At 38.3% G+C, this 72,089-nt stretch overlaps 2 protein-coding genes across 5 annotated transcripts; one reads left to right on the forward strand and one right to left on the reverse strand.

Moving 5' to 3' along the window:
* Window positions 1-20,060: 20,060 nt before the first annotated feature.
* On the reverse strand, window positions 20,061-25,001 carry LOC124158004 (serine/threonine-protein phosphatase 6 regulatory ankyrin repeat subunit B-like). Its single transcript, XM_046533147.1, has 2 exons — window positions 24,514-25,001; window positions 20,061-24,423 (listed from the first exon to the last, which is right to left on the reverse strand). Exon 2 carries the CDS (start codon window positions 24,169-24,171, stop codon window positions 20,335-20,337), a length of 3,837 nt encoding a protein of 1,278 aa, XP_046389103.1. The 5' UTR covers window positions 24,172-24,423; window positions 24,514-25,001; the 3' UTR covers window positions 20,061-20,334.
* A 134-nt stretch (window positions 25,002-25,135) lies between these two features.
* On the forward strand, window positions 25,136-51,942 carry LOC124158003. Of its 4 annotated transcripts, none has more exons than XM_046533144.1 (7): window positions 25,136-25,588; window positions 25,705-25,879; window positions 27,326-27,415; window positions 27,507-27,596; window positions 30,156-30,315; window positions 41,444-41,883; window positions 46,822-46,961. In XM_046533144.1, exons 1-7 carry the CDS (start codon window positions 25,367-25,369, stop codon window positions 46,914-46,916), a joined length of 1,272 nt encoding a protein of 423 aa, XP_046389100.1. In that variant the 5' UTR covers window positions 25,136-25,366; the 3' UTR covers window positions 46,917-46,961. The 4 variants fall into 4 exon arrangements, with proteins under 4 accessions (XP_046389100.1, XP_046389102.1, XP_046389101.1 ...); XM_046533146.1 differs by having other exon boundaries at window positions 25,142-25,588; window positions 30,156-30,307; window positions 46,822-46,908; XM_046533145.1 differs by lacking the exon at window positions 46,822-46,961 and adding an exon at window positions 51,632-51,715 and having other exon boundaries at window positions 25,157-25,588; window positions 30,156-30,307.
* Window positions 51,943-72,089: the final 20,147 nt, after the last annotated feature.

Below are 72,089 nucleotides of genomic sequence, written 5' to 3' on the forward strand. Positions count from 1 at the left end.
ATTAATAGAAGTTATTGAAATACACAAATATAAATATTGTTATAGATTATGGATCATAGAAAAATTTCAAATAAATTAAGAAGTGTTTCTATCAATTTTATTTTTTCTTTCGGGGTAAACTGTAGGACTAGATAGTATTTAAACATTTTCGTTATTTTGCAACAAAATATGCTTTTTAAAAATACGCAAAAGCCATTTTATTAATGTACATCAATGGTTGCAACTTTTTGTAGAAGATGAATGTTGTTGACGTAGTAGTTTTCCCTAGGTTGAGTTACAAAGTTCATGAAGTTGACAGAACGGCTAATTATATGGTGTGCGGAGTCATTTATTGCACTGACGCGTCTACATTTTTGAATTTTTCATAACACTTAAAATAAATAAGAATTGAGACAAAATTTCCTGTAAAATGACGTAATATATATAATTATGGCATGCACTGAAGTCCAGATATAAATTTGCAAAGTACCTCGGCACATCATTTTGACGCCAACAGTAAGTACCGAAGACCTATAGGACCAACAGAGCTTCTAGCAGTTGCACTAAGGTATGCTATCGAAAAAATAGTAGAAGAATTAAAATATCAGTCTATTTATGTACTTTACTCGTTAGCTACGCTAAATAAAATAATGTTATTGAAATCGTGCACAAAATTATGGCTTTTGAAAGCATTATTTTCTTCTGATGGATTATTTGTACATACCAATACAGATATAACTTATATACCAATATTTTGAGCGTAATAACAAGCAAACTTTTACTAGGTTAAAGTATTAGGCTAACATTTACTTTTGTCAAAAATACCTTCCATCACTTTGTTAGATTGGTGGAACTGGGGAATTGGTTCCTAAATGAATTACTGTAAACAAATACCGGAATATTTAACTTTAAAGAATTTTATTCGTTTAAATGGTTAATCGTTTAATGAGCAATACATTTACGATTTGCAGTAACTTCCTAGACCTAATGCGCTTGTATTTGCGGACTTACGTTTTAATAAGAGAAAACCGAGATATGGATACATTTTATGGCTCATTATTTTTAAACATTAGCCTCAATATAAACCTCTTCTGGTTTATGAATTTTTTCGTAAATAAAGGTACCTACATAGTAAATAAATACGTAGGTACTCCATGGTTCCAATGGTCTATACAAAAGCGTTGTATTTTTACGGCTAATTGGCCTCTGATGTTTCAATCCTATATTTTTTCTATATATTGAGCATATTTGAGCATATTTGAGCATTTGCTTCGCACACATTGTTAATTTCAGGTAACTAAGATATTGAAATAGCTCAGGCTCGCGAGCGCTTTCCAAAAAAAAAAAAAAAGTTATGCATGCGTTCTTTGATATTTTATAAACCGAAAATTGAATTATTTCAATTATGAATCACCATCGGAGAAGGTACCTGGACAACCAATTTTTAGCGCTACAATGGGTCGAAATACACTAAAAATTTTCCTCAGGTAATTGTCTTCTGATGATTACTAAAAAACTCATAAGCAAAGGCTAAGTCATGCAAATGTTAACAGACACATATTTAGACCGTTTCGTTTTTGCGTAGCCCTATTTCGTTAAGGCAATCCATTGGAAAACTGAAACTTTGTAGGCGTGAGCAAAACGCGGCCTGCGGCCAAACTCGACAGGTCGCGTTCGGCCGCCACCGCGGCGGCCAACCGCTGCACAGGCCGCGGCCGCGCCCGCCAGGCCGCTCTGGGGCCTAAGTCTGTAACTTCGTTTTCTCCCGAGTTGGGAGAAAAGAGACTCGTGAAGCTCCAGTTTCATCCAACTGAAGTCTGTAACGGTAACGGAGAAAACTTTCTCCCAGTAACGGAGACTCTGACTCTCCTGGAGAGTATCTTTCTCCCGACTGAAGTCCGTAACGCGATTTGGAGACTCTGACGCGCCCTGGACGGGAGCTTGGGAGTCACCCGCCCGGGACCCGGCGATTCATTTTCTCCATAGGAGAAACGAGGAAAATACCAATGGCGGACCGTTGTGGGCGATCGTACTGCAGTTCTAATTGTATTCTAATATGGTTTTTTACGTATTTGTGACAAAATAGAACACGAAAATGCATTCTTCAAGTTAGGCAGGCAACTTATGTAGTGTAATTTGTGACAAGAATAGAAATTTTTGTATGGCTGCATTTGCAAGGAAACTACGTGCAGTGAACTTTCATTGTGCCTCTAGTATAAGTGAACAAAATTTGTGTCCTTAGTGTACCCCTTAGTGAATTGATTGCACATAGACGATGAAGTAAAGAGTGAAGTGTGTTGTGAATGTAACATCTTCGACGAAATTATTTCGCACGTATATAATTTAGGCTACGAATCAACTGTATACATTACGATGAAAGGTATCTAACTATGTATTGCGAAGGGGATATGTTTCATATTTGAACTAGTCTTACTTTAGGGATACATCGAACGCCTGTTAATGTTCATTCGTTTGTTCGCTTCTAAGTTCTGTTTGATTTTATTACGTATTGCATCTATTTCCAATCCCCGTTGTGAGATGTGAGGTTTTGGCAATGTTTACATTTCACGCATTTCGTTGTGTTGTTGTTTGTTTTTGTTTTGGTCATGTTACGGTGAGAGTGATAGTGAAATTCGAAGTTTGTTGGTGTTACAATAACTGGTTTAGCAATTTGTTTCAACCTATTCATTTAATTGTCTTCGCAATGTTAATGTGAAATAACGTAATCTGATTCTAAGTCGTTAGTGATGAGTAGGAAGTGAGGTGTAAAGAATCCTTTCGAACTTCAAGGAGTGCAAATTCTTTTAGTGTGTGCAAAGTGATTGGAAAACCGATTATCATGTTTTATTAGTGTTACATAATAGTGTTTTATATTTATTGTGAGCCAAGATATTTATTGAAACAGTTGATTCCGAATATAATGATTATAAGTATTAAAAAGATAGAAATGTGTGCGTTGTAGTGCTGTATGTGATATGATGAGCAATAAATATGTACAAGTAAGGGTAATTTTGCTTTGTTTTCTCTATATATACCTCTAGTAAACCATTTTCCCCATGTTTTCGCTATTCTACGCTGTCAGTCTTTGAAATTTTTAAAAGTAGCGAGGCAGGTTGTTGTGTTTCCTAAACTATAACATTTTGGGAGATTGTAACATATGTTACTAATTGCTGGCACGTAGGTATTTGCAAGAATAAATATGTACCATTCACACATTTATCTTAACGTTATTTTCTTTACGATTCTTTTCTGCGTAGTAAAGTTTTTCAATTTTCTTTTTCCACTCCCACATAGTGTATTTCAGCTTTTCGAGGATAAATGCATGTAATACTGACGTTGATAGTTATGTTTTTCCATACTCATCATGCATTCACCAATGAAAGTAAGCATCCGAAGTGCAAAAAAATATGCCGTATATATCATCAATGAATACAGCGGCCGTTTGTATACAAGATTACCTACATCTAAAACATAAAAATGCTTTGGTGTTACGCATTAGTCTCTCCTTTTTCAATGGTATAATATACTCTTTTGTGTGTACTAATGAACAAATATATCTGCGATGGATTTAAATCGATTTATCCACTATCAATTATAATTTCGATGCATCAATTTCTTTTATTTGAAAGTTTAACTTTAATGATGAACGAGTAGCCCTTATTACAGGTGAGAATCGTTTGATTTCCCTCTCGTTTTTTTATTTGAAACAAAGCTTTTCTATTGGTTCTTCACGGTATCGCCGGCTTCGGATTCAATATTTTTCATAGCTATCTGCCGTTCCTGTCCGATACCGAGAATTAGAGTTTTCTCCGGTAGCGGCCAGGAACTGATGTTCTCTCCGCCAAGTTACGGACTACAGTCGGGAGAAAACTACGGGAGAGTACAGAGTCTCCGGAGAAAGGAGAATTCAAGTTACGGACTTAGGCCCCTGGTGTGTGTGAACGCATTGAACGCTACATTGATAGTTGGCCGCGTACCGCGGCCGCCACCGCGGCCGCTCAGGTGTGTGGGAGCCTTTACACGTCTAAAAGCTCTAAAAGTTACCATCGTAACTCAGTGCTGCCCTCGTTGTGGAATTGTGTCAGATAACAACTGACGACGACACTGCGTGAGAAAATTGAAATCCTGGAAATTTAGAAGCAAAAGAATATTAATGTTTTCATGAGCTAAAACTGAAGCTAGACCGAACTGTCGGTAAAACGTTAAAGAATGTAGGTTTCTTTATGGGAATCTGTCCAAAGTTTAGCAATATTCATGCAGTAAAGACAGTAGATGTGTCTCCTTGCTACGTTCCAAATTGGAATATTTTGCTAACTGGTCACTTTATTATAATATCGACTCAATCCGGATTGAACGTCTCCAAAATAAATTTTTCAAATTAAATATTTACGATTTATAAATCTCTTTGTCTGATTGCAACACTTCATATATTCTTTCCCTAGTTAATTTGAAAACTCTTGCACGACCAAGGATCCTCCAACAAAGGCATATTCCTCTACAAAATTATCAATTAATATTTAGATTGTTCCTATCTCCTTTATTAGCAACTTTTAATGGATCCCGTCATAGCTATATAAATCCTCACCTGCTTGTTTTTAATTACCATAGAGCAAATTATGTCTTCAACTCCCAGCTATGATGAGATAAAACTAAAACTAGTCATAACAGTCCGTGAAGTCTTTAAGAAACTAGATTCTTCGAGAGAATATGTCAAAACATTCAAGAATATTCACGCATTAAAGACAGTACATATTGCTGTTATAATTTAACTAGAAAAGGCTTAGATATCGGCTTGATTCGGCACAAGTATTGATATCTCCATGTCCTCATCTAAATGTTATGGTTATTTCTGGCGAATTTTATTGTGAAATCCTGTATACAATGATTTAATTGGTTATCATTTTGTGCATGTTTGTTATTTTCCATCATCTGTGAAGTATAATGTAAGGATACATGGTTATGGGTTAACCTGTAAATAAAGAAATGCATAAAACTGGTATAGTACAGAATATCCTATATCATTTGGCAAATAGAACATCAGAAACAACTTTCCCATCACGTCCTTCCATTGCCTGCTCAATAATGTCTTCAATCGTTGCCATGTATCTGATATATTAGAGTTATTTATGAAATATTAATTATTGTATCAAGATTGCAACGGCGCGAAAGAATCGTATATGCATCGATCTTCATTTCCTAACTCTTTTTTCTTGGCACACTAGCGCTAACCATCGTAAGTTCGGCAGTGTTAGGTACTAAGGCCTACGATGGTAACTGTGCGCGTCTACACGACGTTTTGAGGTTACGATCGTACGGATCAACGTCCCGACGATCGTTGTGTAAACGGGGCATGAGATGGTCATAGTTAGAGGATGACGATAGAATGAATTTCGAATCAATAGCTATGAGCATTTTGCCGCACAGATGTCAGTGTAATCGAACGTTCGATTCGATTATAATAAGAAATAGGAATATTGACATAACTTGAGAAGTATTTGAGGTAGATGAATGAAATTTGGTAAATGGGTACATATTGTATTTGGCATAATGCAAGGGGGATATACGTTTTGTATGTCATCTCACATTCGATATATATCGAATCTGTGTTTTCTTCAAATATATCGAATATCTATACTACGTAAAAATTAAGCATCCACGGTCATTGTTGTGATGGTAATAGATAGTGGATGACCATAGAATGAAATTCGAATCAATAGCTATGAGATTGTTACCATACAGATGTCAGTATAATCGAAGTTCGATTCGATTATTATATGAAATACGAATATTGACATAACTTGAGAATTGTTTGAGGTAGATGAATGAAATTTGGTAAATGGGTACATATTGGTATTCACATAACGCACAGGGGAAATACATTTTGTATGTCGTCTCACATTCGATATATATCGAATCCCTTTTTCATTAAAATATATCGATTTGCTATATCGCATAGAATTTAGCATCCACGGGCATAGTTGTGATGGTAATAGATATTTGATGACCATAGAACGAAACTGTAATCAATAGCGATGATTATTTCACTGTACATATGTCAGTATAATCGTAAGTTCGATTCAATTGTTACGGCAAATACCTATATTGACATAACTTGATAAATATTTAAGGCAGTTGAATGAAATTTGGTAAATGGGTACATATTGGCATTTCTTATCATTCCCTATGCAAATATGTTTTACATGTAGTCCCATATTCGATATATATCGAATCTGCGTTTTCTTCAAATATATCGAATTGCTATAACACATAGGATTTATCACCCACGGACAAAGTTGAGGCGGAATTTTATTGTTTATGACAAATTAATTAGTTATGAATGAAAAAAATTGCGAATTTTATTATGCAGCCTTGCGTATAATCGAAATTTTGATTCGATTATTATTTAAAATACGAATATGGATATAACTTGGTAAGTATTTGAGGAAGATGAATGAAATTTGGTAAATGGGTACACATTGTTATTCCACAAAATACACAGTGGAAATACGTTTTCTATGTAGTCTCACATTCGATATATATCGAATCTGCGTTTAGTTGTAATATATCGAATTGCAATACCACATGGAATTTGGCATCCACGGGCATAGTTGAGAAGGTAGTAGATAGTGAATGACCATAGAATAAAACTATAATCAACAGCTATGAGGATTTTACCGTCCAGATGTCAGTATGGCCTAAAGGTCGATTCGTTTACTATAACAAATACGAATAGTGACATAACTTGATAGGTATTTGAGGCAGATGAATGAAATTTGATAAATGGCTATATAATGGTATTCCTCATAATGCAAAGTGGGAATACGTTTTGTATGTAGTCTCAAATTCGATATATATCGAAATGCTTTCCCTAAAAATTGCTATTTCGCGTAGAAATTAGCATCTGCGATTGTAGTTGAGAAGGTAAAAGATAGTGGATGGATAGAATAAATAAAAATGGATTACATAATGTAAATATGAAATGATTTGCGTATTTTAATATACAAATGTCACTTTACTCATAAGTTGCATTCCATTATTGTAGCTAATATTCAAATTGACATATCTTCATAACTACTTCAGTTAGACCAATGAAATTTGGAGTGTCTGTACATAATTCCACTTACTTCTCAATCAAAAATTATGAAGATAATAAGCTGACTTTCGATTTACATCGAATATAAGTCTTCATAAAATATTTCCAACTGCTTTAATTGACGAGGTGGTTTTAACAAACTTTTTACCAACTTATGGACCCAGGACCAGGCCACCATTCACACCACCATATCTCCTTACCCACCACGACACGCTTGAAGAATTCAAGCGCCAATATACCTACTCGTCAGATTATTATTGAAAGCTAGGCGTTTATTTTGAGAGTATACTCTCAAAATAAACGCCTAAAAATTTGTGAGAGGATGCTCTTGCTGTTCATTGTTCGTTTACGAGTGGTGTCGTATGTGGTGCAAATCTTCGTCTCCGTGAAAAGTGTTTGTGTTCATTAGTAGCGTAGCCAGGATTTTGAAATAGGGAAGGAGGGTTTACCGGAGATTTCGGGGTCGTACCGGGGTGTATGAAAAGCAACCCAGGGCAAAGTATGGTTCGGGGATTCTGGGAGTTTTTTTCAATGTATAAGACGTGATTTTTAGGACTCGAAATCAGTAAATTCGTACGAGTATTTATTAAAATAAGGTCTTTTTTTATTTATTGAGGCAGTCTTACTCGTTTGTGGCGCCTCTTTCTTTAAGGCTCAAATGGAGAGGAGGGGGGTCGTAACCCGGAAAACACCCCCCTCCCCCCCCAAAGTGGTTAAAGCACTGATGTTTACCATTGCTAGCGTTGATATATGTGTCCTCCATTAACATGTCCAAGAGTGAATGAGTTTCATAATAGGTTCGTTCTTTCGCCCAAAAAATGTGATCACATTTTATACAGGGCAATGGTTCATCTGTAGGTGAGTTTATTTAACCTTAGTGTAGGCCCCCGAATTTCGTATATCATTTAATATCATCTGCTAGGCTTTCATTAGGTCATTCAACAATGTATAAGATTTTTTCAGTAAGGACAAACAAGAAAGCGAGCAATAATAAGACTTAGTAAAATTAAGACAAACAGTACGGAATGGAACAACAGTTGATACTTATCTCGACATTTTATCTGTGGAATTAAGCTTCTGGGTGGTGAACAGGTGATTCCGTTTCATGGCACATGTGATGCTATGAAAGTGAACGCTAGACTGGAAATGATTCCACATCACAGTTGTTGTACTAATCGAGGCGGAAGGAACAGAATAAACTGATAAGGCCCTATCCAATACACTTGCTAAATACTAAGCAGCTATTTCAACCGGAATGGCTTGCTTCCAATAAAGATTCCCACTGCGGTAGTCAAAAAGTTTGAGGCTGAAAATCTTATGAGAACGTCTAGTGGTTCATCTGTTTTCTATGATGTAAATCTGTTTTATCTTCCAAGCCGATGGCACTTATTAACACAATCATCTCGGACACTTTGTAAACAATTTTCACTGCCTAATATATTTCTCTCCTATGAGTCTTTCGTACGTCTTCTCCTTCTCCTAATTATATGTTAATACTTTAAGTTTAATGAAACTTTTGTGAAAATAAATTCACTATTTTCTGTTCGTTTTAAAATTCACTGCAGCGCATATAAATGCTGTTCAAATTCTTTTAAAAATTAAAAAAAAAAACAAAAAAAGAAGAAAGATAGAGAATGCAACCCCGTTGCTTGAAATACAGAAGAGAAAAAGGAAAGGAAAAATATAAATTGCAAAAATAATAATTTGAACTGGAATATAGTTATCCAAATACCACAATGCATTGCGTATATTTAAAATTTATTAGATTTAAGTTTCTTATTTCACACAAACAACATATGATACTGCCAACGATTGGTACACATGCGCCATTCATTTTTCTTGCTTTTGTCAACTTCCTGGTTGGGGTGACTTTTTGACTCACCGGTTCATCCCAAGATTCGCGCATTCGGCGCGGTAATTATGTGAGATCGGTTTCATTTTGCAATATTTTATGCTTTTTTTCATTTTTCTCAATAAATTGTTTTACAATTTTTAAAGACGCACTGAAGTAGCTGGTGGCCATCTGCATGGACATAAACACATAACCATTGTAAACAGTCACAAATAAGTTTGCAATCAAAGACATAGGAAAGAATTCGGTATTACCCTCAGAGTAAGGATTTACTCTGAGGTATTACCGAATTAATATTTCTTTTGTTTATATGTAGCTTTTAAAGCGTTTATGATTGACTGAGTAATCCCCTAATTTTTCTGTACGAAAGTGCGTTTCGTGGAAGGGAGTGCGTTTTACACGGCTTGCGTCTTACAATTAATAAATTCGCAGAGCTGTAGTTGTAAAAAAATTTAGGCGGTGCTCACCAAAAATTCCAACAGCTCAACATGTATTATACATCCTGCCACGAAGTTATTTTAACCAGTACGCTTGCGTAAATCCAAACTCGTTGTAAGCTAAAAACGAGTTTGGATTTTAGGGGGTACGCCGTACCGGCCCAACTGTAGCACTGTAAATTGGTGTATTGTCGGCACTTGGAGAGAGCGTTTCATTCATTTGATTGGAATGAGTTTACGTTGGTTAGCGATTTAGCGCAGAGTTCGATTTTGAAATGTTTCTAGGAGTTTTAGTGAGGGAAGTGTTGCCGAACACTTCGCACCCGTAAATCAGCCGAGATTTGATGTAGTAGGACTTGTAGTCAGTTAACTTTCACTTGTACCAGTAGCGGATACAGATGGAGGGCACAACCCACCCCCTTGCGGGGCCACCCGTATTGCCAAACATTGCAGAACCACATAATTGTAACTTATTTATATCATAAGATGAATAACTGTCTCGAATATGTGCATAATCACTTTAATTAAAAATTTCTGAAGCTCTGCATTTGACTTGATTATTTTTTATAGCGATAAAAGTAAAGGTAACTCAAGATATTTTTTGCGCCCCCCCTCCTAGAGTTTTTTTCTGTATCCGCTACTGACTGATGAATCACATCTCACAGATAGACCATGTACAGCATCGCCTTGTCCGGTTGCGAAATATGACTTTTGCTATTCAGCATGCAGCCAAACAAAGATTTAGTTTGATGATAGGGTTATACATTTTTGTGGGTGGGTGAGGCTGGCTCTGATTGGCAAAGCCAGGTATAGCTTATCCCGCCGTACAAGGCGGGATCCAGAATTTTTTCCTGGGGGGGGGGGGGGGGCACAAGGACCCGACATGCACTAGGTCCCCTTATATTTGAGATTTTATTTAATTAATTTATATCAAACTTTCCGGCAAACAGCACAATAAGGCCTTTACAACGGAGGATTAACAAAGCACAATCATACATTCTCTGGATAGGGACCATCAACCCAGGCGGAATTCGAACCCACAACCTTCGATAAGGCAGGCGAGGACTTTACCCCACCGCCACCGAGGCCCGCAGAGATAAAAAACAACATGCAACAATTATTATAATATTCTCATTATGTTAGCATGAAAGTTATATGAAATTAAATAATTAAGTCTGCGGAACATATAAAACAAAATGAACGTCATGATAACTGGATTAAAAATTTTGCCTATTTTTTTAACGTTTTGAGGGTTTAGGGTTTAACATTATTAGATTTAAGTTTCTTATTTCACATAAACAACATGGATACTGCCAACGATAGGTACACATGCACCATTTTTTAAATTTGATTTTGTCAACTCGCTGGTTGGGGTGAGTTTTTGACTCACCGGTTGAGCCCAAGATTTGCGCATTCGGCACGGTAATTATGTGAGATCGGTTTAATTTTGCAATATTTTATCATTTTTTTCTTTCTTTTCTCAATAAATTGCTTTATTGTCTTAAGAATCTCAAGCTGAACATTTTGAACGTCCAATAGTTGATGAAACTTTCTTTGAAATGTGAATTTATTCATCATAATCTACCTATATTCTTCTGTATATAATGTATACCCACTGGGTATAGAAATTCTCACTTTTATGTAGGTTTAATATTTACTTATAGACTGACAGTGGCGCAGCGAGGGGGGAGGGGTTTTGGGGGATAAAACCCCCCACAGAGCTCAGAGAAATTTTGAAGTTTAATCCATTTTGCTTAATTGGAACCATTTATGTAAAAAATTTTCTAGGGGAGAGCCCCCACACCTTCCGCTTACCCTGGCAGATATTCCACACCCACACACACCACAGTGATTTGCACCTAAAACCCCCCCTAGCCTTAATTCCTAGCTGTGCCCTGTAGACTGATGCAGAAATCTACAGAAAATACAATAAATACATATATATCTATAGAAAAAACTACATTCATACCCAGAAATTTTCATCTGGGAACTGTAAGAAATAGGACACTTCCTTTAACAAATACCTTGTACTTCACTGCCTTCTGAGGGTGTTGGAAACACAAAACCCATTTCAAAGGCAGTGGCATAGCCAAGAGGGGGGAGGGGCCCAAAACAAATTAATTGTAGCATAAAATAGTGGAAGTAATAAAGAATAGTGAAAGGAACCAATAAAACAAGTTTTCTCTACTCCACTAAAATGTTTTAGCAAAACAGCTTACTAATGACCCATCAATTGCATAATTTTAAGCGACAAAATAGCATTAAATGTGATTTCTACCTGCCCTCCAACCCCTAATACACTGTCCTGGCTATGCCCCTAATCAATGGAGTAACTGAGAAATTAGATAGAATTCCCTCAGGCACCATGGATTAAATTAAAAAAGTTAAAATAATTTTATGAGGCATTCTCTTGTTCAAGCTAATTTAAGTTTAGTGAGAGAATTTTAGGCCATATACATTTCATAATCACCTAGGTCAAACTGAGGAGACAGCAAAACTTTTATGAGGCATTCTAGGTCAAACTGAAAAATTGACTAAACTGTATATGAAGTTAACTACTCAGAATGAGAAATAGGGAAGATTTCATGAAAGATTTCAAAACAACCAAAGAAATAGAAAAAAAACTATGAAAAATTTCAGGCCAATCTGAGGAAACTGCAAGAATTTGATGAAAAGTTAAATTAAATTGATTAGAAACTTATGATAAAATAAATATCAAATACATGCACCTTATATAGCACAAATTTTACTCCTCCCAACGTATGCATTCCACCTGTGAAATAGAGGGTGTGGTGTAGATATGGGATGAGTTGTTCATTTTACTGATTCAATCATTTTGATTCAAGTCACTTGAATCATTCAATCATTGAAGAATCCTGATTCTTTCTTAATATGTGATTCACCATTCCCCAATTCACGGTTCTCATTCTTCATCCTCCTTCGTGATTCGCACATTTACTAGACTTTGACTGAGTACTTGTGCTCAGAAAATATTTTAGAGCAATATTAAACTGCCCAATAATTATAGGCTTCTCCAATAGTTATCTTTATTTTTTTAATTAATTAATTTTTTATTCCATCATTGTCTGTGTCATAATTTTATCTGGTAGGTGCATGAAATGTTCCAGTTTATATTTGCACAGAAATTTGGAAGCATCAATGTAAAAACAGTATTTTTGCATCTTCCCAGAGAAAACTTGAAATGGAAACCTGATGAACAGTCTTCTTTTAAATTAATATTAGAATTTTAATTTGCACTGCGGTAATTTCACCAATGGGAGACTATGGGTTCCTATTTTAATTTTAAATTACAAAGGAATTCCTCTCTTCTCATGATTATTGGATGACTCCAAACCATATAGGTAAATAGGTATAACATTAAAATACACATGCACTCCCTTGTAGAAGGACCTTATAATTCCCTTTCAAATGCCATTGAGTCAACCTCTAAAATTTCCAAGGGTAAGGTTGGTGAAATTTTTGAAGAGTATGGGATGGTGAAACCGAAAGCACGAGTTAAAGAAGTGACGAAATGCTGTGAAGTTATTGGGAAAAAGTTATCAAACAGTGACCATTTGGTAATTACGGCTGGCACGAACGATGTGTTTTTGAACAAAGGTAACAAGGCAGTTCAAAACTTGCTACCAAAACTAATGCATACGAATGTAATGATATTAACTTGCCGCATCGCCTTGACTTGCCAAACACCTCATGTGTTATTACATAGAGATTAAAAGAGTGAATGGAGAAATGTCAAAAATGTGTAATTCTTATAAAAATTCAAAATCAATTGACATCAATAGCATTGACCGAGCTTTCCATACTAGGCATGGCCTCCACCTAAACGGCATAGGTAAAGATCATTTGCGTTCACTTTTGACTAACTTGATAATCACCAGGGATCTAAATGATTCAGTGCTTACTGTTGAGAAAGAATTGTGACAAAATATGGACTCCATTGGGAATAACTCAGGTCTCAATTTAAGGTTTACAAATGCTCAATCCCCAAGATAGAAGCTTTGGCAATGCAAGAAATCCCTGACTTCATTTGTTTATGTATAACATTGGTTGAGAGATGTTTGTGTGACATTACCTGGGTATGAAATTGGCGATGCTTTTTTGTAGGAAGACTTGAATACTTGGAGGTGTTGCAATTTTTAAAAAATCACCATTAGCCTTTAATAATGTCCCGTTTAAAATGGAAAGCTTTAGCAAGGAACTAACTTTTGAGTGCTCTGTTGTGAAACGCATGTTGTGCTTACACATTGAAAATCGCATAACCAATACTTCTTAATCAAGAATTGATGCACGATGCCTTTATCGTGGCATTCCATTTCTCGATCAATTCCTGAACGTACACCAAATTTCAAACTAGTCAAAACCTTCAAATTACCCCACATGTCATGGCACTTATTTCCGGAAGTGGGACTGATTGATGATTGCCTTGCTTCCGAGAAAAGAATCAAGGGTCTTTTGATTCCTATGGTGATTCAATCGTTTTGAACAAATCGATCGTGGATGACTCATCACTAGTGGGGCGAATATCATTGAGTATCCACTTTCAATAAAATGCAATCTTATTTACTTCATCTCATGAAAAATACAATAGAAAAACGATTCATACAACAAATAATTACACCATTGGCCCATTTTATAGAAAATAATACAATTGACAAACAAGTCATACTACAAGAAAAACATTATTTGCCCATAAGGAAAATATCCTTAGTGAAGTGAATTGTACGTTTAAGTATATGTATGTAGTAGTTTAAGTATGTAGATAAATTTGAAGGATATATAGGGACAAGCCTTTATTGTTTTACTTCACTTTATTTCTCGCAAGTTCTGCGTGCTATGTGAAGTTGCCAATGGAAGGGCTAAAGGTACCAGCTTGGGAATAAGATTCCCTTGTATTCCTCCTTTTCTTCGGATGAACCTAAAGAGGGTCTTAAACAGCAAAATGCACAGAAACAAAATCAAACGGTCAACATTTTTCAAAATACTCATGCACAAATTGAACAATTCCAACATTTATGTGTAAGGGTAAACAAAAGTGTACATAATTGGAAAACAAGAAATATCAAGCACAAGGGAATAAAGATATCAATAATTCATTTCATAGTCAGCCAAAAGGGATGGAAGACAGTGAATCCTCAAGGCACTTTCACAAGGCTGAGGGCTGGGTCATGAACAAGAACCACAGGCACAGAGGATTATCCTGAGTTGATGACGTTTGATCCCTTTCTCCATTACTTGACATGTGAGGGTAAACTCGGAAAAAGTCATGAGTCAGGTGACAGCTGATGGACCCTTGGGTGTAGAAGCATCTAACAGAGAGTGCGAATCGCGATCAGGGGCATGTATGGGATTTACATTATTCACAGCAAGGAAACACACCTTTTAAGAATGCTTCCTATGGAAGCAAACCTTTAGCAGTTGGAACATTATGCACAACCATCAGCGGCTGAACTGAATAGTATTGCCTGAAAAACTTGTCGTTCCACCTATCTTCATCGACAAAAAGGTCTCCAGGAGTGATTTTAAGGAGGCTAGTTGGAAGGAAAGTTGTTACCCTTCAAGCAGTTTCAATCCATATACTTTCCCATTAAGCAACCATATTCATTCATGAGCTTCTGCCACTGATGGATGTCAAAATGATTGGAAAATAGTTGGGTTTCTTAAAAATTCAACTATGAACAGACACTATCACCTCTGTTTTCAGGACGAGGAAGAATGACTTTCACTCTCCTCATGCTGGAATTTTATCGTGATACAGGTTGTATATTGTTGAAGTTAATAGAAATTATTTTAACAAAATGTTAATTTAAATCAACAACATTAAGTGTTGAAGTTTATAAATAAGCAAAGGGTTTTCAAGGGTAAGAAAAAGTTGTTGACTAGTTACCAGTGCAGTTGAATAAATAAGTTAAAAGAGACAAAAACATTGTGCATAATTAAGAGGAATAATTGAGTCACATTAATTGTTACAATATTTGAGGCTATTATCCTGTAGTTGAGGGTGGAAGGATACCATTGTTTGCTATTTTTATTTCCAGCTTTGATATTTGTTATGAGTTTTAGATGAATGAAATTACCCCCTGCAATTCACCACAGTGTGTTATGGAGCTGGCTCAGTGTCTTAATTGACGAAGGCTGGTAGAGGGATGGCTTAAGAAATATGGCCTACCTACTCAATGTTGCTAAATAAATCCAATTGTCCAATATGTACAGTTTTGGACTGTATTTCTTTGCATTTCCGCAGCACTGGCCATTCACAAAGTTCACTTTTTCTCCCTCTCTCATTTCACTCTCCCCTTACCCACTTTTCACACCCCCAATCCTGCGTTTCATGGGGGACGTAAACTTTGCTTATCTGTGACTTTGGCAATAATCTTTCCCCATTGGCAATCCAAAGCCGGGCTCGACTGAGGGAATCGCAGCATGAAGTTTTGTCAGAAGAAGTCCTTTTCTGGAATGTGCACCTCCCATCTGTTGCTCTTAAGGTGGCCTCCTAATAAATTCATTTCTGGAATAAATAGAAACAAATGTTCATATTGTCAATTCTGACCAGTCAGTGTGGTGACAGGAGGTCTTTGGGGTCAAGAGGATAGAAATTCCTTGGGGCTAGGACTTAGATTGGCATTCTAGGAAACTCTTATGATGATGATGATGACTCTTATGAAACAAATCACCACATTGAACAGCAGTTTATTTTTTCCATTCACTTCACCTTCTCTTCAATAATGTGAATAAAATCATCATGCCACGCTTTGCTGGTAATATGCTTATGTAAAAGGAAGTGAGACATATCTACAGAACTCACTGAACGTAATTAACCCTTTTCCTGCCAGCCCATTTCGGGTGGGATGTGCAAAGACTGCCAAGGCTATTTTCCGGAATTTGCAGCATTTCAGATTTTTAAATTTTTCAGCTACTTAATTTTATTTAACACGACTAGATTTTTTCCAAATGCTTAAGATACACTTATATCTTATAGCGAGGACCCCACACGTGGGACACAGTCACGTGGGGCACAGTGAAACAAATGCACTATTGATTTCAAATTCTAATTACAGATATAATAAAATATTTCTCAGCTATGAAATTTAGGTTGTACAATGGGCAAATAAGCATCTAATTATTCTAAGTATCAAAATGTCATTGGAATAAATAGAAGTGGATTTAGAACTAAATTTCGATTATGTGTTTCACAATGCCCCGTGCTATTTGGGGAATAAAATACCAATATTTGCAAGCATTAGGCACACTCCTACTTTATGTGCATCAGCCTATCTGGCTTAATTTTGTGGAATTTGTTCATATCCATGTCAAAACAAAACCAAATGTAGCTTTCCACAAATGTATTTACTTGACTTTTCAGTATTTCACGCAAGGATCATGGCAGAACGTGACAAAAATTTGTTCAGTCAAGTGATTGAATTTGAGTTGAAAGTCACTATAGTGTATGTCACATTTATGTATTAGCTTATAATTTTCACATTGATACTTTGATTCACATTCCTCATGCATGACAAATAGAACATCCATATATTTTTTCTAAAGATCCACCACCTGAATTGCTCCTCATTTTCCTACCATCGCTGTCTCAGATATCTTCACAACATCTAGTGAGTTGGGTGTGCTTATTATGGCTTTTGGTAATCCCCAGACACAAAAGCAAAAAAATTGTGCTCTTCAATACTATATGTAACATATGCTACATATGGCTACTGTTAATAATAACATTTTATTAACATCACGGTTATTACAACTTGGATATCTATGTAATGTTATTTTTTAAACTTGACGTGAATGTTACTAATAGGATATCTATGTAAAATTGTCAAAATATCCATTGTGTAATAACAGCATGTCTTGGATATACCTACATGTCAACCTTATTAAGATATCTGATGGATATCATCTACTACTCAGGTAAGCACTTGATTTAATTAAATTTCTTAATTCATCAATTTATTTTGGTACACATTAGTAAAACATTATGTCATAATTTAGGGCATGATATGGGAACATTGTAATTTATAATGGTACAAGCAATCAGATTCAGTGAAACAAAATGGAATGAAGTTATGCTTAACAGGTTGATTTGTACATGGCAGCAGATGTTTTATGTAACTTCTGAATTTTCATGATCAAGTTTCTTAAATTAAAAGTTAACGCCGTAGATCCATGGGATTATATTTGTGCATTCAAAAGAGGAGTTTTACCTGAATGTTGATGAAATCCTAGTTCAAGGTCAGTCTCGTGCCCTCAGAACAAACAAGAGTTATTGCTAAGCAGAGGAGTGCATGCAATATCCTGTAAGACAGAATAAATTTTTCAAAGACATTGTGTTGAACACCTTGACTTAGGTGCATAAAATAGCACAGTTTACTTACGTGGTGTATTGGTCCGCAGAAATTGAATTTTAGGTCTTCTTGGCCAAGTTATGTGGAAATGGTTGCACGAGAGGTGAATTTGGCTATCACCTATCTCATGCCTTGGATACTATACACTAAATATTTACATTGATCACTTTCTCACTGCCTGTATTCACTCAATACACTACGATAAAAGGGATGACAGTCCATAGGCAATATTCAATACGTAAATAGGTGCTTGCAGTAGAGTCTCTGGGTGACACAGTTAACATTATTTATTTGATCCTGGGGTTGCTTGCATCTACCATGAAGTCATCATAGATGCAAGTTTCAAAACATAAAGTTAACAGATTCAGCAAAAAATATAAATGTATTCTCTTAGATACGGGGAGATATCCCAATACAAGTTCTCCCTCCTCCATCTGGTATCTCCAGTGTATCCAGCTGCCCTCATTGTCACTAATCATTTCTCAATTTTGATTCATCGGACAGAAACTCAAAATTTCTTATGAGGTTGAGTGGCATTAACTTCTCAACGCCTGGGGTGTCCGTACAGGCACGAGAAAAAACTTCTATGGATGCCTAGCTTGCTTGTACTACACACGAATGTTGGGTCAGAATCAAATGTGGCAGTATGTAACAGATATTTGAGTCAGCTATCAAAACAGTACTAGCCATGTGCTTACCCAGCAGGGGGCAGCTGCCCCCACCCCCTCATGAAACAAAAGTAAATTTAAGCCTCCGTAATAAAAGTAAATTTAGTTCAAAACGAAATTTGTGAACAAATATTCTTTAAATCCAAGAAAAGCGATATGAGTATAAAACATGTAATAGAATAAAAATAATTTTCTGAGCAAATAATTTTAAAAACCATTAAAGCTCTGTTATAATTTTCTTGAAATTTTGGTTTCATAACCTTTTCTGTTTTACTATTTGAATGACCATGGCTTGCCCCCCTCCAGTTTTTATCCTGGGTATGCCATTGGTCTCGCGGCGTTTGTGGACATAAGTTGCGTTTGTGGACTTAGAGAAAGCATTTGATAACGTGGATTGGAGCACAATGCTTGGAATTCTAAAGGAAATTGGGGTTCTTTATAATGACAGAAGAATCATCCACAGTTTATACAAAAACCAAGTAGCCGTGATAAAATCAGGGCCCAGCTGTGAAGAAGCAAGAATTAAGAAAGGAGTGCGACAAGGCTGTACATTGTCACCCGTAATTTTCAACGTTTACATTGAAAAAGCCATTAAGGAAATCAAAGAAAAGGCATTGGGAGTGAATATCCATGGAGAAAAAATAAGCATGCTAAGATTTGCCAATGACATAGCTGTTATAGCAGAAACAGAGAAGGATTTGAAAAATATTCTGGTTAATATGGGTAGGGTAATGAGTAGATATCAACTGAAAATAAGCACGAAGAAAACCAAGATCTTAGTATGCAGCAGAAGAAAAGAAGTCAAGACCAACATTAAAATAGGGAGGCAAAAACTGATAGAGGTGGATGAATTCTGTTATTTGGGAAGCAAGATAACTAGTGACGGGAGAAGCAAGAAAGAAATTATCAGCAGAATAGCCCAGGCGAAGAGAGCATTCCACCAAAAAAGAGACCTGCTTACAGTGGGAAACTTAAATGTGGATGTAAAGAAACAATTTATAAGAACCTACATCTGGAGTATGCTCCTATGTGGAAGTGAGGCATGGACAATGACCGCAGCGGAGAAAGCAAGGATGAAGGCCTTTGAAATGTGGTGCTACAGAAGAATGATGAAAATCAAATGGATCGACCGAGTTAGTAACGAGGAAGTCCTAAGAAGGGTAGGAGAGAAGAGAAGCCTCATGAAAACCTTAATAAGAAGACGGAACAACCTTATAGGCCACATCTTGAGACATGATGGCCTGATGAAGACAATCGTCGAAGGACAGGTGGAAGGCAAGAATGGAAAAGGAAGACCTCAAACAAAATACATGGAACAAGTAAAGAGAGATGTGAAAGAGAAGAAATACGTAGGAGTAAAAAGATTAGCTGATAGGAGAACTGAGTGGAGAGCTGCGTCAAACCAATCCTAGGATTGTTGACCAGTGATGATGATGATGATGATGCCGTTGGTACTAGCATGAGCAATTTGATTTCCAAACAAGTCGACAGACAGGCCTGCTGCATTATTACAAAGTGCTCAGAAGATATGTTGCATCCAGCTCACTCTCTGGAAATGTCTCTTGCTTTAATTGTTTCCACATGGTAAAGGCAGAAATCACTCAAATAATATTTGATGTCAGCACATGAAAATTAGAAATGGCTTTTGTTTTTTGCTTGGAAGAAGAAAAACATGCACACAGAAGCATTCTGTGCATTGAGGCATCTAAATTTTCACATTGATTTGAAAATGTGGAAGAAAAGTTACATTTGCGTGAAATGAATCTTATTAGAGTTCATTGGTAAATACATATGTATGATGAAATTAATATGGTATAGTCAGGCATTTACCAGGAAATTGGCAATCTACCATGAGAAAAAATATTGTGATATTGAGCATATAATTAACATAAGTTAAATATTCCTCTAATGCAACAAGATTTTGCTCTCTTTTCAACTATTCACAGCAATGATTTGGATGACAAACATGTTTCACATTCATTAGATCTTCATTGCAAAGATAGGATATTACCTTTTGAACACAATCCCAAGTCAATCGGGGAAATAGATGGGAGACAAAAGGATTAACTTCCTCAAGGATTTTTCTTCTCCGTTTTGCCATTGCTAAATGGTTTGATATGATACTTCCATACTCAGGGAACTTTTCTTTAAAATTCACAGAAGTTACATATTCTCTGACCTTATCATCTTCAAGAATGATTGCTATATTATGAATGCTTTTCGTCACAAGATCCAAAATAGAATGCTTGGTATTTCCAAGGAAAGCAAGCTTCAGTGTTTCAAGTTCGTCCCTACATTCTTCCACATCTAATATCCAAAACATATAATCTATTGATGCCAAATTCTTAGGGTTTAAGTATAAATTTGCTGTTTTTAGCTTAACAAGGTGATCGCGCAGAATATAATAACCTGGTTTAGCTCTGCAATCACCATCAGGATCATCAGCCATTTCCCTATCATATACTTCTTCAGCAATATTTATGGGTACTTTGTCTCCACTGATAATATTCACATCAGAGCCACCATCTAGAAGTGCCGAAATAATGGAACCTTGGCCATTCTCTGATGCAATATGAAGTGCAGTTCTTCCAAAAAGATCCGTAGAATCTACGAATGCACCGAATTTCAAGAGTGTTTCAATAACTTTCAGGTGACCTTTTATTGCAGCCAGGTGAAGTGGTGTAACTCCAGATGCACCCCTTGAGTTGGCATCTGCACCATACTCCAAAAGTGTCTCCAGAACTTCCACATCACCATAATAAGCAGCAAAATGAATTGGAAGATAATCAGAGTTTGATTGAACATTCACATCAGTTCCATTTCTCAAGAGTAAATCAACAATATTTTTCCTTGAAGGGTTATAATCAGTTCTACTCATGCTGCATTCTCTCATCAAGTTTACAATGAGGTGAAAATCAGGTCCATAATTAGATAAAACTCTATTGATTTCACTTCTATCATTTTTGATAGCTGATAATAGCAATTTAGGTGTCATGTTAGCCCCAATTGAAAGAAGTGCATGGACGATTTTTAAATTGGAATTCTCAACAGCATAAGTTATAGGAGGTTCTCCTCTGGAGTCATGAGCATTTACATTAACTCCATATTTTATTAACAGTTGGACAATTTCTTCCTGCTGTTCTATGACTGCTACATGTAAAGTTGTGGAAGTGTAATTTTGTTTGCAGCGTGTTGATTTATACTTGAGTAATTTATTAGCATCCGCTCCATACTGTAACATTGATTCTAGAATGCTAGCATATCCTTTTTCTGCAGCAATAAATAGTAATTCAATGTTACTTACATCATCAGGGGTGACATTGAAACCATATAGAAGCAAGCTCTTAAAGATGCGTGCATTAGGCTGCACTTTAGTCTTTCGCAAGGTGAAAATGAAGGATCTTCTGTTACTCTCATTATTCACATCGGGGTAATGCTTCAGTATTACTTCAACTATTTTGAAGTCACCATTTTCAATTGCCAAGAATAACATTGTATTTCCTGCATTATCTAGAGCATCAACATTAGCACCACATTCCAACAATATCTTTGCAACTGCCCCATTCCTATGTTCGACAGCTAAATGTGTAGCAGTGTAGCCTTTACACTTAAATGCTGATGTACACTGACTGTTTTCTTCTTCTTCAAATTCAATGCAGAGCTCAGTAGGAGAAGATCCATTTTCTGCTGCCATGTCGAGAGGTTTGGTCCATTGAGCTTTCAAGTCAATAGAAGCACCCTTATTCAAAAGCAATTTTACCATTTCTTCTCTGCCATTTTTTACGGCAAAATGCAGTGGGGTGTACCAACGGGAAGTTTCTGAGGCACTCTGGCAATCAATATCTGCCCCATGATTCAAAAGATTTTCTGCAATTCTTGAATGGCCTCCCTCTGCAGCGAAATGAAGAGGAGTTTTTCCATTTCCTCTTAGATTTACCCCAGCACCATTACCCAAAAGGAGATTCACAATGTCAGCACATCCCTTCTCAGTAGCTAAGTGTAACGGTGTGTAGTCTACAGTCAGTCCCGATGTACTGTAGAAATGCACGTCACCTCCATGCTTCAGAAGACTATCGACAATTGAGGCATGCCCCTTTTCCACAGCCATATAAAGGGGGGTTTTACCATGTCCTATAACATTGACGCCAGCACCATTACCTAAAAGAAGGTTTACTATGTCCTCATATCCCTTCTCAATAGCTAAGTGTAATGGCGTGTAGCCTACAGTCCATCCTGATGTACAACGGAAATGCACATCACCACCATGCTTCAGAAGACTGTCAACAATTGAGGCATGGCCTTTTTCTACTGCTATACAGAGAGGAGTTTTGCCATCTACTATTACATTAACCCCAGCACCATTACCCAAAAGAAGGTTTACTATATCCTCATATCCCTTATCAATAGCTAAGTGTAATGGTGTGTAGCCTTCAGTGATTCTTGAACAGAAATGCACATCACCACCATACTTCAGAAGACTATCGACAATTGAGGCATGCCCCTTTTCCACAGCCATATAAAGGGGGGTTTTACCATGTCCTATAACATTGACGCCAGCACCATTACCCAAAAGAAGGTTTACTATGTCTTCATATCCCTGTTCAGTAGCTAAGTGTAATGGTGTGTAGCCTTCAGCCGTCCCTGATGTACAACAGAAATGCACATCACCACCATGCTTCAGAAGAGTATCAACAATTGAGGCATGCCCCTTTTCCACAGCTATATAGAGAGGAGTTTTACCATGCCCTATAACATTGACACCTGCACCATTACCCAAAAGGTTTACTATGTCCTCATATCCCTTCTCAATAGCTAAGTGTAATGGTGTGTAGCCTTTAGTTGTTCCAGATGTACAACAGAAATGCACATCACCACCATGCTTCAGAAGACTATCAACAATGGAGGCATGGCCATTTTCCACAGCTATATAGAGAGGAGTTTTACCATGCCCTATAACATTGACACCAGCACCATTACCCAAAAGAAGGTTTACTATGTCCTCATATCCCTTCTCAATAGCTAAGTGTAATGGTGTGTAGCCTTTAGTTGTTCCTGATGTACAACAGAAATGCACATCACCACCATGCTTCAGAAGACTATCAACAATGGAGGCATGGCCTTTTTTTGCTGCAATACAGAGAGGAGTTTTCCCACGTCCTATTGCATTTACACTGGCACCCAGATCCAAAAGTAAATCCACAATTTTTAAGCACCCACCTTCTGCAGCCAAGTGCAATGGCAAGTAGTCCTTTTGGAATCCTCTTTCATGTTCACAGTTCACATCTGCTCCATGTTCCAGAAGGTACTCTGCATTAGGAAAGCATCTTGCTTCTAAGGCAATGTGAACTGGCATTTCACCATTATTATTTCTGCTGTTAATGATAGCTCCATGCTCCAAAAGCAATGCCATAATACCCACCTCTTTCCTAAGTGCAGCTCTGTGCAGAGGAGTACATCCAGACCTATCCCTAATATTTACATGAGCGCCTCTCTCTAGAAGCATCTGAATAACCTCTAAGTCACCATGCTCTGCTGCCAAATGCATAACAGGTATAGCTGGAGATGATACGCTTCTTTTGCTATTAACTTTGCAACCATTTGCTAAAAGCAATTTCGCTATCTGTATGTTGCTAGTCTCAAGAGCATCACGAAGAAGTTGTAGCCCATTACCCCACTCCGGTCGATAAGAGAGGCCGTACTTCTCAACTAAATCCCTCACCTCCTCCGTGTGACCACAACGAACTTTCCATCGTAGATCCACGGAAGAATCCATGGTAAATATCTTGCGTCACAGTTCACAGTTGCACAACACTTCCTATTCGGATAAATTTTTGGCATACGCCATACTTGTGCACTACGACGAGGTGGAAGTTGATGTACTTTCGACAAAACCGCGTTCTCCCCATGTAATCACAATTGAAAATCTTGGCGTATAGAAGCTCTTCTCTTTATCACTGTTAATCGGTGTCGATTACGTGTAACCATGGGGCATTTGTCTGTGCATCATCTCCGTTATCTAGTCGGACTGAAACGGGTTCATATTAATCGCTTAAGTAGGTATAGTATATGTATTTCTAAACTCAATGTATTCTTATAACTACAATTTTAAACGAACCTAGTCGCCGTCTCGCTAGTTTACTCGCAACGATGCTCGTCAATTATTTCTCCCGTATTTTTCGTTGTGGCTCTGCAGCTCTGCAAACATTTTTCTTCGATAGCTTGTTATCGTCGACGATGCGGACTTTCCTCGAGAATAATCTCTAATATACTCAGCCAGATATGGGCGCATGGGATGTTTATCTGTGTATGATCTCCGTTATCTTATTCTGACTGATACGGGTTCATACTAATCACAAAACTGGGTATACGTTAACGTATTTCTAGATTCAAGGGTATTCTTTAACTGTAATTTAAAACAAACCTAATCGCCGTCTCCCTATATTGTACTCGCAACGATGCTCCTCAATTACTTCTCCCGTGTTTGTTTTGTGGCACAGCTCTGCAAACATTTGTATTCGATAACTTATTATCGGCGACGATTACGAGGAATCACGCGGACTATCCCCAAGAATATTCTCTATTTGTAGGTACACAGCCAGATGTGGGCGTAGTTAAACATTCATGAGGAAAAGGCATGCTTGCGGAAGGTGCAGAATGCATATAGATCTTCGTTGAGCTGGGTGACTCATCAAATATTGAACTACAGAAGAGTCGTAATAGAAGGGTTTACACATACTTATATTATGTTTGATTTAGAATCCAAAGGGTGTAAATAAGGCTCTCACCGAGTTTCACCCTTGAGCGCCGAATAATTTCGCCCCCAGAGCCGTTTGAAGTTTCAACTTGAATTCCGCGCCAAAAACGTATTTCTCGGTCGACAAATGACGTGTGAACCTCATGATCGTTGATTGATCTTAAGAGCATGATGCATAAGGAGCACATTGCGGTAAGTATTATCTCGTATATTAATGAAAAGGAGGTATTTAGAAGTGATAAAAATGAGTGGGAGAAAAACGTACGTGTACTGCAGTGTGCCGAGGTGTGAATCCACATCTCATAAAACGCCAGAGAAGTACTTTTTTGTTGTGCCGAAAGACCCAGAGCGAAGGAAACGGTGGTACGACGCTGCACGGAGACAGCATATTCCTTCGGAAAAAGGCTGCTATAGAATTTGTGAGGACCACTTTAATGTACGTATTATTCTGACGTAAATCTTAAGTATATAAAGTGAACTTATGTATATTTTCACGTAAATATATTTGAGTTACGCTATCATTTTATGACCTTTGCCTGTCATCTTTTATAGTACGAAGCTGACTTGAAGAATTATCAAGAGCACAGGTTAACCAATGCAAGACCTTTGCTTAAAAAAGATGCTGTGCCATCGAAATTTGATTGCCAATCATCGAGGAAACGGAAAGAGCCCCGAATTTCCTCCCTTCAGAGGGCAAGAAAACAACTTATAGGGGAAATCATTGCAGGTAGATATTGACTGTGATGATTTGTTCTTTTATTTTTAATTTACATCCGGAATCTGAGCAACTTTACTAATTACTACGGAATATTCAAAAATGAAAGTGTCTTGGATCAGAGGCGATGGGGGTTTTGGGGGATAACCCTCCCCCCTGTGGGGGAGTTATCCCCCAAGTTTTTATGTCAAATCCACTTTACCAAATTGGGTTAATAATTATTATAGAATAGTGTTGGTAGTAATAAAATATCCCTCAGAAAACAGCAAAACTCACCATTTTCAACCATTTCTCTTAAAAAAATTTCTGGGGGAGGGCCCCCCTGCACTCCCCACCCCCAATAGGTCCCCCCTGTATTAGTTGTACAGTTTCTTCTCCTGACCTTCCTTATTATTACAACAATGTAGTGTTTATGATCTTGGAGTATAGGTCATGATTTAAATTAAATACACATTTGGCCAACGTTTCTGAGATTTATTCTCCTTCCTCAGGGCTCTTAATTATAATGAATGTTTACAAAACGTTGGCCAAATGTGTATTTAATTTAAATCATGACCTATACTCCAAGATCATAAACACTACATTGTTGTATTAGTTGTGCCTAAAACCCCCCTAGCCTTAATTCCTCGCTGCGTTCCTGTCTTGGATTATTGCCGTGGTTACTGCTTCACTGAAATCTGTAGACATTTCATCTTACATGAGGACATTTGTGAGTTACTTTCTGCCGAATTGGCAGTGTTCTGTTGTTGATGAAAGAGAAACTTTGTGTGCTCTCAAGATTACTTTTGGCACAGTTGAAAGTTGTCTTCAATCGTCTTATAATGCTTACAATCTTTGCTTAAAAACATATTTAAAACAAATTTAATTAATGAGTTTTTATAGTGTGGCTGATTGGTTGCATTTACACAGTATAAAGAGAATTTTTTTTTACATTTATATTGAACCAATCAGGCATGTAAATGATGACACTCATTTACCAAATAATTAATTGTAATTAATATGGTGCCAGAGTCATTAAGACTTTCAATGAAATGACTAACAATTATAAGGGGATATATCATTTTTGAATGCAGCATATAATTTTTGATGTAACAAACTCACATTTCATTATGACTTATATTTAACCATCTTAGCGCTACCCTTCTTCTTGGGGTACTGGTGAGAAATGTGGAGGGTATTTTCATAAATCATAGCAACTAGGAAAAAAATTTACAAAGCTACTTCATTACATGTCAATAAGCGTTTTTTAATCATTCAGTTTAAAATGGCTAATATTGAAAAAATATTTTTCTATACCAAAATAAAATATATCAATGTAATAATTTATAGCAAATTGATTAATTTACTGCGTAAGAGTCGATATATTGGCCTGCTGCACTATTTTCACCTGAGCGGCAAAAGCCGATATATTAGCCCACTCCACTAAGAGGGTTAATAAAAGTTGCATATTGCTTTCAGGTCATCAGGAAGATAACAATAGGCACCAAGAGCCACTTATGGAAAACTTACTTCCATTTCAAAGTATAGTAGCAAATTGTGAATGTGTCGGTGAGTACTCCTCTGTGTGGTTTATTTTTTGTGTAACAAACTCATATTTCATAATGACTAATGTTTTATAAATTTTGCATATTACTTTCAGATCATCAGGGAGATAATAATGAGCAGCAAGAGCCACTTCTAGAAAACTTGCTTCCTTTCCATAGCATAGCAACTAATTGTGAAAGTACTGGTGAGTACTCTGGTATATAGAATATAAAAAAATATTACTTCTTGTGGTCTTAAAAGTATCAGTTTCACCAAGTTCTTTGGTTCTTTCATTCTCTCTGTGATTCATGATGAAGGTTAGTATGAAATTGTTAGGTTTACTACAATGAGGTATTTAATTTCCATTCTGAATGTCTGGAAATACCTGGCAAGAATTCTAGGTGGCTTATGTATTTGACAGTATGATTTCACCATTTTACTGATAAATATTGAGCTAAATGCTCTTCAAAGCTGTCCCTGTGCTTACAATGAAGAGCCATTGAAGTGCCTGAAGGCCATTGCTGTCCCCAGTCTTTTCATTTTTAAATATCTTGCTGAACAACTCATTCCTGGTAACCTGTATTTAATCTACATGAATGACACCTGGGGCGGAATTCTGTACACCGTACCGACGATTGTCGGTGTCGGTAAGCCGGTCCTACCGATAAGTCTCGGTACGAGCGATTCAGGAGACACGTTTTACCGACGATTGTCGTTATCCCACCGACAGTTGTCGGTAAACCCGTCGGTACATACCGACGATTTCAAAAGGCTCGGTAGGACCTACCGACAAATTTTTAGCAACATGGCGGACTTTTGTTTACACTTTTCGGCCTAAGCTGACGATTTTAAATCATAATCTACGACGCTAGATCCGTGGAAGCGCTCTAATTGTATTTTATTTATAATAAAAATGATTGATTAAACACTTGAAACGTAAAATTTACATAGTGGGAGCAGTATTTAACTTAACCAATGTTACACGTATATTACATTATGCGTTCCAATAGCGTAAGGTGTTTTACATTATAAATATTCCGTAATTTTAAGTATGTAACGTATTGCTTTGCTTTTAAATTACTCACAACAAGACACGATAGGTATCTATTGTTGATTCGTAAAGTTTGGATCCGAAATTAATTCATATTTTCAATAAAAACGAATGCCTATTGATGCACTTCCAATGAAATATATACGTGGACATTTCGTTCACTTTTATATTAACTTCAATACCCTATGTGAGCGTCTGAGAATGGGGTTATTTATGAAAATAACTCTCCTACCTTCGTAAGTACTCTTGAGAGCATCAGCTAGGCAGCAACGACGAAATAGAAAAAGCATATTGCTACTATTTTAGAAGAATATAAATGGCATCACTTAACTCCTCTCACTCTTTGACGTTGTTACCGGTGCACAAAACTTCCCGTAAAATTAATGCTGAATTTACTTCACCATACTAACCAAACACCGTACGAGACTTCAAGATAGATTTTCATTATTACTATAAGAGCACTGAGTAGGTACGTACCGTGTATTCCATCGGTAGAAAGGGGCAAATAAAAAGAATGATTGCTCGAAACAAGGAAACATTTAATGAATTATTCATCATAAAACTACAAAAATTTAATTTCAACACGAGAAAACCTTCATACTTCCAACGGTATATCACAAATTAACACTGATCAAGCATATTTAGTCAAAGTCATATCAACGCAAAGTTTGAAATAACACACAAATGGTATGAAAATGCAAAAGCTAACACTTCCAAATAGATAGCGTAAAGTATGTCACTCAAGTTCACAATCACAACACTTGACGCGATGATACTGATGATATCTTCCGTGACATCCGCGGAATCTCGGTGTTTTTCTCAACGAATGTATTTTAAATAGCCCAAAATGTGAATTCAAGCGACAAAAATGTTTTCTAATTAAATAATTCCCCTTGTGGAAGTATCAGACTTACGGCGAACAATGAGGCAAACGATGTAAACAAGCCGTGGCTCAAGATGAAGGTACATTGTTACAATACTAATAAAAATAATTTCGTCACTGCTAATCCCAAGAATACAATTATAATAAGCGTAGGTGAACAATTATGTAGCAGACAAGGTCCTCTTCAAGACAATTATACTTGAAAATTCCAATACATTGAGCACCTAATGTTGCCGGTGTTCTTCTATCAACGACCGTTGAATCCTTGAATATAAAGGCTTTTTTACTTGGGCTAGAAAAAATCCGATAGTAAATACAGCAAAATCTCGGAATACAAGCCACATCGCACCAACGGGAGTAAGAAATTGTGTTCGCAGAGTGATTAAACATCGTAAATATTTCACAAAGCAGTGATCAACTCTTTTTAACTTCTTCGCGGGCTGACGAATAACAGATGGCGTTTTCGGAGCCTCATTTGTTTAATGCAAACAAAGGAGAAATATGATTGGTCGAGGCACCTAGCCTCGCGTGCGGGTGCCACTTTCGTACCGACAAAAGCATTACGTCACGAATTTGTCGGTTGCACCGACAATCTGTCGGTAGCGGGGTTTTGTGAATCACATTTCTATCGGTGCGACCGACGATCGTCGGTATCCGTGTACAGAATTCCGCCCCTGGAGCCTAGCTCTGCAAGAAACTACATTCGAGATTGTTTGTATTATTCTCATTGTGAAATTATTTGGCATACGTATTAGATACAAAAAGAGAAAGGTAGCAAAAGTTATTAGAATTTCATGATAGAAAAATTACAGAGAATTTAAATTTTACAGATGGGAGTGCCAGTATAGGTGCCAAGGATGCCATCAATCCCTGTACACCACCTCGAAACCAGCAAAAGAGGGGGCAAAAACAGAAAAAAAGCCATTTTAGGAGTCATGGTGTACAAGTGACGCCGAGAATGCATGGAAGGGCATGCTGGCCGGTGAGGAGGTTGGTTTGCCATGCAGCATTGTCCCCAATGAGGATAAGATGCAAACTTAATGTGGATGATGTTTTTTCATCCTCTGATTGTGAGGATGAATTTGAGAGTGATAATTCATGGGCTCCTTATTCAGATGATTCTGAAGATTATGACAATAGTGCATTGTGTGCGAAAAAGGAATCACTCAATTCAACTCAGTGCTATAACAAAAGGGAATCCATGACATATTTAGGATTCCAGCAGAGTCTACCTTTGTGGTGGACATGATGGCTGAGTACATCAGCTACAAAGGCCATGCTCTGCAATAGCAGGATATAATTGATTTATCGATTCTTTGATCTATTCTATCGATTTATTGAAATTGGGTGGCTTGGCCGTTTCGAATTACATATACCATTTATTCAATGTTACAATGAGCAACAATGCCTTACCAAGTGACTGGAAGAAGGCCAGAGTATGTAATACCAATATTCAAAGGAGGAGATAAAGATCTAGTGGAAAATTATAGACCGGTAAGCCTAACTTCTGTAGTATGCAAATTGTTAGAAAAGATGATAGCAAATTACCTTTGGGATTTATGGGAAAGCGAGAATTGGTTGTATAACCGCCAACATGGATATAGAAAAGGACACTCACCTGAAACCCAACTGTTAGGGTTTTGCCATGAAATTGCCGACTTAATAGATGCGGGAAAAGAATTAGACGCGGTAATAGTCGATTTTTCTAAGGCCTTTGATAAAGTTGACCACGAACGGCTTATGCTTAAGATGAGGCAGTTGCCAATGGAAATAGATGGAAGAGTCATCTTGTGGATCGATGAATTCCTCAAGGGCAGGACGCTAAGAGTTAAGGTAGGAGATGAATGCTCAGAGACAGCGAGGGTAACGTCCGGTGTTCCTCAAGGAAGCGTCTTAGGACCTTTATTGTTTTTAGTATACCTAAATGACCTCCTGGAAAATATAAATTCTAACATAAGGCTTTTTGCGGATGACTGTATTATTAATAGGAAAATAGAATATAAAATTGATCAGGAAAGTCTTCAGGATGAAGTATTAAACAAATTAATGAATCAAGTATCGAGAAACGGGATGGAAATAAATCCAAATAAATGCAAATATGTTAACTTCAGCAACAGAAGAAAAAGCGAAAATAGAAATTATGAATTTTCGGGTAGTGATATTCCAAAATCTAGCAGCTTTAAATATTTAGGAGTCCATTTATCTAAGAATTTAGGATGGGGTTTAAACGTCGAGCACACAATCAAAAAATCTTTTAAAGTATTGCACTGGGTGATGAGAAACCTCAGAGGAAGCACTAGGGCCACCAAATAAATGGCCTATACAACCCTAGTACGACGAACATTAGAGTACGCATCTCTTGTCTGGGACCCACATTTTAAAGGATAGGTCAAGAAATTGGAGAAGGTGCAGAGAAAAGCTGCTAGGTATGTGTTGGGAAAGCATTAAAAAACGGAAAGTGTTTCAGAAATGCTCAGAGTTCTAAGGTGGGAGAGCTTACAAGAGAGGAGGAAAAGAAGCAGGCTATGTGGCATGTTTAGAATAATGAGTGGGGAAAAAGCATGGAAAGAATTTGAGAAGGACATATCAAAACCCAGCTATGTTGGAAAAAATGATCACCAGTTCAAGATAAAGTGCCGATCACAAAGGACAAATGCGAAGCAGTTCTCCTTCTTGAATAGGGCCATAAGGGACTGGAACGATCTACCAGCAAAACTATTTGAGTCCTTCCCGAAAAATTTACACAGTTTTAAGAAGCGGTTGAAGAAGTAGGGACCAAGGGCTTTTTATAATGTTTTCTATTGTTTTTTCAATGTTTTCTATTGTTTTCTTTCATCATATGTATATGTTACCACCAGGCAAATTGCCTACTTGTAACAATTTTAATAATAATAATAAGTCTAATTTTAAGGAAAATTAAGCTTAATGTATCATTCAAAATTCTTTCTCATAATTTCGGGGTTGGTGAGACCCATGCTATTAATTTGTTTCATAAATATTTACCGGCTGTGTCTAAAATGTGTAAATCATTTATCAAAATGTGCTCTCCAACAGTAGCTAGGCAAACTGCTCCTTTAGCTTTCTGGGCTAGGTTCAGTGAATGTTTTATTATTTTGGATGCCTTTGAAATTAAAATTGAGAGACCAGGTGATCCAGAGAAGAAGGCAGCCACTTGGTCTGAGCACAAAAAGTCTAATACTCTAAAGTATGTGATAGGTATATCCCTGATGGAACAATTATGTTTATTTCTTCAGGGTATGGTGGGAGAACATCTGATATTTCAATTGTTAATGACTCTGGGTTAATTGATGCTCTGCCAAGTGGTATTAGCCTTCTAGCTGACAGTAGGGGTTTCAAGGGGTTACAGGCAGTGCTACAGAATAAAGGGATATCACTTATAAGGCCACCATCAGTAGAAGCTGATAAACCCTTATCAAAGTTGGATGCCCTTGCCACAAAAAGAATAGCTGCAGTAAGAATTCATGTAGAAAGAGCCATAGCCCGAATCAGAGAGCTATCCATTTTAGCAGCACATTCAACAATAGACCATTCTCTTCTGGATAAAGTAGATGACTTTGTTTATGTTGCTTGTGGACTGGTCAATATTCAAACGCCCTTGACAAAAATCTAATCTACCATATAAGGGAATGATTGATTCATCCACTGACAGTATAACCAGGGCTACCAGTTTTTAAGTTCTTGTTCAAAATCTCAAACAAAGGTCAAAATCTCAAACAAGGTATGCATAGACTTTCCTTGCCATCATTCTTCACATTATCTGCCAGATGCAGAAACATTAAAAATTTCTTCAAATTGACTAAGAAACTATGACACTGTGGTGCAATCTGGAGATGAGCTCCAATAAAGCCTTTTTCATAGACAGATAAATGAACAGCAGTTTTCATTTCATTACACATGCAATTAATCATCATTGTAACCACGTATCTAGAGGTACATATGGGCTTTAATGGGTAAAGCTGATAATGTAAGACCACATAGTTACAAGTTTCATATTTTATTATGCTCATGTATGTTTCCTATAGAGTTATGAGTTGGAGTGCATTTGAATATGCAATGTGTGTCACAAATATTACAACTTCCTTGTGTAAGCTAAATGGTCATTTAATAAAATTACTTATTTTTCACTACCTGCACTCAGTGTTATTGCTAATGCCCTTTATAACCTGCTTACTGTTACATTTTTGGTGACAAGACATAACAGTATGAATTAATAGGACAATAACCTGCATTTAACCATGCTCTTCTGTCTTCAATAACGTTATTTTTAATATCTCTTTTGACCTGTTTTGCCATGCATTGTCTGCATGCATACCCTGCCATGAATTATAATTCAGCTTTCAGCTTAGGCTAAATTGGAGCTCTTTCAAATGCAGACCGTATAGTAAATTCGATGTAATATCAAGCGAAGTAAGTAAATTCATAAAACAGCAGTTTGTGTGTCAGTAAAAAGAAAGCTTCAATCCAGGGAAAAATCCTATTTCACACTAGGATTTTAAAACCACATATTTAGGCCTGAGAGATAGCTTATTGGAATGAGAAAATGCATAGGCATTTTTAATTATTTATTGGCTACAGAGTTGATACACGTAGTATGCTTAGATGCACCACTTATCAATACATATAAAAAAACTACTTAGCAGTGAATACCACAAGAAAACTGCATAACACTTAAATACAAATGAGCAACCACATAATAAAATAGTTGAAATAATAATGTGATAGTTGAATGTAAAAATTTGTAGGAATTCTTAAATATTATTACATTTAAATGTGATAAATACTATGGCTAATAATAGTAAATAAATCATAAGATGAGGTGTAAATTTCTGCTTAGCCAGAAAGTGGAATCTGCTGATTCGAGATGAAAAGGTGCTACATGTGAAACGTAGTAACATCGTAAAATATTAACTAACCTGCACTAGCTATGCATCCAATGCACTGGCATGCCTTTATACTAGGAATTTCTTCTTCCTCAATGTCAATGCGGACAATGTATCCCGATTTCGGCACCCGATGCTCGGGGCAAACCTCCGCCTGCACCGTGCAAATTTTCCCCTCTCTTCTAACTTTTACTCTTCCCACAGCTTTGTCTCCATAACTTTCACGGAATGAACTATAAGGGGATAAATTGAATATTTATTATTCGCGTTATTCGTCCACTACAGCAGCCTTTTCATAATTTCTGATGGTAGGTGCACTTACCTTGCATGCTTTTTCCCCCGACTTTCTTCAGAATGAAACAATTCGTTGCGAGACAAAAAACTGTGAAGAGTCTCCGCTGATACTGCTGGAAGATTTCTGGAGTCAGCCCAGACAAAATTTTCGTTTTTTTTTCGCCATCATCACAAATATTTTGGCCACTCCGTCCACAAACGCAATGTTTTTTCCAGCTACTTCAAGCAGTACTCAGGCGACGCACAGTGGTTCAAAATCGGAAAAAGCTGGTCGAAAGTCATTTTTTCAACTTTTTTGGAGGAATTTTTGAAGGTACTATTCGTATTCTACACTATCTGATCTATGATACTGGCTAGTACTACGACTATTTTGTGGCTCACTGTAGTTTGTATAAATGGTCAAACATGAGTCATCCGGGATAAAAACGCCTGACGCGTAAAATCACTCATTTTTAGAGAAGTTCACCTTCATATAAAGAAGGTTTCAGACAATTTATGAACTTTAAAAAAAATACAGAGCATAAATTGGTATCTTCGTGTACAACTACTAGTGATTTCTTATATTTCCATAGTTTTATAGTTGGAAATAAAAATGTTTAAACTTTATGCTATTTTTACTTGAATTTTTAAATATAAATAGCAAAATCGTTTTGGGCACCTCCGAGCCCCCCGGAAATTTTGACGCGAATTGAAAGTATATAGTCTATAGATTCTATATCAAAAGAAAAATCTTGCTACTATTTGCTACTTTGGCCTCAAGATGGTTTTATGTTGAACGGTGCAATGCGCTGCGGCGACAGCCGCCAGGCCGACCGGGCGGCGCGCCGCCCGGTGGCGGTATTGCTAGCACGAGAAGTTTTCCGAGGAAAGGTGCCAGGTTTATTTCATGTTATAGTGCTACTTGGTTTGCAATACGGGATCTATTTATAATAGATTTTTCTTTCCTTTAGTGCGTTTAGGGCTTTCCAGTAGCCCCAGCGTATGATATTTAGTGAGGCTCGACATTCATCAGAAATAATCTTTAGAACAGCAATTGTGACGAATATAATCGAACTTATGGCCTGTGCAACATATGTTTCAAGAATTTATGGATTTTTAACTTTCACAATATCCAGAATACCCTTTCGTCGTCACCCGTTGGGAAAGGGGACTCTTCAAATGTATTTCATAGCACGCTAATTCACTGGAAGCCGCCGCACGGTCGATAATGATTATTATTGCCAAAAAAAAAGGGTAGCGCCCGGCCGAAGTTTTCTTGCTCTTCAACGAGGTTTACCTGATCTCATCTTTGTCCTTTAAGTTTGCTAAAGTGGAGCTAAAGTGTTTAAAGTGTGCTAGGAATATTTTTCTCTCTGACTACCCTCAATGTCGCCGCATACCATCTACCAATATGGAATGGTCAACTAAGGAGGAATTCAGATACGGAAGGGACCCAAGGCCGAAAAAAATAAAACCACCAAAGGAACGTAGGCGTGAAAAAATCCTAACCCTAAGAGTCAAACCTCGTAATTAAGATATAAGATCCTGGCAGGTCTTCGAGGTTCCGAGAACCAATGAGTGGCAATGCCTGGACGGTCCATGCCTTCTCTATCATTGCCACGATGAAAGAGAAAGGAAACGATGAGCCAGAAAAGCAGATGATAATGATGCACAGAGAAAAGCATTCAGCGCCCCCCACACAGAACGCACAATCGCTAAGAAAGTACATAAATCGGGACGTGAGTGGAAGAATATCTTCCATGAGCGTCCGTCAGACGCTGCTCAGATCAAGCATCCTGGCATCAGCTGGAAAAATATTCGAAAAATACGAGCATACAAACAAAGGCAATTAAGAAGCACAGAAAGAAAGCAGGCAGATATGTCTCGCCCGCGCACGCTCGAGGCATAGCATTCAGAGGACTCAGACGGTGCATCGCATTCGCTGAGAGAAGGACCACGGGCATTTAAAGTCACGCCTAAGGCGTTAACAACGCATTTGCTATAGTCACAAATTCATGAGTGAGGACAAAGTTTGAGTGTGTGCGAGTTATTTAGAGATATCCTTCGTGAATTTTTCGCTTTGAGTAATATTGAGTTCAGTCGGAAATTAGTCGAACTACGTGATCGATGGAAGGGATAAAAGGGACGAACATAAATATCCTTATTTATGTGATATCCCATAGCCTTAGTCACAATATTCAGTAATTTAATTAAACTGGAAAAAAATATTAAGAGAAAAAGTTAGAATGCCTAAATATTTGCTTTCAATCCTTGTACTTACCTCACCAAACAACTTGAAGGTCACTGATGCGACTTTCATCTACGCCTTGAGGGCATTGACCATATTGTATTTATTTTGAATTGTTAATCAAATTCATTAAAAAAATTATCGAAGATTATGCATAAAAAATTTAACTTAGGCTGAACTGATAAAAATTGTATACGAACACAAATTACCGTTGCTCTAAAAACGGTCAACTTTAATTGTTTATATAATTTATAAATAATATTAAATTTAACAAATAACAGTCACAGATATGAAAAAATACCTCGATTTATTTGATGCCTATCAATCTTCACCTTGAATGAATAATTTAATACAATATCTATTTTTAATATTTAATTGTTTAAATAATAGGCTATTTAAAAACAATAATATCAAAGATACAACAAAAATAACTTCAAATTCGTATTCAGCGGACAAAATTCTTCTAAATAGCTTCTTCATAATACAACAGTGACTACGAATAAGAGCGGTAATAATTTCGACCACCTTTTTTCGATTTTGAACCACTGTGCGACGTTCGTGAGGTTCACACGTCACGCGCAATCAGCCAATAGAAATACGTTTCGCGGCGTGGACTCCAAGCGGACTTTTAAAGCGGCTTAACTCGCGTAAAAATCGAAATTGAGCCCTGAAACTTGGCCTGTGTGTTTTTCATTCATATCTCTTTGGTTTGAAATATCGAAAACCAATTTTTAATTTTGAGTGTTTCTTCCTATTCTTGGTTCGAAAAAAAACCTTTGCGAAGATGTCTCAGTTCAGTGAATCGAGCCGATTTTCTCAACTGAGCCATTAATGGACCCGTTTTTCTTCCATGCAGTTTTATTTTTCCGGCGAACCGCGTCATTCGTCATCCTTAAGTTTTTTTGACAAAACTTTTGTTCGATCCGTTTTTAAATACGTGGTTTCCGCGAGGAAGGAGTCCCTTAATAACACGGGAATGTTTTCCCGAGCTGAAAAGTAAAAACAGAGGATATTTGGGAAAGCCAATTTTTAGTAACCCCATCCTGAGAAATTTTTCTTGCCCGTGCTGACATCCATCGAAAGATTATTGATAAAATTAGATGGGTGAAAGTACCATTTATCCCACCGACTTCTCGTTAACTTACAGTTATTTTCCAGCCAATCAAGTAGTATTCCAAATGCTCCTTCACGGAAAGGTGCTACTTATTCTTTCGTAGCTTTCCGCGGCGATGCTAACGATGAATGCTTAGTACGGGTTTTTCATACGCGTTTGTTGTTTATGAGTGACATCAGTTTCGAAAGCCAACCCGCTTTTGTCTATATAGTTCGAAGACGAGCAACCTCACAGACGATGTAACACTTTCCCTGTTTCCATGTAAAGCCACGACTTACCATTGTGATGAAGATACGTTAAAAAGCATATCATATTTATAGTTGAGAGGGTGAGAAACCAAGCGGTAAAAGTGATTTTTTCCAAGCAGAGTTAGGTACAGATATTAGATAAGGAAAACAAACGAAATATTTAGTCGCGCAATTAATTTTCCTCTCGTTGTCTGCACAGAACAGAGAGTCAATCGTATCCCTTGACCACCAAGGTTTTGTGTATTTATTCCATTAATTTCTGTACCTTACTCTGGTTAGAAAAAAATCACTTTTACCCGTTGGAAATTCTTACCCCTTCAGTTCATGTCGTGTGTAATGTGTGATTTGAGTGAAAGATCGAAACAAAAAAAAAACTATTTAAAAATTTTGTTAGGTTTAGTTTAAATACTTATTTTTAGCCAATTGGCTTATCAGTGAACATTGCCAACTAATCCTAAAAAACAAAAAGAACATAAATATGGAACAATATCATTTATTTTTTTACCTTTTTTGCCATTTTAGCCTTCTAATTTTTTTGGTCATTGTAGAGTCCTTCTCTTTTCATATTTTGTTATTTTTTTGGCATGATTTTTAAAAGTTTTCTCCTTCTCTCTTTTCATTTTTAACATAGCTTTTCATTTTTTAAAAGGCTTTTCATATTTTTCTTGTTTCACAAACAGATGACGGAAAGATATAGGAGGACTTATTAACTGGTTATATGTGTATAGTCGGTACATTTTCGTTGCATAATTCCAAGTGTTAATTAAAAGTGGATTTTGTGGAAGTGTCAGTCGGTCGCACATGCCTTCGACTAGATTACTTAAAAAATCCTGAACTGATGGTGAGTTATGAGCGCGGAGGACATGCAGAATTTTGGTTCTCTGCGAAATTTGATGGCTTCGACGGAGGGATTTATTTTGCAAAACGTTAAATTTCGATTGAATTGAATCCCAGTCAATTAAATACCAGTTACGTATGTTATAAAAAATATATTTACTCTTACGTGCACTCATTTCCCATTTATTTGTTTCAAACGAATGCCATAGGTTACCCAATTCAAAATGCATATTATTTTAGCCACCTCAAAAGTTTCTGATAAAAAAACGCGAGAGTTGCCACCCACTTTTCATGAGTTGGTGACGTCATTAGATTTCCGCTTTATTTACTGACCCGACGAGAAACGCTCGTTGAGCGGCGTTTCGCACAATAGTGTAAAACCTAAGCGAAGACCTAATCGTGTAAGAGAAGGAGTATCTGAGAATTGGAAATCCTCTCAGAAGAAACCCGTGACGTCACCAGCTTATCACCAAAAGGGTCGTGATAGGTCGCGGTAACTATAGCCGTAAGCGACGTGACGGATCAAAAATCGGGAAAAATAAGGTTCTCTTTATTATTGTAACTACATCATATTTAACAATATAAAATATTATGAACGACGCCATTGCGAAGTCTTCACTTCCCTCTTTCAATTACACATTGAAATTCAAACGATGCCCAGCAAGCATTCTCTTCATTTCATACACTATAGTAAAGACCCGGACGACAGCGCTGCTTTCGACAACAATCCCTTTTATTCAAACAAACCTCTTAGCTCGTTAAACTACAAGAAATTGACTGAATACACATGTATTTTATTAAATCAATAACCTTAATGAACAAAAAATTGAAACCATTGAAGAACAGACATGCCCTTAACAGTACTGACTCAATGTCCTCCCACAGTGCAAACCACGATGACACCCTATTGTCACGTTCACATTACGCTCTTAATACGCTAGTTACGGCCGACCGTGGTTCCAAGACGAGGTGTGAATGCAAGTTGGATAAAAGCTGGTCAGAAAAAGAAGAAGGCGAAACAGCACCGTGAGATCATGGTGGGAGAGAATGAAAGAAAACTGAAAGAAAAGCATTCGAAGACGAGACGGCCTTATTGTATTATATCTCTTATTGGACCGCATTCGACAGAATTGATTTAAAGGAGGACAGTTCTCTATATTGATGGCGTAATTTGTTGAATATTAATTAATTTTAAACTTGATACAATATATGTGATATACTTTAGCCCGTAGTGAATTAGACATCAACTTGCATTGTAATTTTACACACATATTGTGTAATATCTATAAATCTTTTGCAAGAAATAATGTAAAATGTGCGAAACTGACTAAATAAAAATCCGATGGTTACAATTATTTAAATGTTTTGGAAAGCTTTTTTTGTCCCATTAAAAAAAATATTTCTTGTGTTCATCCATTCTTGAACAAAATTTTCTCCCAGTCCAATATAAAATATCAGGCTAACTGCTAGTCAGATAACTCTAGAAAATGAATTTAGAAACGTCGCGACGTCGGGTGATACTAAATAGTGCGAAAAAATTACCACGTTCTCTCTCGTATTTTATATGATTAATGTCTACAGAGTAGGATCATGTCCTTTGTCAAATTCAGAAAACAACAAGTACTAGGACTGCAATGCAGCCGTAAGTGCATCTCAATCCCAAATCACCACAAGAGTGCCTCAATTGAGGCTTAAGGCACAATCCTTAAGGCTCAATGATTACGTCCTCTTTTCATCACCTACATCAATGGTGTGTCAATGTGAAGATGTTCCCCCCCCCGTTGAGGCGTCGTATTTCTTCGTTGAATCTCAAGTGGGTGATTGTAGCTGTTATGTTTGTTTCGGGTGTGCCCGTGTCGTATTCCGCTCGTCTTCGAACGAGATATTAGCGACATTACGAGCATCTCTCGAAAGGAAGGATCTGGTGCCGGAGGGAGTCACTCTGACCCAAAACAGTGACTTTATTCCCTTTAAGAATGAACAAATATGTCCCCAGCCGATTGGCCGTGACCACCCCAGCGAGTCGCCGCGCCACAACTCAGCCGCGAGACAAGCTAAGCATAGCCTTTTAATCTTTTCCGAGGGAAGGTCCAAAAAAAAACCTCTTATCTACCCCTGGACCGACATCCGCCGATCACGAGCGGGTCCTCTCGTAGACTTGCACTTTGAACTAGGATGCCTACGTGCCGGCTCACGCGTAGCAATGGCTGCTGGATGCTACACCCGATTACCTTTTATTACTATTTCATTTATTTCCACACTTCCGAAAACAGCAGTAGTCGGCCTTAGCATCGAGGGTTTTGATAACATTCAACAATCAAGCATGCACAAACATCCATCCCCTGGATAAGGGTAATTAACCCAGGCGGGACTCGAACCCGCGACCTTTGGTTTGACAGGCGAGGACTTTACCCCGCCGCACCGAGTCCATATAATTATTACACAGACAGACTTTTTTCTCTACACTATCAAGTTTTTTCTGTGCGTCTCGTTACAGATGCTGGGAAAAGCTGAAGTGCGAGGCAAAGAAGAGGAAGGTTGCGGATTTGCGTCGCAAGATGGGGTTAACGGAGGAAACGAACGCCGCTCAAATGGAGGCGGGGGATGCCTCACAGGACGGGGTGACGGAGGATACGTTCGACAGCGATTACCGCTACCTCCTGGCAGCAGCCTCCTGTCCTTCGGCCCACCAGCCCGCACCGTCCGGCAGCTGCGGACTCCGACCCACGGAGCCACCTCACTCGCCATCGGACTCCCGTCCCATACCCTCCGTCTCCCCAACGCAATCCTCCGTCGGGAGCTTATCGCCTTCCCGTCCGCATTACATGTCCCTTCCCACCGCTGCTCCTTGCATCAACTCCACCTGCCCGCCCTCCTTTTCCCTCGCCGACTCGGAGATCCACGCGACAAACAAGAGCTGTCGTTCTGACCATCAAGGTGAACTCTCTGATAACTTAATAGGGTAGTTTCCTTCATCAAAGAAAACGAAAGGCATTGATTGCGATTCGTTACCCACCATTAGTGTACTCATAATATACAAATTATTTGGTTTTAGAAATTCCAGTTTAAACGAATGGCAATGATCAATTTTAACCTCATTTGAAAAAGGCCAGATTGGCGCCCATGCGATGCCACTCCACGTGACGTCACAGGGACCTAGTTTCTATACGAGCAGATAGGTGTTTTACATCCTCTGAGATTACCAATGCATGCATGAAGCACAGAGCTCAGGGAAACATGTCTTAATAATCACCTATTAAAACTGGATAAGGTCAGAAAGTTTTCTTCGTTTGATAAGGTATCAATAATCCTTATTTAAGCCAAGCGCTACCAGCTAGCAGGGTACTCTGCTACCTGCTAGCATCCTGCGTCGTATCAGCGCTCAGAGCCTCGCTCCAAGGTCACCTCTTGCGGCAGCGGGGACCAGAACGACGTCACACGGAGTTTTCCCGGCTTTCATCATACTTACCCGTCGCGTTTTCGCGCACTTGAAAATGTTCACTCTTCATTTAATCGCGAAAAATATAAATCGTCATTTAAATATCTAAAAGCGTGAAATACGTACTCCGGGAGTAATAATCTTTCGATTTAGGCTGTAAAAAGATAATATGAAACCACCATATTATTATCAAACTGTCGAAACCAGGTCGGTCAACGTTGAAATGGTTTTTCTTACGATCCCCAACAAATAATTAACAGGCAAAAAAAAAAAAAACAAATCGAATCCAAAAAAATAAAAAGTATTACCAAAATCTCAAAACATTTAATGTAACAATTATCTTTAAAACTTTCTCACAGTTAATTCTTTTTTCGTGTAAATCAAGTTGTTTAAAGTAATCATTGAAGTTAATGTTGAAATACACACTTTTGATTTTCCACGAGTATAAAAGTTATTACGACACAGATTCCAATGTTACTACATCATCGCCACGGTGGTAGGTTCGTAGTTCGTAATAAAGTTTATAATCGTGGAAAACTGCGGGTGTATATTTCACTGTGGAAAAATTCCACTCCACCAAGCCTAAATCTTCGGATATTATTAATCATTGAAGGTTCGGCACATTCTGTTGAGTGGTGAGTTTTCACAATAGCTCAACTATACAGTGATGAATTTAATTTTTTTTAACCTTACGGTATGAGAAGGTAAGACTTGAAGCAAACCACTTTGGCGATCGCATCGTTTCCTACACAAGGGGAATACACAACCGTCGGGAGCGCGATCGAGCTCAAATTTTTCGAATCGGTAGATCATAGCTAAAAATATACAAGAATAGGGTAGTTTCCTTCATCAAAGAAAACGAAAGGCATTGATTGCGATTCGTTACCCACCATTAGTGTATTCATAATATACAAATTATTTGGTTTCAGAAATCCCAGTTTAGACGAATGGCAAGGGTCAATTTTATCCTCATTTGAAAAAGGCCAGATTGGCGCCCATGCGATTCCACTCCACGTGCCGTCACAAGGGACCTAGTTTCTATACGAGTAGATAGGAGTTTTACATCGTCTGAGATTACCAATGCATGCATGAGGCACAGAGCTCAGGGAAACATGCCTTAATAATCACCTATTACAACTGCCTAAGGTCGGAAAGTTTCCTTCGTTTGATAAGGTATTAATAACCCTTATTTCAGCCCAGCGATACCAGCTAGCAGAGTACTCTGATACCTGCTATCATCCTGCGTCGTATCAGCGCTCAAAGCCTCGCCCCAAGGTCACCTCACTCGCAGCAGCGGGAACCAGAACGACGTCACATTTTCCCATGCATACTTGGCCGTCGCGTTTTCGCGCGCTTGAAAATTTTCATTTTTCCTTTAATCGCGAAAAATAGATATCGTTATTTAAAATCTAAAAACGTGAAATACGTACTCCAGGAGTAATAATCTTTCGTTTTAGGCAATAAAAAATAATAGGAAACCACCCTATTGCCATGAGAAAAAATTCCCCTGGACCGGGAATGGAACCATGGACCTTTTGGCTTTCCGGGCCACTGCGCAGACCACTATACTATCCAGGTTCTTTAATTCCCTTGGCAAATATACCGAGGCTCATGGCACTAGGTGTTAGGTGCACTTTTTAGGTTGACATAGCTATAAATTCAATATGCCTCGTAATATTTCGAGAAAAAAAGCAATTAAAAATCTTGAAAAATGAAGTTACGATAGACAAATCCTATTGACCTTGCAGACCTCTTAACGTGTCGACGTCGGAAGGATTACCTAGGATACGGACTTGTTTTCGGAGCGCTGCGTCTCTCGCCGAAAGCGAAGGCGAAATCGGACTTTTGGTGTGGTCGCCTGCCGGCCTTCCCAATATTTTGCAATACGTCTTTTGCATTTGCAAAATATCGGGAAAAGTTGACGCCGCATTGCACTCATCACCGCTCCCCGGATATTTTTGAGAGCCGATTAAAATGCGACCGAAGTGACGACAGAAATCAGCCTTCTTTGGGATGGAATTGGGCCTCCACTCTGCATTCCCCTTGTATGCAGGGTTGAAATTCCACACGACTGCCGGTCCACACCAAGTAGTCTTTGCTTCATCACGTTAAGATCATTCATTTCCAATATTTTAATTCCACAAATGAAACATTCCCATGAAACATGTTTCCTCTCTCAGTTAATGCTTAGCATACCTGGGAAATAATTACACGAGTTTCTAAATCGTTGCCTTGACTAAATTAATAACTATATTCTTAATAGTCAGCGGTTCTACTGCGAGACAGCGTTTGTGAAGGATCAGATCAGTGGGTTTATAAAAAATAAGTAATTATATAAACTCCACTGCCTCTTACTTTCCATCAATCATATCAAGCGATAGAATACGGAACAATTTCCAACATTTTCTAATTTTAACTGTTCCATTTGATTTTTTATGCACAATTCTTCCGCTTAAGCTACCTCTTTAGTCTCATTGATCCACTGAAGACTAAGATGTCTTTGAAGGCGAATTGATCGGCAGATCCTTGCTGACGACGGTCTGGGATTTGTCCGGAAAATTTCGCCTTAAATAAAGTTTGACTTGTTTTCAATTCGACAGATTTCGATGGGATATTTTTTGGAACTGTTTCATCTTTTACCAAATAAAGGGGCACAAACGAGCTCACGAACAAGATTCATCAGAGATAGGCTCTCGTTCCCACATCTGCTCATATTGCGCATATCCTGAACTGCCGTCAAAGCCGTATTTGCAAATTAAAGTGCACCTCATATGCGACGAGGGGCTTGGATGTGTAGAAATGCACGTTGTGATTCGGGATGCAGTATGATCCAAGAGAATTTGGAGAGTAACTTCACATATATCCTCAGCTACAATTATTTCACTCGAGTAAGATGAATTATTTGCTCGCCTTGCTCTCTCGTTACTGGGGTAAAGATTATGTCCTTGTCCATGGCATTTCGCCTATTTTCGAAGACCTTTGCATTGAAATTTTGTGAGCTGTATGGGCACAACTAAGGAGAGGGCCTCTTCATCTGACATCATATCAAGGCCGGGTTACACGGTGCAGTAACCCGTACGGGTTAACGTCTCAATGAATGAACGGAAAAATTCCCCGTGTAACCACCCCAAAATGTACAAATGCACGAACGCGTGAACGGAAAGTAGAACCTGCACTAATTTCGTTCATGCATTCGCACAAGTTGAACTCGATAGAGAGCCACCTGGTGGGAGACGAAGGAAACGACACATTCAGTGGTCACCTAGCTGGTGTTGTTGTGTTTGTTTACGTTCGATTAAATTTGTGATTTTGACCTGTGCCTCGTTTGGCCCTTACTCTACCGGTTTGACCCCTTCAACAACTTGGATTACTCTTGCGGAACTTGAATACAACGTTGTAATTTTCGAAGACTTTATCCGGATTTTGATCTTGGCATTGTTTTGACGACCCTCACCGTTTATTTTTTCACTTGTACGTGATTTCGTGGACCAGGGTCTGAGTGGAGAGGCTGATTTTTTTGGCCAGTGAGGGACCTTACCTATACCTACCCGAAGAACTATCTGCGTAAAAATAAGGGTAGAAGACTCATCGGGTTCCGAGGGATTGCGGAGAAGACGATTCTGGCAAGGTAAATATCAAAAGCCAAGTATATTTTTCTATCCGAACGTATAATGAAACATTGAAATTAGATGAATCACTGAAAATACTTCATGGACTTTTTATCTTCAATTAATTGCGATCCAGTTTTAACGGCGATGAATATTGATAGTATGATAAGTTGGTTTATTTACATTACTTCCAGACAGAATACAACTTCCGATGAGTGCAGGAAGAAGTGGTATTCGCTCAGGACGAATTACTTGGCGGAGATGAGGAAGGTGGCTTATAATAATAATATATAATATAAACAGACCTTTTACTGCTGATCTTGTCATACCTGCTAATTTTATATTGATTGTTCCAGGTTTATGTGCCATCCCTATTTTATTACAATGAGCTGTCCTTCATTTACGAATATACGTCACCTACATAGGGAGAGAAGCTCGACTCTGGATGAGGAAACTGAGGCAGGCTTTATGCTTCCTAATAAATTTTGTATGAAAGATATCTTGTAAGTCACATGAAAGATTTAACACATCCTCATAATAAGTTTCTTCTTGAGTTAAACTTACTTCATACTATTGTGGATGGTTAATCCTTTTAAATTAATTAAATGGATTAAATTTATGGACGATTAAGATGACCAATAACTATTATAATACCGTATCTAATGCAAACGTAATTTCATGCCACAGAGTACTTAAGTAAGCTGCTACTTTCTACCTCGCGGTATTAATGAAAAAAGACAATTATTTCTTGGAATAACAGAAAAATATAGTAAGAATTTACTCTTTCTATCTTTAAGATGAATATCAGGTTATTTTTATGATCTACAGGAACTTCTTGTCCACGAGGAGGAGATCCCAGTGATAGAGGAAGGGGAGATGGTGGATGCTGGGGCAGACACAATGCTGGACATTGTTTCCAATGATGATGAGGATTCCGTGCGAAAAGTGCTTCTCCAATGGCCACTTGCCACAATATACCTTCTACTCCTGGGCCATCTGGGTCAGCCAAGAGGCGAAAAGTGGCGTCGCCAGATGTGGCCACTGATTTATTGAAAAGTGCCTCTCAGACATTTGGAAGCCTGACGTCTAAAATCACTGTTACGGAGGACTGGAGGGAAGCTTTGCGGGGACCGTGGCCTCCAAACTGAGGACAATAAAGAATAAGGAAAAATTCCAAAAAATGTTTGAAATTTGTAAAGTGTTCCACGACAATGATGAATAAACCCGTGGAATGTACTCGATCTTATATTTTCATAAGCGTGAATACTTGAATTTATGGCCTCTTATATCAAGGGCAAAATTTAGCAGGCCTGTTCCTAGTGTTCTATGGCAGCGTGATGTTCCATTTTTCTCACAGAGATAGTTGCGTAGGGCTGCGGATGCTAATAGATTCTTTTCAACTTTTTCAGTACTCAGGTTCATTGTGGTGAGAAATATTCTAAAGCTGTAGCTTAATATCCCGATGGCATTCTCCTTCACCCTTTTTGCCTTAAGAGCCCGTAGTAAAAATTTATTTTACCCCCACATTCCTTTTATCTCTACTTGGATAGGGCTTTAAAATCTGCGGGGGTTAGTTGGAAGGCATCATCAGCCATCAACACATATTGTGTTTCAATTTGCTCACTTGGAAGTCTTCGATTCGATGGGAAATAAACGGCTCTACCATTCACTCCTACATCAACATATATGAATTTACAATCAACATCAGCTATTGCTAACCAGTCCCATTGTAGTTTAAAAATCTGATCCTGCGCTAAATCGTGGACTGAATTCCACATATCCCTTATCCATGACACCCGAGCGCTTTGGGAAGTTCCATTTCATTTCTAATTTTACGGCAACATCTTCCCAATCTTGGCATGGTGGTGGAGCTTGAAAAACCATTGCATTAAAGAACATTTTCACTATCATAGTGAATCATGCAAAGAAAAGGAAAATTTAGTTTGCGATAAAAAAGGTCTTTCATGACCACGACGATTAAATCCTTTATTTATCTACATGTGTATATGTTTGTATGTTTATATATATATATATATAAAATCTTGAGGAAAGCGCACTAAGCGATAATGTATGTATATGGCCGATCGAAGAGAACGGACAAGAATTGACACTTAAAAAATACAGAAACACATAAAAAAGGGACACTCACAAAAACTAGCAGACGTTTCAGCGGGTCGACCCGCTATCTTCGGTGCCAACTCTGGGCCCGGGCCCTAACTCTGAGGAAGGTGGATGTGTGCCACCGAAAATTTAGTACTGTGAGTGTTTTTTATCTTTTTATGTGTCCTGTGCTTCTGCCCAACCTGGTATTCCGAGCCTGTTGTGGTAATTCCAGCAATGGACAATCTTCTGAATTTCCCATTTGTCGCACCATTTTTATCGCAGAGGTAATTATATAGGGCAACTGATGCAAGTACAATTTTATCGACTTTTTTCGGGGCTGAGATTGATTGTGGTCAGGAAAATTCTGAACCTTTTGCTCAGAATGCCGAGCGCATTCTCCACTACCCTCCTGGCCCTTGAAAGTCTGCAATTAAACATCCTGTCGCACAATGGACAACGAGACCGACCCCGAAAATTGCCTTAGATTTTCTTATTCGCGCGAAAACCCGAGAGTTCATGGTGAAACGAAAACCCAGTACCGTTCCACAAACTTTTATTTGCTCCCGGCAAGTTTCGACGGCCGTAGCGTCATTATCAAGATAAACAGAATCTCTCCTCTTGTTTGTCCTGATAATGACGCCGTAGCCTTGGAAACTAGTCGACAGCAAATAAAAGTTTATGGAACAGTGCTGGGTTTTTCTTTCTCCATGAATATCTCATCGTTTTACCAAGGAACGCCCAAATCAGTTGATTTGTATCCCACACAAGGTTATTAACTCCACGAATTTGCCCTCACGATTAAATTAAAGCGACGCAAGAACTTTGTAAAATACACGGAAGAATTCCCCTATGAAAAAATTGTATAAACCTGTTTCAAAATTTTATACAATTTATACAATTGCCATGGCAATGAATAAGATTGTATAAAATTTTGAAACAGGTTTATACAATTTTTTCATAGGGGTTAAGACCTCCAAACCGCACACCTCACCTCTTCCAACATCTTAAATAAACCCTCCCTACTCCTGATTGAGTTTGAACTCACTGTACCTGAACATACCCTTAATGTGCCGAAATTTCCAATATATATTTTTATACACAAAGCTTTTAACTTGTTTTGATTTTACCGTTATCATTTCCAAATATGTTTGCGAATGAGATTGGGCTGTAGATGTAAAGGATCCGGCTGGAGGAAACTCTCACGGCGATGCAATTCACAGAAATTACCGAGAATGCCGTAGGTTGTGCATATTATTTTATAGCTTCTTAGTTTATTGGTGTGAAGTCTCATACCAGAAACGTTTCTCCTGATTTTATAAGCCATGGGACAATCTCTCAGGCGTGAAGATACGAGGATCGTTCTATAAGTTATGCCCTACATTTTTTTTAAAGCCATTGATAAACATAGATCACTGTCCTTGTCGGTGCTTCACAATTGATGATTTTTTTCTTTGCTCTGATGAAGTTTGACACCGTTCTAGCAGATAGTAGAACCGTGGTATTGCGTCAACACGGCGTCCACATACATCTCACGTTAAAAGCAGCGTGCTGTTATTGAATTTGTGTGTGTGCAGAAAAAAAAACCGTGGTGAACATCCGTAAACGTTTGTGTGCAGTGTATGGCAACGCTGCAGTTGGTAGGAGTGCATTTGGGCGATAGGTAAAGAAAGTTACAGCCTCAGGAGATGCTGAAACAGAACTCCATGATCAGCCACGCTCGGCATGGCAACGCCCACAAGGCAAGAGCTTTTACCACCAGGGAATACATGCTGTCCCAAAATGTCGTCGCTAGGCCTTAGAACGTAATGAGTACTGCGTAGAAGTAGTAGTAGTAGTATTTAGTGTTAGGGTGCCTCTAATAACTAAGGTCATTTGCGCCACCGACAAATTTATAATATCAAAATTTTTAAAAGATGCATTAAAAGGGTATTTTAACATTCATAAGAATAAAAAGGGGTAGTCAAATGATAAAAAGGTTAGAATTTAAACACTATTATACTGCGTAGAAAAATAGGGCATGGACAAGACATGTTGATACATATTGTCACCGAATTCTAACTCTTTACAACAAGTATGTTCTGAGAAAAAAAATAAAGGGCATTAATTATTGAACGACCCTCGTATTTCAAAAAGTTCTCAGGGATAACATTCTACGCTACTTACAGAACAGGGATACCTTCTACTATTATGAATCAAATTGACGATCGATTATTTTTCTAAGTACGTTACTACCATTCTCCCCCGAAAACATGATATTTTCATAGAAAATGAAAAATAATTCACAATAGTAATTATAAGCACCATTTTTATGACCACCAGTGACCAATCACCACCAAACTTCTCGGGAAAAGATTTTTCCCAGAAATGAAATTACCGTAAGAAATTCTAGAAGAATAACTACTTTGCATAGGCAGTAGATATTGTCTGCATGGAGGTAGTCGCTACTTTCCTGCATCCGGTGCTATGTACTTAAATTAGTCATTTCTACTATGTTAAATCTTTCCAACAAAATTGTCAACTGCCAAACAGCCATTTTCGAAATTTAGCTATAAACGTTATGTAAAAAATACTAAGTTTACTTCATTAAACCTTCAGAAATAATGAAACAAAATCGTCTCCTATGACTTAACGTTAGGGATCACGTCGCCGGTATTACTCTAGACAAATTACTGTGTTGGTTGACTCGAACTGGGGGTATTCGCAGCAGTGACCTGCTACCAAAATATCATTTTATTTTACTTGAAGAAACGACCCTCAACTGTGTTGAGAAGGAAATCTTTGATTTCGAAACACATATCCCGTCCTGGGTACCACCGCTTGAGTCGGAGTATAATATGCCGGAGTTGAGCCCAAGGAATAAGTGTTGTGTGTGTGTGTTACTATGTGGTATCTCGACTGAGGCAACCTTATCGCGCACCTGCAATCCTTGAAAAGTTTTCTTCGAGTGAAGAGAGCGCTTGTGAAGGTTTTTTTTGTAGAGAGGCTGGGGTTGATCGCTGCTGCGAATCCTCTCGTTCCAACAGACGAACAAAGTATTTTGTTTTGCACCGGTGACGTAATCACAAACGTTACGGCCATTGGTGACGACTTTCTGATTCATTGTTGAGATCGTAGAGTACCCTCATCTAGGGTACATCTCACAATACCCGTTCTACCTAAAGTAATAATGCCTGCAGCCGGCTTAAATTTCGCCTTTTTATGTTTCCTCCAACAAAATATCGAATGCAATCAGATTATTGTGATTTCAGCAGTAGCAGTATTTTGTTTTAAGGGTGCCTCGACAACTAAGGATATTTGCACCACTTACAATCTATAAAATAAAAATTTTAAAAGATACATTAAAAAGGCATTTATACATCGATAAAAATTTTGAAATAAAAGGGGTAGTCAGATGATAAAAAGATTGGAATTTAAACACTGTTAATTAGCCCGGTCTCTATTAAAAACTTTATGATTCGGCTGACACTATCAGTGTCGATATTTCAAGTTCAATACCGCTTCTTAATCACCACTTCTATGTTTTCAATTTTTCCAGCCTCAATTCCCGCAGACATCGCGGAGAAAGAGTTGAAGCTGAGGATGGAGATGGTGGAGGAGGAGAGGGAGTACATGCGGGCTGTTTACGAGATGAAGATGAAGCGGTCTCAAGTGAAGGACAAAATAGCCGAGGAAAACCTGAGGCAGGCGGTTGCCGAGAGGAAACTTGCTGAGGCACAGCTGCAGAAGTTTCTGTCGGGTGAACCATAAGAGCAGCGAACATCTCAGGACAAAATTTCTTGTGATTGCGTTATTTTACACTTTGTAGATAAGTACATGTTACACACCAATAAATTGTTTTTTATATAATAATGTTTACTTTTCTAGGGCGGGGACTTGGAGCGTGTATCAAAACTAATCACTCTGCGTTATTCGTATACCCGACGCATTACTATGATACACAAACGATTACTCGTGAACTAAAACTTATGCAATAAATATCAGATAAATACGTCGAAAAAAGATTTACGAGTTCTGCATTAAGTATTGTTTTATATAAAACGATACGCCGGTAGGTACTTTAGTACTCGACCAATACATGAGTTAGTTACCTAATTGCTTGGGTTTCGCTTATCTTTACAATGTAATCACTTGAATACTTACGCAATAATAATTATACGCACTTAATCACTTAAATAACCAAGTAACCATTGGAAACTCAAATAATAACGAATAATTACGTCTGATCTATATCTAAATGCCTGATGTACAAATATATTAGCATGTCCATAAATCAGCTGGTTGCCACGTGTATGGGACTCCCTCACCCCTCTCGTCCGTGAGAGCCTGAAAACTGGGATCCTAGGCGAGTTTTGTATTGGTGCGGTGCTGCTGGTTGAGTTACGGCAATGAAATGACGGGGGAGTTTCGGGCGGTGCAGATGTGGCGGAGTCAGCGAAACCAGCCTTCCGAGCAGAGTAGATGGTCACTGGAGGATCTTCCATTTGGTCGTGGTCCTGAATGAAGCCGTTGTGATTCTTCTGATTCCGTTTGGCGGCTAAGAGGAGGGCATGGGGGTCAGGGGGCCTAATTCCCTGACGAGGGCGCCAGCAAGTATAGCTTAACTAAATCCAGCAAGAAATCTCAACTAAAGGCGTCTCATCTCTTTATTTTTTGCCGATTCTAATTCAACGGTCACTGCTCCTGAGAGAACTTGTCTTATGAGGAAAGGAGACACCTTAGGCAGACCATCATTTACACATTTCATTAATAGAAACCTACCACATGCGAAAGACTTATCTCCCCCAACCGCTTCCGGACGGGATCTTTTAGGTGGAGGAAAGAAAATATTATCCATAAAGAAACACAAATTCACTCCCTGAGCTCCCCACGCACCACGGAACCACACATTCGGGACGCCACACCGCGATCCCATGTGGTCGCCAGGGCTACCCAAGGGACAGCGCCCTAGAGTGGGGGCCTCTTTCGGGTTAGAGCCTCCCGCACGGGCCCTCCGAACCCGCACGCCGCTGGGCGCCCTACGAAGAACCCCGTGTTTCCAGCGCTCGCTGCCGACATGTACCATTTACAGGTAAGCCCTTAAAAAGGACCCCCGAAGGCGGTTCCCTACCGCCGGCCGTGCCGGCTAGCCGATCGACCAGGCCGGCTGGATACAGGCCGCCTGTTTTGCGATGAATCCAGGGCCGGCTGGGTAGCGGGGAACTCACCCACCAGGAGCCCCTTCTCCCCCACATGCGGATCTTCACGCTCGGCAAACACGTGGGTGAATCTGGATGCCAGATGTTACGGCTACTCAGAACAGCAGAGTCACATACTTTCTGGACACTATCCGAGCTTAGGACGTGTTTTTAACAGGGTTGTCTCCCCGGTGGGCTGAGCTGTGCGGGGGCGCTGCTCCCCTGAAGAAGAGATCACCCTCCATGCGGGGTCAACAGATGTATAAAGCCAAAGTTGGATATATATTGAACTCTACCTACATACATACAGGGTTTACGAGGGCCGGCTGGGTAGCATTGATGGTTTGCGGCGTAACTTAGTGAAAGCGATTCATGAAAAATGAAAAAGAAGTAACTTTGTGCTTTCACATGAAGCCTGGTAAAAATTGATGTGATGGACCTCGGTAGAGTTCACCTGATGATTACGTCTTACGTTGAAACCATGGTCGTGTAAATGCGTGAATAAATATTTCATCTGAAAGCACAAAGTTTCTTCTTTTTCATTTTTCAGATGTAAAGCAGTTGAGCGGAGAGATGCGTTTTTCTGGAAATCCAGGGGAATGTAGATGCCGAGGTACGATCTGCACTTTTGAGTGACAAGTAGTCCGCTATTCACCTATCAAAACTCTCTCTCTCCCTCCAAGACATCATCCTTCCATGTTTTTCCCCTCCTCGACTTCCAAAGGCCTTGCAGAATTTCCACCACCCCACCTGGCACCGGTCATCACCGAGAAGATTGTGGAGAAGGTGGTATTCCCCGCCGAGTATGCTGGTCCCCTAACCATACTTGGGTTACGAGAACTGGTATTGAGTTTCCTGTCAACTCATCCGGTTCCGGGAAAATTGGATTGTTTGAGCTGACCGGCGTTAGGGGCTGGCTGTTTCCTCACCCTCGAAATAACCTCCCCTTCGATGCTGATAGATTCCCCCTCCTTATGCTGCACTGTGCGTTCAGTCATGCTCTCTCTCTCTCTTGAATCGGCTCTCATTGCAGGTAGTTCGCTCGACCTCTCACAGAGATTCTCAACTAAGTTTTTGGTGCTGACACACTCACCATTTGAACTTAGCTTTTCCTAATGGTTAAGATTTGTTTCGAAAATATTAGTTATTAACGGTTATTGTTGTAATACTTATATTGCATATTCATACCTTCAGATGCTAGTTAAATGAACATGGATGTAATTTTGATATATTTGTTTCTTTCGGTGGTTATTATTCTTGTCTACGTGGAGTTTTCCCTCGCCTGATCAGAGGCTTACGTTAAGAATTGCCTACGGGCATGTTCCGGAATTCTCTGGCAGTACTGCCAAACCGTTCCGATATCAATTGGCAGTACGGCACAGCACCCCATGACATCGATCAATTGGTGACATTCCCTACTGTTAAGTCTACTGCAGCCACTGTAAGCTGAGAGCCGCAGTGAAGGCAGAGGGACGTGAAGGCGGGAAATTTATAAGCATTCTGGAATCGACGGGCGATTGAAAATTAATTGCGCTTTAAAACGGAGGATATACCAGTGGCAGTTAACGTGTCGGGGGAGGATGTTATTATACATGTCACCCAAGATGAGCTTAATAGGGCATTGGCAGGTATGATATCAGTTATGTTTTACTGATCCGCACATATTTTTGAAGTACAACTTTAAAAATGATTTTCAAAAGTGTGGTTGGCCCAAATACGGAACGTCGGCGCGGTTACCGTGGGGAATCGTTCCGTAGAATAAAGATATTTATGCATTTGAAAAAATACTTACGTCATACTCACATCACGTCTAATTATGGAGTATTGGTCTTTTTTCGAAGGGAGTAATCGTGGAAGAGAGTCCGAATTTTGGAGAATTATTACATTATACTATTCCTTCACAATCCGGACAAAACATCTGTAGATACTTTCCCGCTGATAACCCCAGGAATGAATTTTCCAGTTTTAAATTACCGAGTGCATGATTCAATTACATTAAGCTATGTATGATCTTTCTATCATATTTCAGTTATTAAGACGACAATCGCATATTCTATTAAATGTCTTTCACGTTAAAATTCCTTGAAAATGCCCTATTACGTCCATTCTGTCGTTTCAGCTGAATATCACGGACCCTCATTTAGTAAAGGATGAATATCAGCTTTGTCTTTACGATAATTACGTCAGTAGGTAACGTCTTCTTGACGAATATAAAATACTGGGAATCTTGAAAAGATGCTTTTCAGGCGTATGAGTACGATTATAATGTATTTCGATAGAAATTCAATAAATTAGGAAAGGCATTAAACTTATAACAAGGATACACACATTCGAACTAACTATAATGAAGAAGCCATGGCATTTAGTAGTTTTTAGGGTGCCTCGGCCAAAATCATGCGACGCAAGGATGCATTAAGTAGACGGAGGAATAGTCTGAAACATACGCGTTATAACAACCGCTGCGTAAAGACTGGGCATAGTATAAAGGCTGTAAAAAGTAGACGGTGTAAAAACAAATAAACCGCAGAGTATCGCATAACTTCCCTCTGCCTTCACTGCGGCTCTCAGCTTACAGTGGCTGCAGTAGACTTCGCAGTAGGAAATGTCATCAATTGACCGACGTCATAGGCTGCTGTGCCGTATCATTTACTTAAGTGAAGAGAATTTTTTTCTAGATCCTGAACATTCCAGAGAGCTGGCGTTGATTCGCCGGCCAGGGGGCCAAGCTCAGGGGCCATCTGTAAATGTGGGAGAGGGTTAGTACTCCCAGCTGATGAACAATGTATGAGAACCAAATCTAACTTTTACCTATCTTCTATATATTATTTCTACTGTATAAATACCCTTTTCTCAACTTATACGCAACCAAACTCTACAAATGAGGAACCAAAATGCACAGAATTTATCAGAGAACATGCGACCGCATATCTTGCTTCCTAAATATTGCTATTGTTTCTTAAAATTGGTTTTTAAATAATAAAAAAAAAACAAAAAAAACAAAAACCGGTAAATATTCCTGACGTTAACGGCGCACAAACTGATAAATTTGTTCATTTGCAACAATATCCCGCATTCTTTAAATAACTTTTACCAAAATGCGGCTGATTCCACATTCAAGTCTCCTGTTGATACGTAAGTATGAGTCATCATGTGCGTTTAACAGAGGATAGTGTAATTACTTCCAATGTTGTGTTTAAAGAGGTCCTTTGACGTCAATTTGTACATGAACATTCCAATAAAATTGGTACATAAGACCCTACCTTTTTTTCTGCATTTTAAAATTAGAAACGCGCCTATCCCTCTGTAGACCTGCATTGAAAAGAGCGGGGGAAGCCCGCTGGGAGCAGGCGCAGCACGCTCGTTCTTCATAATTCTCTATACGAGCTAAAGCCATTAATTTTTATTGCATCCAATGCAGTTTGGGAGCGAGCTGCTGCGCTGGCCCTGCTGGCAGAGCTAAGGGTCAGGAGAAATGGCAAGGCCAAAATAAAAGATGCACTGGGGGAGGTGACAGCTGCAGTTGCTGCACTGGGGCACCGTTACTCAGTGCAGCAAGTGCGAAGTATATCCACGTCCTTCGGCGCGATTTCTTGCTGTACCGGTGAGCCTTGGCTCACCCCAACCAGTCAGTAAACAATCAGTTAAATAAAAATGGCGCACGTGTACTGTTGTGGGTGTATTGTGTTGTCTGTGTGAAATAGAAACTTATAACTAATATTTACAACAGAAAAAATTGCATTTTTTGATGGCGATCACATTGGTAACAATTAATGTTAATAAATTTAAAAATATTTATTTTTTATTAATTTTTGGTTACTTATTATTTTTTTAATATTAATTTTTTCACAAATGTTTTATTATTTTTTTGCCAATTATTTTTGGTATTTTTTAAGTATTTTTTTTCTTTTTACCTTTGTTACATAGCATTAGCAAAGAGAATTTCATTTTTTTTAAATTAAGTCTTTTATTCGAACAAATAAATATATACCTTTCAAAATTCAATTTATGAATATTAAAACCTATGATTAGAAGGAGGTCAAGACTCATAGAAGAGTAACTCGATGAGGCAGTGTATGTGTCGTTGGAATATGAGGATCATAATTCCAGATGTCTGTAAGTAATGTATTTTTGGTGCCCTTCAGCCTGGACTTAAAATTATTGACTAAATGGGAAATAAAATCGTTAATGGTGGGGAGTTTGTGCAAAGTTAGGATGTCTGAGATTCTTACAAGACGGCTAGTTTGAAGAAGATGGTGAATTGACTTGCTCTGAAAGATTTCAAGTTTTCTGCGGATTGATCTATTTTTGGCGAAAATTTCGCATGCGTTCAGTACTACCGGTCGGATGATGCTCTTGTATAAACGTATTCGGGAGTTGTGGGAAAGTGGAGAGGTAGGGGTGGAGAGACCGGAGATTGCTTGACGAACAGCTATTGCTTTATTGGTGCAATATTTCAGATGAGGATTAAAGGTTAACTTCCTGTCGAGAATCACCCCAAGGAATTTATGCGTGGCTGCTCTTGGTATCGCTTGTTTGTTGAAATGTGGCTGTGTGCGTGAATTGTGTTTTTTGCGGTATTATAAGTGAGCATGTGTGCTTTTTGTTGCGTTTATGTGAATTTTCCATGTGAGTGTCCATTTGTGTATGAGTTTTAAGTGTGTGTTTAATTTGTTAATGTCTCCCTTCAGTGATGTAGCAGCAATAGCAGTATCGTCGGCGTACATGTGTAAAGTGGTTTTGGGTGTATATGGCGTGTCGTTTACAAAGAGTGTGAATAATGTGGAGTGTGAATGTGAATAATAATGGACTTAGCAATGAGCCCTGATGAACGCCTGCCTCCATGGGCGTAAAAGATGATAAAATTGGTCCTTCGGCGACTCGGAACTGTCTATTACTTATGTTAGATAGGAAATTAAAAAGTGAATGTCTGAAAGGGGGAATTTTAACAGGTGTAGCTTGTAAATTATTCCCCTGTGCCATACACGGTCAAAAGCTCGTTCCACATGAAGGAATACCGCATCTGTAGAGAAATGGCGATTAAAGGAATGGCTAATTTTTTCTACAAGGCGGAGAATTTGGTGTGTGGCGGACATTTTTCGTCTGAAACCAAGCTGATCAGGCCGGATTAATTTATGATCGGAAGAAAAAAGATCCAAGGCGTGAAAGAATAATAGAAAGATTAGAAAGAAGTGAATTGGGACGAGAATTACCAGTAATTTGGGATCTTTTCCCGGTTTGGGAATTAAATGATTTTAGCTTGTTTCCTTTGAATGGGAAAATAAGGAAAAGAATAAGCGATGCTGAATAGATCAGAAAGAAGAGAGTTGAATTTGTTTATACGGCCAGCAAATTTTAATTGAAAATTAGAAATATTATCAAGACCTGTGGCTTTTCTTGCGGGAAGCGCGGAAACAATAGTGCGAACAGAAGAAGGAGTTGAAATCGGAAAGGAGTTGGGAATTTCTGGTAATTTATTAAAGAAAAGGTTAATTTCTTTGTCGATGGGAGAAAAGCAAGGATCTAAAGACATAACTTTTTGGAGGTGATCAGCGTGTACATCAACTTTGTGCGAAGGATCGAAGATGAGTCCGGAATCAGAAGAAATAGGAGGATGAAAATTTTTTTGCCGATTTTTCAGTGATTTTATTGTCCGCCATATTGGGCTGGTATATTAATCTGGAGAAATTTCGGGTGAATTTTCAAAATTCAAGGTGCTGATATGTTTTTCCCATTGGGCTTGGCTATGCTTGCTAATTTCTTTTTTGACTAAATTACTTAATTTATTGTAAGCTGATTTGTCATTTTGTATTCTAAAAATTTTCCACGTGGCGGCGTTACGGCGTTTGATTAAATTAACCAAGAATGCGGAGAATCAGTTGGACTTACGATTACGAGCAGGAAATGATTTGGTTGCTTGTTCTTTGGCTGCGTTCAGAGCTGATGTGATTAAATCTGTTTGTTTTTCGATGGCATCAGGGGACGGATTATTAATGAAAGGAATGTCGGCAATTGAAATTTCCAAGATTGCGGAAAATTTATCCCAGTCGGTAACAGCAACATTGGGCGTAAGAGGAGAAATTGCATAGAGGGGGATTAGAGAAGGCAAGAGGAAAATTATCAGAAGTGAAGGAATGAATGACGGAAGGAGAGAGATAATATGGAAGGTTGTAAGAAAGGCCGAAATCTATTACGTCCCACGATCGTGGGGCGTAATGAGTTGGTTGCAAAGGAGCTAAGATAGAGAAATTTCTATTGCGGATGAAAGAGTATAACATTTTACCGTCGGCATTGGTTTTTTTGCTGTTCCAACTTGGGTGCTTGTAGTTCCAATCACCGAAGAACAGGCCGTTAGGATAGCTGGTAAACAGGCGTTCGAGAGACTCTATGCTAAGTCGTTTGGAGAGCATATGATATACAGAGAAGATGTAAATGGAACCGGCTTTTGTGTTAATCGCAATACCAAGAGCTTCAAAGGTGTCCGCAAATTAGAAGAAAATAAATGAAATGGGGAAATAGGGAATTTAGAAGGGAATGAGGAAGGTTTTTTTGGATCAAGACTGCTACTCCTGCTCCCCTGGTGACGCGGTCCAGTATTTAAACTTTGAAAGGTTGACTGTGTAAAGATTGGTGTGGTGATAAGTGTGTTTCTTGAAGCAAAATTATGTCTGCGTTATTGCCTGTGGCATATTGAAGGAGTTCGTGTTTTTTATCCATTATGCCATTGCAATTCCATGAGATGAGATTTCTCATGGTGAGTGTGTTCATGATTCGGTTTGGAGAAGTAGCAGCTGATTAAGAAGGAAGTTTTTTTCTCTATGGTGGAATTGAGAGAAGAAAGTTGGGAGGAAATATTGGAAAACCAAGGAAGAATTTCTTGGTTGTCATTTGGAGTGGAAGGATTAGGTTGAGGTTGAGAAGGAAGGGAAGGGAATGCTGAATTTTCAGTGGCGGCGCACAGTGGTCCCAAATCGAAAAAAGCTGGCCAAAATTAATTACGCTATTGTTATTATGTATATATTTGACCTAAAGGTCTATTCTTATTGTTTTTGACCCGCTTATTCTGAATTTATAACTATTTTTTATGTATTTGCAATAATTTTATTGTTATTTCACATTTTGTTTAAACAATTAATGTTTTTAACATTGGAATTTGAGATTATACTGAAGACAGTAAATAAAAATTATACATATCATAAAACAGAATTAGTTATTTAAAACATACATAAATGCATATAAAATGACTGCATTGTTTATTTTTGGACAAATTTTGAACAACTGATTTTGAATGAACCAAGAGAACATTTTCTACTTTCTCATATGTTTGATCGTATTTGATACGAAAAATAAGTTAATATTAATTGGAAATTTATATTATAAGTATATTATTAGTATTATTGTACTACATTAATTGTTTAAAAATTATAATATCTAATTCTAATTAAGTAGACAATTTTATAGTTCCTTGTAACGTGCCAATGGATTTGGAAGCAATTTTAAACGGGGTTCCTTATTTCACAAGTTTCAACGGAGGCATTATTACAATCATTGAAATGTTATAAACAATATTTCATAACTCCTATAACTCAAGTTAAACGCCAAATTTATTGATACGCTTGCAATAAGCTCTTTACGCAGTGAGGCATCAATTTAACGAGCACATGATTTGGTACGAAAAATTAAATGAGATTTTCCATTAATTTGGGCTTTTTTAACTATCAAAAAAATAAGTTAACATTTCTCCTTATCTTTCTCAGCCATTGTTACGAAAAAAATTTAAATACATACCTCGACTGGTAATTGAAGTAATTTCCTTCTTTGAGCCTTAGAAATACTTGATATCATTGCATCTGAAGTTAGGAGTAATCTTTTAAACAGGTCTTCATTCGTTGCTATCCAGGAAAATTTCCTTGCATGGTGCTCCCTGAATCTTCTTGAGTCCTTATTCCTCGCCTCCATTGCCTCCTCGGACAAGTGGACAATAGGAAGGGCAGCTTCTTTAGATGTCCGTCGGAGGAGCAAGTACTGATGTTTCGTGAAATTACCAGAAACGATCATGGAAAGGGCTTCTTCGTGGGAGATTTTACTTTGCCTCACATCCTTGGCTCTCCATTTTGATAACACTCGCCGCGCTCTTGAGAGAGTGGTTGTTGTCACCTCATTTATTATTTTCGCCACGAACTCATCACCTTTGCTTCGATAACTCATGGATGCTCTACTGGCGATGTGCTAGCTCTAAGATCCTCCGTTTTCCTTCTCTAGGCCCTTTCACTGGACTTCTCAATTTTTTTTTGGTCGATCAATTTCAATAAACCTGATGAACCTTCAAAAGTAGCAATTTTGACGAACATATTGAATTAAGTACAATGAATATCACTCTAAATTCATCACAAATTCCACATTAAATACTGGATGTAATGGGCTGACGTTTAAATAAAGGCGGAGGAAATTTCAACTTCTCATTTCGGCAATCAGCGAACTTTCTTCTAAAAAACCTGTCATTTCTTTTTCTTTCCTTCCACCGGCGAAGATAATTTGAGAGAAAAAACACTTCTCCGCATTTTTTTTAGGATAACTTTGAATTAACGTCCTCATCTAACTCTAATTTGTTGCTGCAGCAATCCAATAAGTATTGGTTTTTAAATGATACGGAGCCTTTCCACTTTCAATAAATTTTTCATGCATCTCAAGACGCGTGAATATTTTCAGAGTTATCGAACTAAAACACTATGGGCACTCTTCTTCAACCCCACAAGTCTTCTTTAAAAAGTTCGAGGATACTCGACTTTTTCTAGACTCGATCTTCACGCTTAAGGAAACTAACTTTCACGTCTTTCGTTTGGCAAAATCTGACTAAAACAGAGCTTTGGCGGGAAATTTTCGGGCAAGCGATGTCTAGAAGTAATTTGGGGTTTCCACAGTGTGAGGTTCGCGATGCTATTATCTCCATTTTCTAGGAAATATCACATTTGAAGGGTGAAAAGGCTTACTCCGTTCATCCCCGGTGGCCAAAGTGCAATTCATAAGAAGTGTACAGAGAGCGGTGGTTGTGTTTTCCCAATGGGCGCAATAAATAGCCTAGGCCTTTTCGGCAGTCGTTTGCCCTGCATGCGGTTGAGGAGGCCGCTAAGGAGGCGACAGAGGGACAATGTGCCGCGTGAGGGCAAAAACTAATCCGTCTAACGGAAGGAAAGGGCGGAGTAGCATTTGAGGGATTCTTTTTTGTTTTGAACGCATTCAAGTTTTTGAGGATTACTATAAGCATAGCTGCGAACTTTCGTTCCATAAATATATCCTTCCGCTCGAGTCCTTAAGCAATTTTTATGAGAGCATGGGCACGCGTAAATAAAAGGTAAGGTCAAGGGGAAACTATTAATGATAAAATGTTCTACGTATGGCAAGAGATGTTTATTCATAGGGTAAATATTTTTTGTAGAAATAAAATATCCAACAATGTTGAATAACACCCATAAATACTGGATTTCCTCGAGCCCTACCACGCGCCAGCCAGGCCGCCGCCCGCGTCAGCGCATTGCATCATTATAGTTAAATCAATGCTGACGTCGGAGTAGCAACTAGTAGCAAACATTTTGTTCACTACTGCGTTGCATATACTTTTCCCTTTGTATTGGTGCAAAAGACACCGTGCATTCACGTGCCTCTCTAAACGATATTGTACATTTTATTTGAAAATTCGGGTAAAAAACACTAAAAGTTACAAAATATATATAAAATAGTAAACATAGTAAAATCCGAATAAAATTTATGTCCCACTATGTAATAATGTTTATATTTGTAGTTAAAAATGTTTTTTGGCCAAATATATCGCGTAAAGGTTGTCCTGCATGACGCTGAACTCCATCAAAATCGACCGATTTCACGCAACTGTGATTTTTACGGTGAATGCTCCATGTTTGACGGATCACTGCAGCCGCTCTGATGAACAAAAATACTAACTTAGTAGTGTAATTTGTAGACCATATCCTATAGAATCCGAATATAAGGTCCAAAAATTCCTTGAAAATTTTCGAAAAAACGACTTTTGGCCAGCTTTTTTCGATTTGGGACCACTGTGCGGCGGCAAAAGATCTAAGAAGAGGTGGAGGGGGCGCAGGCGTAGGTTGCTTAGCAGCACGACGTGCGATCATAGCGGCATTGGCTTCCTTCGGCCGTATTCATAGATTTCCGCTAAAACACGCTAGTAGGGCGACTAACTTAGTCGGCTACTAAGACCTTTTAGTCGCCTACTAAGATATGGTATTCATGGATTCTTTTAAGTGAGCTACTAAGAGCTACTAACTTAGTATGCTACTAGCCAGTTCGGCAACCGATACTCGGTAGCGATTTGTGTTCAACCCGTTATGTTACGCTTGGCAACACTGCACCAGACTCCTCCGCGGCGCGGAAATTCGTAAAACTATCAAACGAAAGACATTTATTCAGCAGAATGCATCGAATTTTTTATGTGACCATAGATAAATCGCTTTGAACCTATCGCAGAAATATTTATTGATTATTTTGCACAAGAAATGCTATTCCATTTTGAAAAAAGAGATTAACACTACTGAAACATTTGCATGTTTGAGATGCAGTTATTCTCGCACAAACGGCCGTGTATTCATTGATGTGCATATTATTTTACACATTGGATATTTATTTCCATTGGTGTACACTTGATGAGTAGGAAAAATCGTTATTAACAACGTCAGTTTGATACCCCAGTAGGCTTGACACAAATGTCAATTGTTCTACGTTTTCTGATTAAGACCCGTGAAATGGAAGCGAAAAGACAGAGATCTATCAACTGGACTAGGCAGGAGAAAGAAACCCTACTCGCTTTGATACAAGACAGGGTTCATATTATTGAAAGCAAAACCTGCGATGGCCGAATGATTAAGGAGAAGCAGAAGGCATGGGAGCATTTGAAAAATGAATTCGATGCCAAGCATGGAGGGGACAGGAGCATACAAAGGATAAAGGAACAATGGAGAAGGATGAAATTGGCTTCCAAAGAAGCAGTCAGTAAGGTGATACACCCATTATTACTATCTTATTAACGTATTTGGTACAATGGAATGAGCTTTATCTTTAATAAAAAAACCATTCATCACTGTCCAGTTTCAAAAGTACCAGAGGGGGACTGGAGGGGGAGGACCTACACCGTCAACTGCAGTCCCTAGTGAGCAGGACTACATCATAAGAGATATGTTGCCCAGTCAATTTGAGAGGGATTCAAATGACCTTGATGATGACGGTGAAGCGATTTTAAGTTTAGTACCTCTAAGGCAAGCTGGTAAATAATGATTGGACTTGTGATAGTTAAAAAATTCCCTTGCTCTACCCTATTCTTGCAAATGTTAACTGCTCAAAGAGACATATTCTTTGACAATGGAAGTCATTTATCTACCATAAAAATCATTGGAATAACATGTTGTTGAACCCACAGGAATTGGTACTTGAGGCTGGCGAAGGGAGCAGTACATTGGATGCCATGAGTACGGAGGTGGAGGATACACCCATTGAGGGGTGCGTATGCTCTTAAAAATTTGGTTCATGCAATACTAAACTCAAGTAATAAGTTAGTAGAGTGAGGTCTTGCCAATTTGTTTTTCAGGGTGCCAGCAATGGTATGCGGAGTTGAGGAGGTGCTGATAGATGCAGACCCTCTCAATGAGAAGTATGATTATATGTACAATGACAACAGCAAGATGTTTAGAAAGTCACTCTCACTTGTTATGAAGTCAATATCACTATAAGATGAATTAGATGTTTAAATTAATGAGTTACTCTGACTGGTGCCTAATATTTTCACCTTAAATTATATGCAAAAACATTCTTAAACTCACTTTTCACATTTTTTTATTTTTTCCCAATGCAGGGAGAGGGAGGGTGAATCACCTCCAGCGAAGCTGAGGTAGAGTAAAGATATGATGAAGTCATAACATTAATGTACATATTTAACAGCGAGGCCTTATATATTTTTTTCCTGTAACCATATATAAGATACAAATTAATTTTGGTTTGTCCTCAAGTGATATAAAGTTCCTGTATTTCAAAGAAAACATTCAAGGTTGTCATTTCTTTATTTCAATGACTGACATTGAATACCTTTTAGTTAATTAAATATCTTTTAATAGCAGGAAGAAGAAAAAAATGACACCATACGAGGAGGAGATGTTGGAGGCCTACAAAGAAAAATTAAAATCCCAAATGAAGTTGTATGAGCGAAGGTTGGAGAAAGAGGAGGAATTGCATTAGATTGAAATAGAAATAAAGAAGCAGGAGGTGAAAACAAAGCAAGCCCAACAACTATACTGGGATTTCATGTTGGAGAAAGAAAAAAATAAATGAAATGAAATTTGATCCTAGTTTTTCTATGCAAAATGAGTTGCTATGAAGTGTCTCCTAAATGCATTTCCTCTCCCTACATTCTCTGGCACCACTTCATTTTCATCAAGTTCTCCATTGTCTCCATAATTTTCATCATCATTGGGCTCATCATCACTATCATCAGAATCTGCTCATGAAGAAAAATAAATGTATCAATTAATATGCCAATGGTGTAGAAAGTGAACAATGTCTATACCAGAACTCATCCTCCTCTCTCCTACCTTCCTCCTTAAATTGAATTCTTAAATTATGAAGGTCAGCAAAAGCAACAATCATGGCTTTAGATGTCTGTAAATTTATGTTGCAACCCCTATATAATACCCGAAAGGTCATTTTCCACACACCAAAAAGCCTTTCAGCCACATTCCTCGTTCTTATATGTGCAGAATTGTATGCTTCTTCAGGAGCTGTCTGCAATTACAATTTTTAGGATTGAGATTGGTGAGCAGAATTAAAAATTTCTTAAAGACTTGGAACATTGTCAATTAATATACCCGTGGATTCCTAACTGGTGTAGGTAAATATGGGTAGCAGGGGTATCTACTATCCCCTTGGAGTATTCCATCATGCTGTCCATTTTCGAACTTCCTTTTCAAAAGAGACTCATTAAAAATTCTGGAATCATGGGTGCTGCCCCTCCACCTTGCCACAATATTCATAATTTTTAAATTTGCAGAGGAAACCACCTCAAAAAGATATGGGGAACATGATTTGTAAAATAAATTCAGCAACAGATTTTATATTACAAAATTGAAGAGAAAATTGAGTAACCTACCTGCACATTTAAACTGAAATAATTTTTCCTGTTAAGATATAGCATGGCATTTGGACCACCAGGATTTTTTATTTTTATATGGGTACAATCGATACAGCCAATTACATTCGGGAATCTAGCAATCCTATAGTAGGCTAGCATTTGCTCCCTTCGCTCGGCTCTATCAATGGGAAATTTAATGACATCTTCCCTTAATCTTGCTACACAAGATGAAATTGTTTTTAGGATTCGACTCACTGATGGTTGGCTGAGACCATGCAGCTCTGCCACTGAACCTTGGTAGGATCCAGTGGCATATAAATTTAAGGAGGCCAGGAGTTGCACTTGAGGTGAAATAGGCAACCCTGCATTAATTGGGGGCCTTGGTATATTTTCCAGCATCTCCAACAACCTCTCAACTCCCCTTTTGGTAAACCTGTACCTATTTTTTAATTGACGGTCCGAGTACTTATCAAAAGGACCCATACGGGGTAGATAAACTTTTGCTGCCCGATTTCCATTAGCCTCTTGCTCTTCCACAAGCTCCAAAATATCCTCCAAATCTTCCACATCAGAGTTGGCAATGGTGACTTATTCTAAATTATAAATACATTATTAACCTATATTTATCAATATTCATACATAAACGAAACCTCATTTTTACAAAGACTGCAATAATGTAATATTGCTTAGAAACAAAATTGTTTTCTATGAGGTATTTATACAGTAATGGTATCGAAAAATTTGAAATTTAGGATTTTTTGGTCGAACGATCGCAAATTAAAAATAGGATGCCATAAGCACAAGTTAGTTAAGTAATAGTTATTAGCTTTCTCATGTTGCACTGACGATCATACATAGTCTGTGAAGCATACAATGTATTGCTGATAGTTTGTGAGAGAAGTGGTGTCGTGAACTGCGGTGTATTATTTGGTCGGTGTAACAATTTTTTCTGAAAATCAAGATTTCACATTTTTTGTTTACATTTTGAATGGTTAAATCTAAGTAATTCAACCTTCCTTCACATTCAACTTCACTAGTGATTTTGATGTTTTTGTCCAAAGAATTTAAAAATGACACGAAGTTGTCTGTCTTAGTGAGCCGGTCCACACACAGAAAATGTCGTCGACATATCGATACCACCGAAAAGCATTTTTCACAAGGGTGCTATTAGAATTGAAAACACATTCTTCGTAGTTGTCCATATATATGTCAGCAAGGAGTGGAGACAGCGGGGATCCCATGGCGAGGCCGTCAGGTTGTTCATATATCGTATTGTTGAATTGGAAATAGTTTTGGTTAACACACACTTCCAGTAGGTGGCACAACTCGGCAATTACAAGGGGTGGTGATTTGGCTTTCACTAGAGCAATTTCGGCTAGATGTAAGGCTGCAGATTTGGGAACGCTAGTGAACAGATTCACAACATCAAAAGACACTAGGAGACATTTAGGGGGGAGTATTTCATTTGAGAGAGCCCTCGCGAACTCCACTGAATTTTTAACGCCATATTTGGGAATGAATTTTGAGAACTGGCGGAAAATGAAGTTTAATTTGCGTGCCAACAGATGGTTAGGGCTACACGCACTAGAAACAATGGGTCTCAAAAAGGCGCTCCACGCTTATGCATTTTGGGGAGACCGAAGAATCTGGGTGCCATGGGATTCATTTGGATGAGGCGTTGTTTTTCCCTGGGATACAGCACGGTGGTGCATTCTGCTATTGCCTTCTTGCATTCTCTTTGGTGATCCGTGGTTGGGTCTCTGGATAACTTTAATATCTTATTGGCACTGATGAATTCTTCACATTTTAAGACGTATGCGGATCGGTCCATGATTATGACTGCATTTCCCTTGTCAGCTTTTGTGAGAATAAGATTGTTGGCTGAGAGGGCCCGCCTAATGGATAGAACTGTCTTGTGTTCACTATTACAATGGTTGATTTGGGTTCTGCTGGTAGCGTTGTCCATGCACCGCCGTAGTTCTAGGGAGATACGTTGCGATGAACCTGAATGATCATTCCTGAGGGCAAGGCTGCAATCCACAGCTAGGTTTTTCAATTCATTCACGGAGATGGGTAGATGGGGGGCATATTTCAGACCTTTTTCCAACAATTCCAATTGATTTTTAGCGAAGGTGTGATTCGATAGGTTGACCACTCTGTTGGCAAAGGGTTTTTTTTATACTTTTCGCACTTAAGTCACTAATCACGTCAGTGGTCACTTTAGTCAAAAGCTTCAACTTATTTTTCATTACAATTCTTTTTTTGTATGCAATCTCGCTTGCCCTTTGGCGGACCGAATCATCTAACCAAAGCCATTCGACCCAATGAAGGGCTGCGGTTAGCTCGGTGTGTAGGAGGAGTAAATAATGCGAGATGGAATCTCTTTTTACATACCACTCGTGTAGCTCTCTCTTGACCCAGGTCCTTTGTGCACAACCGAGGGCAAACTTTGCGGCTGATGTGTTGTAATGCGTAAAGTGCGTCCGGGAAGGTTGGAGGTCGAAGAGCAGGTGGGAGAAGTTAATGTAATATATAGAAATATAATAGAAAGAAATTTATTCAGCAGAATGCATCGAATTTTTTATGTGACCATAGATAAATCGCTTTGAACCTATCGCAGAAATATTTATTGATTATTTTGCACAAGAAATGCTATTCCATTTTGAAAAAAGAGATTAACACTACTGAAACATTTGCATGTTTGAGATGCAGTTATTCTCGCACAAACGGCCGTGTATTCATTGATGTGCATATTATTTTACACATTGGATATTTATTTCCATTGGTGTACACTTGATGAGTAGGAAAAATCGTTATTAACAACGTCAGTTTGATACCCCAGTAGGCTTGACACAAATGTCAATTGTTCTACGTTTTCTGATTAAGACCCGTGAAATGGAAGCGAAAAGACAGAGATCTATCAACTGGACTAGGCAGGAGAAAGAAACCCTACTCGCTTTGATACAAGACAGGGTTCATATTATTGAAAGCAAAACCTGCGATGGCCGAATGATTAAGGAGAAGCAGAAGGCATGGGAGCATTTGAAAAATGAATTCGATGCCAAGCATGGAGGGGACAGGAGCATACAAAGGATAAAGGAACAATGGAGAAGGATGAAATTGGCTTCCAAAGAAGCAGTCAGTAAGGTGATACACCCATTATTACTATCTTATTAACGTATTTGGTACAATGGAATGAGCTTTATCTTTAATAAAAAAACCATTCATCACTGTCCAGTTTCAAAAGTACCAGAGGGGGACTGGAGGGGGAGGACCTACACCGTCAACTGCAGTCCCTAGTGAGCAGGACTACATCATAAGAGATATGTTGCCCAGTCAATTTGAGAGGGATTCAAATGACCTTGATGATGACGGTGAAGCGATTTTAAGTTTAGTACCTCTAAGGCAAGCTGGTAAATAATGATTGGACTTGTGATAGTTAAAAAATTCCCTTGCTCTACCCTATTCTTGCAAATGTTAACTGCTCAAAGAGACATATTCTTTGACAATGGAAGTCATTTATCTACCATAAAAATCATTGGAATAACATGTTGTTGAACCCACAGGAATTGGTACTTGAGGCTGGCGAAGGGAGCAGTACATTGGATGCCATGAGTACGGAGGTGGAGGATACACCCATTGAGGGGTGCGTATGCTCTTAAAAATTTGGTTCATGCAATACTAAACTCAAGTAATAAGTTAGTAGAGTGAGGTCTTGCCAATTTGTTTTTCAGGGTGCCAGCAATGGTATGCGGAGTTGAGGAGGTGCTGATAGATGCAGACCCTCTCAATGAGAAGTATGATTATATGTACAATGACAACAGCAAGATGTTTAGAAAGTCACTCTCACTTGTTATGAAGTCAATATCACTATAAGATGAATTAGATGTTTAAATTAATGAGTTACTCTGACTGGTGCCTAATATTTTCACCTTAAATTATATGCAAAAACATTCTTAAACTCACTTTTCACATTTTTTTTTTTTTCCCAATGCAGGGAGAGGGAGGGTGAATCACCTCCAGCGAAGCTGAGGTAGAGTAAAGATATGATGAAGTCATAACATTAATGTACATATTTAACAGCGAGGCCGAGGTACAATTTTTAGGATTGAGATTGGTGAGCAGAATTAAAAATTTCTTAAAGACTTGGAACATTGTCAATTAATATACCCGTGGATTCCTAACTGGTGTAGGTAAATATGGGTAGCAGGGGTATCTACTATCCCCTTGGAGTATTCCATCATGCTGTCCATTTTCGAACTTCCTTTTCAAAAGAGACTCATTAAAAATTCTGGAATCATGGGTGCTGCCCCTCCACCTTGCCACAATATTCATAATTTTTAAATTTGCAGAGGAAACCACCTCAAAAAGATATGGGGAACATGATTTGTAAAATAAATTCAGCAACAGATTTTATATTACAAAATTGAAGAGAAAATTGAGTAACCTACCTGCACATTTAAACTGAAATAATTTTTCCTGTTAAGATATAGCATGGCATTTGGACCACCAGGATTTTTTATTTTTATATGGGTACAATCGATACAGCCAATTACATTCGGGAATCTAGCAATCCTATAGTAGGCTAGCATTTGCTCCCTTCGCTCGGCTCTATCAATGGGAAATTTAATGACATCTTCCCTTAATCTTGCTACACAAGATGAAATTGTTTTTAGGATTCGACTCACTGATGGTTGGCTGAGACCATGCAGCTCTGCCACTGAACCTTGGTAGGATCCAGTGGCATATAAATTTAAGGAGGCCAGGAGTTGCACTTGAGGTGAAATAGGCAACCCTGCATTAATTGGGGGCCTTGGTATATTTTCCAGCATCTCCAACAACCTCTCAACTCCCCTTTTGGTAAACCTGTACCTATTTTTTAATTGACGGTCCGAGTACTTATCAAAAGGACCCATACGGGGTAGATAAACTTTTGCTGCCCGATTTCCATTAGCCTCTTGCTCTTCCACAAGCTCCAAAATATCCTCCAAATCTTCCACATCAGAGTTGGCAATGGTGACTTATTCTAAATTATAAATACATTATTAACCTATATTTATCAATATTCATACATAAACGAAACCTCATTTTTACAAAGACTGCAATAATGTAATATTGCTTAGAAACAAAATTGTTTTCTATGAGGTATTTATACAGTAATGGTATCGAAAAATTTGAAATTTAGGATTTTTTGGTCGAACGATCGCAAATTAAAAATAGGATGCCATAAGCACAAGTTAGTTAAGTAATAGTTATTAGCTTTCTCATGTTGCACTGACGATCATACATAGTCTGTGAAGCATACAATGTATTGCTGATAGTTTGTGAGAGAAGTGGTGTCGTGAACTGCGGTGTATTATTTGGTCGGTGTAACAATTTTTTCTGAAAATCAAGATTTCACATTTTTTGTTTACATTTTGAATGGTTAAATCTAAGTAATTCAACCTTCCTTCACATTCAACTTCACTAGTGATTTTGATGTTTTTGTCCAAAGAATTTAAAAATGACACGAAGTTGTCTGTCTTAGTGAGCCGGTCCACACACAGAAAATGTCGTCGACATATCGATACCACCGAAAAGCATTTTTCACAAGGGTGCTATTAGAATTGAAAACACATTCTTCGTAGTTGTCCATATATATGTCAGCAAGGAGTGGAGACAGCGGGGATCCCATG

The sequence above is a fragment of the Ischnura elegans genome, chromosome 4 (genome assembly GCF_921293095.1).
Source record: "Ischnura elegans chromosome 4, ioIscEleg1.1, whole genome shotgun sequence".
NCBI lineage: Eukaryota > Metazoa > Arthropoda > Insecta > Odonata > Coenagrionidae > Ischnura > Ischnura elegans.

Bases quoted from the DNA above. Each gene is read 5' to 3' on its own strand.
- LOC124158004 (XM_046533147.1), bottom strand. From the start codon at position 24,171: ATGGATTCTTCCGTGGATCTACGATGGAAAGTTCGTTGTGGTCACACG.
- LOC124158003 (XM_046533143.1), top strand. From the start codon at position 25,367: ATGAAAAGGAGGTATTTAGAAGTGATAAAAATGAGTGGGAGAAAAACG. The intron at 25,589-25,704 runs GTACGTATTATT...CATCTTTTATAG, and splicing joins TTTGTGAGGACCACTTTAAT to TACGAAGCTGACTTGAAGAA. The intron at 27,597-30,155 runs GTGAGTACTCTG...TAAATTTTACAG, and splicing joins AACTAATTGTGAAAGTACTG to ATGGGAGTGCCAGTATAGGT.